Raw genomic sequence first — 72,089 nt, 5'->3', positions numbered from 1 at the left:
TTATCCCTGGGCTGCAAGGTTGATTCAACATCTGCAAATCAATCAATGTGATACAATACATTAATAAAGGAAAGAACAAGAACCATATGATCCTCTCAAAAGATGCAGGAAAAGCATTTGACAAAGTTCAGCATCCTTTCTTGATGAAAACTCTTCAGAGTATAGGGATAGAGGGTACATACCTCAATATCATAAAAGTCATCTATGAAAAACCCACGGCGAATATCATTCTCAATGGGAAAAAACTGAGAGCTTTTCCCCTAAGTTCAGGAACACGGCAGGGATGTCCACTATCACCACTGCTATTCAACATAGTACTAGAAGTCCTAGCCACAGCAATCAGACAACAAAAAGAAATAAAAAGCAACCGAATCGGCAAAGAAGAAGTCAAACTCTCACTTTCTGCAGATGATATGATATTTTATGTGGAAAACCCAAAAGACTCCCCCCAAAACTGCTAGAACTCATACAGGATTTCAGTAAAGTGGCAGGATATAAAATCAATGCACAGAAATCAGTGGCATTTCTAAACACCAACAACAAGACAGAAGAAAGAGAAATTAAGGAGTCGATCCCATTTACAATTGCACCCAAACCCATAAGATACCTAGGAATAAATCTAAACAAAGAGGCAAAGGATCTGTACTCAGAAAACTATAGAACACTCATGAAAGAAATCGAGGAAGACACAAAGAAATGGAAAAACGTTCCATGCTCATGGATTGGAAGAACAAATATTGTGAAGATGTCAATGCTACCTAGAGCAATCTACACATTTAATGCAATCCCTATCAAAATACCATCCACTTTTTTCAAAGGAACGGAACAAATAATCCTAAAATTTGTATGGAACCAGAAAAGACCCCGAACAGCCAGAGGAATGTTGAAAAAGAAAAGCAAAGCTGGCGGCATCACAATTCCGGACTTCAAGCTCTATTACAGAGCTGTCATCATCAAGACAGTATGGTACTGGCACAAAAACAGACACATAGATAGATGGAACAGAATGGAGAGCCCAGAGATGGACCCTCAACTCTATGGTCAACTCATCTTTGACAAAGCAGGAAAGAATGTCCAATGGAAAAAAGACAGTCTCTTCAACAAATGGTGTTGGGAAAATTGGAAAGCCACATGCAGAAGAATGAAAGTGGACTATTTCCTTACACCACACACAAAAATGGGACTCAAAATGGTTGAAAGACCTAAATGTGAGACAGGAATCCATCAAAATCCTAAAGGAGAACACAGGCAGCAACCCCTTTGACCTCAGCCACAGCAACTTCTTCCGAGACACATCGCCAAAGGCAAGGGAAGTAAGGGCAAAAGTGAACTATTGGGACTTCATCAAGATAAAAAGCTTTTGCACAGCAAAGGAAACAGTCAACAAAACCAAAAGACAAACAACAGAATGGGAGAAGATTTGCAAATGACATATCAGATAAAGGGCTAGTATCTAAAATCTATGAAGAACTTATCAAACTCAACACCCAAAGAACAAATAATCCAATCAAGAAATGGGCAGAAGACATGAACAGACATTTCTGCAAAGAAGATATCCAAATGGCCAACAGACACATGAAAAAGTGCTCAACATCGCTCAGCATCAGGGAAATCCAAATCAAAACCTCAACGAGGTTTAGCCAGTCAGAATGGGTAAAATTAACAAGTTAGGAAATGACAGATGTTGGTGAGGATGTGGAGAAAGGGGAACCCTCCTACACTGTTGGTGGGACTGCAAGCTGGTGCAGCCACTCTGGAAAACAGTATGGAATTTCCTCAAGAAGTTGAAAATAGAGGTATCCTATGACCCAGCAATTGCACTACTGGGTATTTACCCCAAAGATACAAATGTAGTGACCTGAAGGGGTACATGCACCCCAATGTTTATAGCAGCAATGTTCACAATAGCCAAACTATGGAAAGAGCCTAGATGTCGATCAATGGATGAATGGATAAAGAAAATGTGGCATATATATATAAAGGAATATTATGCAGCCATCAAAAAAAACACCATGAAATCTTGCCATTTGCAATGACGTGGATGGAACTAGAGGGTATTATACTAAGCGAAATAAGTCAATCCGAGAAAGACAATTATCATATGATCTCACTCATATGGGGAATTTGAGAAACAAGACAGAGGATCATAGGGGAATGTAGGGAAAAATGAAACAAGCAAAACCAGAGAGGGAGACAAACTGTAAGAGACTCTTAATCTCAGGAAACAAACTAAGGGTTGCTCAGGTGGAGGGGGGTGGGAGGGATGGGGTGGCTGTGTGATAGACACTGGGGTGCGTATGTGCTAAGGTGAGCACTGTGAATTGTGTAAGACCGATGAATCACAGACCTGTACCCCTGAAACAAATAATACATTATATGTTAATGAAAAAGAAAGAGAGATGGATCAATGATGGATAAAAAAAACAAAAACAAAAACATATTCTTGGGACACCTGGGTGGCTCAGTCAGTTATGCAGCTAACTCTGGATTTCTACTGAGGTCATGATCTCAGGGTTGTGGGATCGAGCCTCACGTTGGGCTCAATGCTCAGCAAGGAGTTTGCTTATCCCTCTCCCTCTGCTCCTCCCCCCACTTGTGCTCTCTTGCTCTATCTCTAAAATAAATAAATAAATAAAATCTTTAAAAAACATATTCTTACATATTTTTCTTTAAAATACATGTGGCAGGGGCGCCTGGGTGGCTCAGTCATTAAAGTGTCTGCCTTCGTCTCAGGTCAGGATCCCAGGGTCCTGGGATCGAGACCCGCATCGGGCTCCCTGCTCAGCGGGAAGCCTGCTTCTCTCTCTCCCACTCCCCCTGCTTGTGTTCCCTCTCTCGCTGTGTCTCTCTCTGTCAAATAAATAAATAAAATCTTTAAAAAAATAAAAAATAAAAAAATAAAATACATGAGGCAGAAGGAGGTAATGACTGTGAGATGGAATGGAGTGAGAGCCATGGAAAAGAAGGGACAAGTCTTTCCTTGCAATAGGAAGTATTAAGTCTGAAGACCTCTGTAGGAATGGCTGTCAACCAGGTGGGATTTAGTAAATATTTGGAAACATTTAGTAATATCTGGAGACATTTTTTAATTGACATGACTGGAGGAGGTGTTGACAGCAACCAGGGATGCTGATAAACATCCTACAATGCAAAGGACACCTCTACACAGAAAAGAATTTTCCAGCCCAAAATAGCAGCAAGGTTTGAAAAAGTGCTCTAAATCTTTTTCTAGTGGTAACTATAGTGGATGAAACAACTTTTGGAGAAGGATGCTAGCCTTTTTTGCGTGAAGCTAATACTTGTTATTTACTTTTTGGACTGGGGTTGCTAAAATGGATGGGATAAGAACAATTGGTGTTTGTGGAGTAGGGAAAGTATTTGGAATAATTGTTTAAGAAAATGAACCACAGAGTCGATAGGTAAGAAGATGAAGTGACAAGCAGTGGGCAAAGGGCCCAGTCAGCTCAGTCTTGTCATCTGGGTCCACCTAATTGTGTAAACTTGTGATTAATTAACCATGCTAAGTGTACAATCAACTCTGAAGACTCAGCACACATGACCAGAATTATGTTGACTTTAAATACTCTGAGGGTGAAGTTAGAAGGGTGAGTAGATGGGTAAGCACTTATTTGGAAGCATGACATTCTGGATTCTAGTCCTAGTCTACCCAAGAATTCTGTTTATTGCTAGATATGTCAATTTATAGCTCAGCCTTCATTGTCATACTTCAAAAACCAAGACTGGCAAATTAGACAATTCAATGGGTGTTGCAAAGAGCTGTTCAGATTGCTCCCCTTTGAGGAGTAAAGGAGTTAATTTCCCAGCTTCTGGAGAACAGAAGACAGCCCTCAGTTTCCAGCTACCCTTAGGAATTGCCTCAGCCGAAGACAGCTTCCTCTCCAAAGGCTGTACCCCCTTCCTGGAATTCCCAATATCCAATAACTGGTTGATTCATGGTAGTATAAAGGCCTGGCTCTCTTGCTCCAACTCAGGACAGATCTGAAGACCATACCATCTTCATAATGTCCTTCAGTGTTGGGTAAAGTGTTCCACTAACACTGAACCACAGGTTGACTTTTCCCTCTTCCCAATCTCAATCCTATCTCCTTTTCTTCTCTTCAACAGATAACTGATAAGAGCAACTTTCTAATTAACCTCATCCATGCTAATCTTCATCCTGGTATCTGCTTCCTGGAAACCTATAATAGATATAGATAAACCTATAATAGATGACCTCCTGGTTCTCTTCCATTTATCACATTTCATTAATCTCATGCCTACATCCCCAGTCTTAAAGTAAAATCTGCATCAGGATATGTGTTTGAATGTGGGGGTGTGTGTATACCTAAAAAGTCATCACACATAACCCCTCTTGTCCCTACTGTCTTGAAAATAAAGCAGCCATAATTTTAATCCAAATAAATAATTAGTATACTCTTTGGCAAAAAACCACCTACACTACCTAAAAATACTAAATAGCCACACTTCACCACTGGCACATTGATAGTATTTTCCCCCTTAGTTAAGTACTTTTCTGCCACTAATTTATTGCTAAAGAAATGGATATGCTAGATCACTTAATCCTCCATATTTTATAGATGAAGAAACTGAGGCCCCGATACTCTGAGTGGCTGCTTATTTTGCACAGTGAATAACTAAAAGAGCTGGGACTAGCACACGGTTGTTCTCGTTTTAATGACACAGTTCTTTCCATCACATGGTAGAAACAGATTCAAAACTATTTAGGCAAATTCATAAATGACAGAATTATCATTATTATTTTCATCTTGACTTCAAGAAGAACAACTATATCGTTTTTACATAAGATTCTATTCCTCATAAGATGCAAGGAAATTTGGACCCAACCATATAATCTGGAATTAGAAAAGACTGTCGTTATTAAGCATCTGCCTACGGCTCAGGTCATGATCTCAGGATCCTGGGATGGAGCCCCACATCAGGCTCCCTGCTCTGTGGGAAGCCTGCTTCTCCCTCTCCCACTCCTCCTGCTTGTGTTCCCTCTCTCGCTGTGTCTCTCTCTGTCAAATAAATAAATAAAATCTTAAAAAAAAAGAAAATACTGTGGAGGCTATTTAGCATAGAAAATGCACATAAGCTCTTTCTCACATGCCAACTGTACTCATTTGGCAAATGCTTGGTGGAATATCATATGAATGATGATATTAATGCCACATCTGGCTCAGTGGAAAGAAGTGTGTTGATTTAATTCGTGATGTCTGCCACGAGCATGGGAATCAGCCTCAGTGGCTTTGATACCATGTGTCTACAGTCCTAGAACTAGTGAAACACTTTTATTCTATGAATAGGGATACTTAGCCCCAGACAGAGCAGATATTGCAGGAAGAGTACACACACACACACACACACACACACACACACACACACAGTGGTCAAGACTAGAATCCAAGTTACCTTTGAGAACAGTTTCCTTTTCTTGCTATCTGTGTTGTTCAAAACAATGTCTACTAGCCACATATAGCTATTTAAATTTAACTCAATTAAAATTAAAATGCTAAAATTATTTTTTCAGTTATACAGACTATATTCAGTATGGGACAGTACAGAAAGCCATCATCAGCAAAAATTCTATTGGACACTGAAATATCCATGGGCCTCTGAAATGATTATGTTCACATATTCCCATGACTTAGTGAATACTCAACAAAAATTGAGGGTGATAACTGATGTTGAGAAATCTAAAAGTTCTTCAGCTTATGCATGGGCTGCATCAAGATTATATATCCCCTGGGACAACTTCTGTCCAAGGTTAACATTTTACCTTTTGAAAGTACATAGGGATAAAAGCTAGTTTTCAACTTCATGCATACCATGTGCCTTGTAATATATCCTGTGCCTTTCTATGTTAGACTCATATTGTTAGAGTCTGAGGTGAAACCTTCATGGGATATTCTCCACATACAACATAAGGAAAATGTCAACCAATATGTTACTTGGGGTAGAAGAGCAACATATATTTATTGAATTAATTTTTCCTTATTGCTTTCAGTGTTGATCATAACTATCTGTCTAAGAAACATTTCTATATATAAGACCATACACATAGGAATTTGAGTAGGTTCAAATCCTCAATGTAAAGCCCACTTTCTTTAGTGAAAGCTACCATGTAGTAAACAAGCACTGTTACCTCCAATTACATGATTAATCCTCACAGTGCCCCCTGAGAGCTAGTATTGTTTTTCTTTCACAGAAGAGAAAATTGAACTTTAAAAGGTAATTTTTTTCCAAGACACTAAAGTGGTAAATGCCATGGAATATGATCTCAGCTCTGTGTGTCTGTCTTCACAGCTCATGGTATATGTCATGAGCATATACTTCATGCTGTCTTGTCTGATAGGGTCTCTATAGACCAACTAGTTTGACCAATTCTTTATCTTCAAATAATTCTGGAGAAAACTATCTTTGAGAATCACTACTGGAGATGCTAGCTGTGATTTGGATGCATTATTGAAACTATAAGGTCCTCATCTTCTAATGCCTCCTTTAAATTTGTCTATGTTGTCACCAAAAACCATGTAACGGATTAATTGTATTAGGGAAGCACTCGGACTAAGATGGAAAGAAAACTGGACTTGGTGTCCCAGAATCTGATTCAAACTCTCGGTTCTTTCCCTCACTGGTCATGCACTGGTAAGTAAATCACTCGTTTTCCCTAAACCTCAATTATCTCCATATAAGCAAGACTATATCATCGAGCTGCCTTGAGGGTTAAGAGTCTGTACTGAAGCATAAAACAGACTATGGCACATTATTGGTGCTCAACATACGTGTACCATTTGCTGATCTATGAGACAGATGACATTTTGTTCTTGCCTCAACTTAAGAACCTATCTGACTTCAAATACCACTGACCTGTGGTTTCCTTGTGTGCAGTGTGATGATGATTCCTACACTACATCAGAGCATTTTGTGAGGATTAAATGGAACAGTGTGAGAAAAACATGTAAATAATATAGGATTCAAGTGCGGCAGTAACAACCAACTTTACAGAGGCTGAACCAGGCCCTATGCAATTCACTCTATGGGCATTATCCTGTCAAATTATCCCAATGATCCTATTGAAAAGGCACTATTATTATCTCCAATTTTTATATGAAACAATTGAGTAGTATAGTTAGAAACTAGTAAAGACAAGATTCAAAGCCAGACTGAGTGCACAGTGGCACTCTTAACCATTACACTATACAGTGTTCATTGCATGGGGTGGTGTGCATGAAGGTAAGTATAACAAAGCAGCCTCAATTTTCTGCAGAGCATTTTAAAATTTTCTCCAGAGACAATGGGTCAGGCTACTTCAAGCCATACTCCAACTTCCATGCCAAGCCCACCCCCTCTCAGCATACAGGAGCTTGATTTCCTCATCCATCATTCCCTTTTTAATAACACCCTCCCATTCATCTACTCTTACTTCTTCACACCCCCTGGCATGTTGACAGTGGCTGGAGTTTCCCATTTAAGCAGTCATTCTTGTAGAAAAGGGAGCTGACAAGATTAATGTCAGTCAGTGACTAAAGGCAGCATCATGCATCTCTGCACTCAGGTAATTGGAAGAATGGCATGTCCCAAATATATCTGGAATACTTTCCAAAAGTTTGCTGTAAAACTGAGAGATCAAATTCTACCATTTCAGGGTTTCTTTCACATACATTGTTGTTCAGGAAATCTGGAATCAAGGGTTGGTAAAAATGGATGGTGGCACTTGATATTGTCTAGTCATTTAATATGCAGAGAAAAATTAGTTATAGAGAGGTAGCATAACTTACCCAAGGTTGCTCAGATATTTCAGTGCAACAGGCAAGCTAAAACCCGTTTCTCATGACTTCAACCATTGCCTCCCAGATTTTTCTTATAAATCTTATCATCTGCCTCCACTGTCTTATTCTTCCATCTGCCTCCACAGGGGCCAGTAATGAAGTTGAATTGACTTCCATAAGTGAGTTCTCCATTTTCCCCTAGAGTGAAGCTCTTTGGGTATCTTGCTGACAGAATTTTTAATAAGTATCTCTACTTTTAAAAAGACCCGCTTCATTCCTTTGCCCATCTTCTGCCACTCCCTCAAGAACAGACCATTCCAACTGGCCCTCGAGTCTCTCTCTCTGCCTCGCTGCTTCACTGCATTCTTTAACTTCATCCTTCCAAAGGCACAAGGCAGCATCATGCCCTGAATTTAGAATGGAAAGTGGGAACTATCTGAACAAAATGACAAGGAGGAAAAAAAAGAAAGGAACTTCTACCACACATGCCTTTTCAGAGAAAAAATGAAAAATCATCCTTGTATTCCCTGGGAATGAAATTCACAAAGTAGGCAGAGTTCTTTAGGGTCCCTTCTGTTTAATAATTGTAAATGTAGTCTCATTATATAAAAGTTAAAACAAACAACAGTTTCCAGGACAGCATATCTACCATGTTTGCATCTATACCTGTTAGACTGTAAACTTTCATGCTGAGCTTGACCTTGAACAAATCACTTCACTTTTTAGACTTTAGTATCCTCATCTGTACAAAGTGAAGGAAACACTGATATTTTCTATCTTCCCTTATGTTTTTTTTTTAATTTTATTATTTATTTATTTTAGAGAGAGAGAGGGAGAGAAGGAGAGAGCATGAGCAGGGGCAAGAGTAGAGGGAGAGGGACTAGCAGACTCTGTGCTGAATGTGGAGCCCGACACAGGGCTCAATCTCATGACCCTGAGATCATGACCTGAGCCGAAACCAAGTGTCTGATACTTAACCAACTGAGCCACCCAGGCGCCCCTATCTTCTCTTATGTTCTAATAACTTAGTTAGCATAGGCTAACCATAGGAGGAGAAAGAAAAGCTGGGGGAGGATGAAGGAGATGGCAGGGAGGGGAGAAACATAATTCCACGTTAATAGGTTAAAAGCCAAGATAAAAGACTAGGCACTTGTCCCTTATGCATTCCTTCCCATTCAAAGATGGATTTGTCGGGCCACCTGGGTGGCTCAGTCATTAAGCGTCTGCCTTCGGCTCAGGGCTCAGGGCTCAGGTCATGATCCCAGGGTCCTGGGATCGAGCCCCACATTGGGCTCTCTGCTGGGCGGGAAGCCTGCTTCTCCCTCTTCCACACCCCCTGCTTGTGTTCCCTCTCTTGCTGTCTCTCTCTCTGTCAAATAAATAAATAAAATCTTTAAAAAAAAAAAAAAAAAAAGATGGATTTGTCTTCTCTTCTACAGCCCCAAGAGACTGATCTAGGATCAGGGTTGAGTTGGTTCAATTCATATATTTAGATTAATATATGAATGACTTTGCTAGCTTTAACAGCGATCCAGAGAAGAAATTGGATGCTCCAAGAGATAAAGCATTCTGGTCAAGAAAATATTCAAGCAGAAACAAGTTGGTCTTTTGCCAGTTATATTCAGTGGGAACTTGGTGATTTCAAGAGTTGATTCTTATAGCTATTGAGTGAAGTTGTAACTTAATGGCTTATGAGTTTGTGAGTCTTTGATTCCAAAATATATATGATTCCCTAAGTCCATGATCCTCTGAATCAATAACTATGGTTCTACGTGCTGGTGTCCCTCGGAGCGTGTACCCAAACCAAATCAATTTTCATTGTGCTGTTTTTCTTTTGTTTTCCCCAACCCTTGCCTAAGGAACATTAAAGTGGATTTTCTTAGTAGCTGCCTACATCCTATATGCTTGGTTCTGATTTCATCTTTGAAAATAGAATAATGGTAACAATAAAAGTTAACCTTTATTAAATGCTTAATATATACTCAATATACGGCAATGCATTGTATATGCATTATGCAATTGATTGTAATAACCCCTTGAAGATAATGCTACTGTATCATTATCCACATTATAGATGGGATCTCTGAACATTATGTAGGTCACAGAGCTCAGTGGAAATGAAGAGAGTTTTAGAGGGCTCTATAATAATAAGTTATTTATCACAGTCTTATCAAATCACATTCACAATACCATTTATGAGAAGCATTGTGGCATGATTAAAAAAAAAAAAAACACCTTAGACATAAATGTAAGTCTTGGTTCTGCACTGAGAGTCAGCATTGACAATTACTTTATCCCTCTTAACCTCAGTTTCCCTATCTGTAAAGTGAAAATAATCATGTCTTCTCATTTACAATGATTATAATAATTAATCAACATAATAAAAGTGAAAGTCAGTGAAAAGGTTAGACTTATATCAAACTACCATATAATATATTTATGGCTTAAAAATGCCTTATTCCATTTAATTTGACACATGTCCTCTGCTCACACTGCTAAGTCTCTTCTCTAAAAATCATACAGATTTTTGAAATGTGGTCAACATGGTATTTTTGAATGCACATTTTGGGGCAGACCATCCAGGTTTAAATCTCTTCTCTATAATTTGCCCACTCTATCTTGGTCAAATGATTTAAAAATATCTAAAGCCATACTTTTGTTAATTTCTAAAAAGAATAATAGTAAAATCTATATTTAGAAATTAAATAAAAATTAAATCACATATGCAAATATTAATCATACTATGTGGGATGGAACAAATGTTCAATTGTCTTGATCATCATCATTATAATCACCAACAGCATTTTTCATGCATATGTTATAAAAGTAGTTTTGGCCCAATAATACACAATCTGTATCTTTTTGTTTTTGTCTCATATAAATTATGACTCTTATAGCGTGATCAATAACATTTTGCTTAAACTTTTCTTAACACTCCATAAATTCTGCATCACAGAGTCGCAGAATTGGAAGCAATCTTGGTCACTGTTGTTCTGTTTTGTTTTTTCTGATTTTCAATCTAGCACTTGAATTTCTTTACAGAAATATTACCTACAACTTTCTCTATTAAGGATGACCTTTGAGGACCTATAGGTCCTGGAAATCCCAAAACAAACTATTTGTTTAACCTGTATACTCTTACACTGAGTAAATGAAGAATTTCCATTACTGCTGTTTGTTTGGGTGTGTGCTTGAATGTTGGAAATAGCTCTAGATACAGGAAATTGCGGTTTCACTGAGTCCATGATGGTGAATTTCTTCTCTATAGCATCCTTACCAATTGGTTATCACACTGATACTTGAACACCTTCAGTAACTAGAATTTCATCACCCTTCAAAGGATGGACCCATTCTCTTATTGGTCAAGAGTTCTTAATCTGAATACCACAGACTTCCTAGATCTTTTAATAAAATATTACATGCCACATCATATATACATTTCTCTTTGATGTTAATATATATGTAAACATATATGTATATGTATGTAAACATATATGTATCTGTATATATGTGATAAATAGAAGATATAGATAGATATATACATAGTTAGATACATATATAAAGTTACAGAATATATGTATGTGTTTGTGTAATTCAGAATGAGAAAGTGATATAATTGCTCTATTCTGATTCCTCAGACCACACCTGGATACTTCAATTTACTTCTGTATATCATATTTAAGAGAGAAACATGGGGCACCTGAGTGGCTCAGTGGTTAAGTGTCTGCCTTCTGCTCAGGTCATGATCTCCGGGTCCTGGGATTGAGCCCCACTTTGGGCTCTCTGTCTGATTCTCCCTCTCCCTCTGTGCTCACTCTCTCTCTCAAATAAATAAATAAAAATTTAAAAAATAAGAGAGAAACAAACTAGAATCTGACTACAGAATATTGATCCAAATATTTAACGGTCTTGAACTGAACACTATTATATATTAGCTAATAAAATTAGCTAACATTTATAATGTACTTACTATGTACCAAGCTCTTTTCATGGATTAAATAATTGAAATATATATATAGAGAGAGACAGAGACAGACTATGTTGGAGATACATATATATATACACACACACATACATACATATATAATGCCTATCTCTCTATATGTGTGTATATATGTATATTGTGGGTTTTAGAATCTTAAACAGTTCCATAACCCCTGAAATGACTAACACCATTATTTTAAATAATCTAATATTTGTAAGATAACATAAGATAAATACAACATACGTCTTTGGGAATGATGTAATATCATTCAATCATTCAATCAGTTGTTTGAGCTTAATTGTCCCAACCTTCTTTTGGGTCTGCATACCCCATTAACATAGTAATCGCACATCACCAAAATTATTTTCCAATAATCAACTCTGAGGCCAAATCACCAGCTACTCCAGCACATAAGCATATGTATTGTTAATAAGATGTGTATGTGTATATGGGGAAAAGGGGTGGGGCAGCGGGCTACAGGGCCCAAAAATCAAGTGAATCTGGAATATAATAATGGATGCTTGGAAGCATAGACATTTCTTCTTTATTTTAAAACTCTGTATCATAAGCAATATGATAAATTTAGCTTCAGAACAATTTACCTAAATCTCAAGCATGAAGCATAGTAAATAATCAGTTGGTTTTACCTTTGTAAGTTGACTTAGGAAGAGGCATAACAAATACATGGATCTGAGACTAGAACAAGAGTGAGAAACATATCAGATCTAATCTTTTTAACATACACATTGGATATATCATAATGATCCCCATACCATTAGCTAAGTATTTGGGATAAAATTATTACTTTGCCAAATTTGATTTCATTTGGTTGTGACTCAGGATAAGTATATCTAAGATTTAAAAAGAACTATATCTAACTGAGTATTTTATTAATAGACTATATTTGTTAGAGAAATTTTAGACTTACAAAAAAAATGAGCAGAAAATACAGACAGCTCCCATATACTCCCTTTCCCCCAGTTTCCCCTAATATTTTTTCTTGCCCTAAGCTATCAGTCTACAGCCTGAAGATGGATTAATCTCCTTTAGTTTTTAATCCCCTATTATTAACATCTTGCACTGAGGTGGTACATTTGTTATAATTGCTTAATATTAACACATTATTATTATTGCTATAATTATCATTATTATTTTACATTTTATTTTGGTAAATACATATAACACAAATTTGCCATTTTAGCCATTTTTAAAGGTACAACTCACAATGTTGTACAACCATCGCCACTATGTATTTCCAAAACCTCTTCATCACTCCAAACAGAAAAACTCTGTATCTACTGAGCAGTAACTTCTCATTCCTCCCTTCCTGGTAACTTTTAATATATTTTCCGTCTTTGTGAATTTCCCTATTTGAAATATTTCATATAAATGGAATCATACAATTATGTGTTCTTTTGTTTCTGCTTCTTTCACTTAGTATAATATTTTCAAGGTTCATCCACATGTAGCATTTATCAGAATTTCATTCAATTATATGGCTGTATAAAATTCCATTATATAGATACACCATATTTTGCTTATCTATTGATCTGTTGATGGACACTTGAGTTGTTTTCACCTTTTGGCTATTGAAAATAATGTAGAAATTAACACTGGCATACAGGTAAATGTTTGCATCCCTGTTTTCCATTCTTTTTGATGTATACCTAGAAGTGGAATTGCTGAGTCATATGGCAATTCTGTATTTAGCTTTTTGAGGAGTCACCAAACTCTTTTCCAAAGTGGCTGCACTATTTATACTCCTCCAGAAATGTACAAGGGATCCAATTTCTCCACATTTGCATCAATACTATTATTATCGTTGCCATTCCAGTAGGTGCAAAGTAATATCTCATTGTGCTTTTTTTTTTTTTTTTAAAGATTTTATTTATTTATTTGACAGAGAAAGATAGCGAGAGCAGGAACACAAGCAGAGGGAGTGGGAGTGGGAGAGGGAGAAGCAGGCTTCCTGCCGAGCAGGGAGCCCGATGTGGGACTCGATCCCAGGACCCTGGGATCATGACCTGAGCCGAAGGCAGATGCTTAACGACTGAGCCACCCAGGCGCCCTCATTGTGCTTTCAATTTGCATTTCCCTAATGACTAGTGATGTTGAGCATCTTTTCATGTGTTTATCGGTCATTGGTATATCTTCATCAGAGAAATGTCTACTCAAGTTCTTTGCTTATTTTTGAATTGAGTTGATTATTGTTGTTGAGTTATAAGAGTTCTTCATATAGATATTCTGGATAGTAGACCCTTAAGAGATTTCCAAAAACTTTTTCCTATTCTGTGGGCTCTTATAATTATCTTTTTTTTTTTTTTAAGATTTTATTTATTTATTTGACAGAGAGAGAGATAGCGAGAGCAGGAACACAAGCAGGGGGAGTGAGAGAGGGAGAAGCAGGCTTCCTGCCGAGCAGGGAGCCCGATGCGGGACTCGATCCCAGGACCCTGGGATCATGACCTGAGTTGAAGGGAGACGCTTAATGACTGAGCCACCCAGGCGCCCATGGGCTCTTAATTATCTTGATTGTATTACTGATGTACAGAAGTTTTTAATTTTGATGAAGGTTATCAGAGAAATGCACCTTTTATGGGACATTGATTTGGAGCATACACAGCCTTCTGGAGAAACTTGCCCCAGCTTTATAAGGTATTACTACCTAACTGGCATTAATTAAGTCTTCAAGGGCCATTCCATCCTTCTATCAGGATAGTGGGGAACATGGTAAGAGCAGTGAATTCCATGAGCATGAGCACAGTGCCACACTTCATTTGCTGTGAACTGAGTTTCTTTATTAGAAGCAATGCTCTGCAGAAAACCATGATGGTGGGTAAGACATTCTGTAAGTCCACAGATAATAGTTAGGCAGAAGCACTGGGAAGGCAAATCCACATCCAAATTAGGTGTCTATTCCAATAAGGACAGAACAGTGACCCTTCCATGATGGAAGGGCTCTAGTGTAATAAACCTGCTGCCAGGTAGCTGTATGATCACCCTAGGGAAAGATGACATACTGGGGACACAGTTTTGGTCTCTGCTGCTGTCAGACTGGACACTCAGCAGTTGCCGTAGCGAAGAAGGCCTTGATGAATGGAAGTCCATGTTGATGAGTTCAGGCATACCTCCATTCCTGTCACCACGGCCACTTTGTTCATGAGCCCATTGGGTGAGGATGACAAAGGAGGCCATGAAAAGAGGCTGGCTAGTATCCATAGAATGGGTCATTCTCTCTGATTATTAAAATCCTCCCCTGTTCAGGTCACCCTTTGCTGAATATTCACATAAAACCAAATATCTTCATAATTTTTTTTCCAGAGAGGTTTATCCACATACCTATTCCCCAAATTCCCTTGTCACCAATTCTCCAATCATCTAAATTCCTGACCATCCAGCCAAGCCATTGACCCCACCCATGAATTGGCATATAATTATATATCTGGCCATTTCTCCTTTCAAGTAAATGAAACACCAGGTGTACTACTCCAAGATCTGACCACTGAGGGGATTTCCTTTCACCACTGTCCTTCAGGGATGTCCTAGAGAGGGGCTACAGTGCTACAGCTGTCTACTTTCAGGTAACACCTGCATATTGCGCAGGAATCTCTGTAAACTAGGCCTGAGTCTTCTCTTCCTCTATATACTGATTGTAAAGAACTCCCCTTGAGGCCATAGGTGCAGGCTGGCAGAAAATAGTGAGGCAGAGTAAAGGGACTATGAACATTTGGGCCACTTCTTCATGTAACTTACTTATACCTTCAGGGACTGCTTGGGCCCAATCAAGTATATACCACTTCCATTTAATGATTGAGTGCTGCTGCACACACCAAGCTTATGGTTTGATGGGTCAAATAACACCCATCAAGTGATGGGCAGCTCAGGTAGCATGATAACTTGGTGGCCCACATTTAAGCATTTAGTCTCTAGTAAGGTCCAGTATTCAGGTCAAGAGCTGTTTTTCAGAAGGAGAGTATAGTTGATCCTTGAACAACACAGGCTTGAAGGCACAAGTCCACTTATATACAGATTTCTTTTTATAAATAACAGTACAGTGCTATAAATGTATTTTTGTTATAATTTTCTTAATGTTTTATTTTCTCTAGCTTACTTTATTCTAAGAATACAGTATATAATACATATAACATACAAAATATGTGTTAATCGACTATGTTATCAGTAAGGCTTCCAGTCAATAGTAGGTGATTAGTAGTTAAGTTTTTGGAGAGTCAAAAGTTATACACAGATTTTCAACTGCAGGGAAGGTTGGAACCCCTAAACTCTCTGTTGTTCAAGGGTTAAATGTAGTTATCTGCAAAAGATGGCAGGGTTTTGCTCTAAAACCTAAAGGGCCTGCACTGTGATTCACCTATAGGGGCCTGTCAAAGGCTCCAAAAAGCATCTCTGTCTGCCACTGACACTTTGAACACCATTGGATTTACTGGTTCATATGACCCAACCGGAAGAGAAGTTTGCACAGTGTCCTGAACTTGTTGCTAAGCCTTCTCTTGTTCTGGGCCCCATGTAAAACTAATTTTTTCACTTGGTAAATGGACCAGAGTATCACATCCAAATGAGAAATATGTTCCTTCCAAAATCTGAAGGGGCCCACTAGATACTGAGCCTCTTTTTTTTTGGTTCTAGGAGAGGTCATATGCAACAGCTTATCTTTCACCTTAGAGAGAATATTTTGTCATGCCCCATACCACCAGGCCCCAGAAATGTCAGTGAGGTAGAAGACTCCTGAACTTCTGTCAAAGCTACTTGCCACTCTTGGACACACAAATATCTTACCAATAAGTCTAGAGTAGTTGCTACTTCTTGCTCACTATGTCCAGTCAACATAATCCCATCAATGTAATGGATCAGCATGATAGTTGTATAATGGAAAGGCAATCAAGATCCCTATAAACTAATTTATGACATAGGGATGGAAAGCTGGGGTAAGTCAATGAAGGGGTTTTACTGGCTATGTCAGCAGGAAGCAAACTGCTTCCACTAGTCATTAAGAGATTTGGAGAAGAAAGCATTTTCAGATCAATAACTGTATACCAGGTCCTAGAGAATATGATAATTTGTTCATACAATGAAACCACATCTGCAGCACCTGCAATTGGAGTCACCACCTGGTTAATTTTACAATAATCCAAGGTAATTTTCCAAAATCCATTTGTCTTATGCACAGGCCAAATAGACAAGTTGAATGGAAATGTGGTGGGAATCACCACCTCTATATTATTCAAGTCCTTCATGGTAGCAAAAGGAGGTAGCCTCCTTTTGATCCAAGTGATTCTAGGTCTATAAACTGGTTCAAGTCCAGGAATTATTTTAGGGGCTATGACTCTGCTTTTATGATTCAGATTATACTTTTGTTCACTTGACCTAGAACTCTTCTGTTTGAACACATCAAGTAAGAATTTAGTAGGCTTCCTATCCATTTCACTTCTAGGAACACCATGATCAATGAGCCAACACTATAGGTCTAAACAAGTCAGACTATTCTGATTGCTGCCTTGACTCTGCTGTCCATCGGGTAACCACATCCACCTTACTTTTAGTGGTTGAATTGATATTACTTGCCCTCACCACCCTGTGATCCAATTACACCCATTACATTTAGATTTCCCAAATCAGTGATCATATTTACCACTGTAAGATCTCACAAATTTACTTCTCACAGTCAAGATGAAAGGTATGTCTTCTGTACCCTCCCATCGTGGGTGAGTAGGTCTAAAATGACAAATCTACTCTAACACTCCAGTTTCTCTAAATCTTTTATTCCCTTCCTCTGCACTAAATCAAGGCAGATCCAACATTACCGGTTCACTCACTGTGGGCCCCTTTCTGGTCCACGTTTCAGGCAACTGACAAACAGTGAGAACCTTTTCTAAGTTCACAAATGGCAGTACTGAATGCTTAATGAACCTGTATCAAAAAATTTAGCCTAATATAACTTTATATACCTTCCACCATTATCCCATACCATCATTATCCATCCCCACACATGTTCCCCAGGTTTCTATCTGAATAAATTAGAAAATTGAGGTAGTTCTTTTGAAGTATAGGAAACCTCTTCATGGGTCAATCCTTGTACCTCACTTTTAGGGGTCTGATGGAACTTGAGTTTAGTTATAGGTCTAGAAGCCAAAAAAAAAAAAAAAAAAAAAAAGACTGGATGGGTCCTGAAGAGAGTCAGCATTTTCTTGTACAGTAACTGCCTCAAGGGAGGTCTTCACAGTTTTCTTAAGTAATGCAGGGTTAATCCTCTCAGAGTCGGAAAGGCCCCTTCCACTGAGAGTGGAGAGGATGCTTCCACTGACAAAGAAAACTCATCAAAATTTAGGAGATCAATGTTTCCAGTTCATCATAGTCTTTTCCCACATCTCCATTCTAACTTTTCAAGAGTCCATCCTTCCCAGTCAATGCCCTCACTTTAACAGAAGACAACCTCTGTGACAGCATCTGTTGAATTCAGCTAGTTCAAAGATGAGATTCTGTTTGAACATCAGAAATCTCAGTTCTGCAGCTACAGGAGATAAGTGTCTCCTTCAGGGCATACATAGAAGCCTTCAAGTAATTTATGTTGGCACTTGAGCTGTGAATTTGAATTTCTGGGCTCAGCTCTTTGTATCTTTACTTTGTCCAGCAATAATATTAGGAGTAACCAACCAATCTCATTATATTTGTTAGTTTAAAAAATATATATACGTGTGTGTGTGTGTATTACATATATACAGATAGATAATTTTTGTTTGTTTTGGAAGTACTGTATACATAGTCACCCAAGTCTTTGCTTCTTATAAGTGGTTGATAAGGACTATCCAGTGGTGACATTTTGAATATCCCTACTGCCAAATCACACAATGGACTAGTAGTACTCTATTTACTACTGGAAATAGAGTCATTAACATTTTTAAATCTAATCACATTACAGAGCCAATCTAGAAACCCGAGAACCAATTCAGAAAACTTAAAATCCTGTTCCTCCCTCCATACCAAAATCAGGGTGTTGCACAGAACAGAATCAATAGCAATTGGTTCATGTAATTATGGAGGCTAAGTACAAAGATCTTCAGTCAGCAAGCTGGAGACCCAGGACACTTGATGGTGTAATTCTAGTCCAAATCCAAAGACCTGAGAACCAGAAGAGTCAATGGTGTAGTTCCCATCTGAAGGAAAGCAGGCTCAACACTGAAACATCAGCTGGAGTCCAAAGGCAAGAAGAAAACAATGTCTGAGTTTGAAGGCAGTCAGACAGGAGGAACTCCCTCTTATTTGGTAGAGGGTCAGCCTTTTCTTTTTTTTTTCTAACCAGGCCTTCCACTGATTGGATGAGCCCACCCACATTAGGAAGGCAATCTACTTTACTCATTGTACTTATTTAAATGTCAACGTCACCCAGTAACATCCTCGTGGAACCACACAGAATAATATTTGACCAAATTTCTGAGCACCACATGGCCCAGTCAAGTGGACACATGGAATTATCCATCACAGTTTATATGTTTATCCTATTGTTAGTACCACATTGTTTTGATTACTGTAACTGAAATATGCTTTAAATTGGGACATGTGAGTCCTTCAATTTTTGTTCTTCTTTTTCAAGATTGTTGTGGCTCTTTGAGGCCTTATAGTTTTATATAAATTTGAAGATCAGATTTTTCATTTCTGCAAAAACAGCTGTTGGGAATTTGAAATGAATTCCATCAAATCTATAGATCACCTTGGGTAGTTCTGACATATTAACAATATTAAGGCTTCTTAAACATGAACACAGATATATTTACATTCATTTAGGTCTTCTTTAATTTCCTTCAGCAGTGTTTTATAGTTTTCAGTATAGAAGTCTTTCACCATTTTGGTTAAATTTATTCCTAGGCATTTTATTCTTTTTCATATTATTGTAAATGGAATTTGTTACATAATTTCTTTTTTGGATTGTTCATTCCTAAACACAATTGATTTATGCATGCTGATCTTTTATCCTAAAATTCTGCTGAATTTGCTTATTAGTTCTAATAATTTCCTTGTGAATTCTCTGGGATTTTCCAAACATAAGATGATGTCTTCTGTAAACAGAGATAGTTTTACTTCTTTCTCTCCACCCTGGATACCTTTTATTTCTTTTTCTTGCCTAACTGCTTTGTATAGAACTTCCAGTACAGTATTATGTAGCAGTGGTAAAGTGGATATCCTTGCCTTATTCCTGATCTTAGGGGAAATATTTTCAGTCTTTTACCATTGAAAATAATGTTAGATGTAGGTTTATAAAAAAAATGTCCTTTATCATGTTGAGGAAGGGTCCTTATATTCTTAGTTTTCAGAGCATTTTTAGCATGAAAAAATGTGTGATTTTGTCAAATATCTTTTTTTCCATTAATTGAGGTGATCATATATTTTCCTTCTTTCTCTTTATGTGATGCTATTATGTCAATTTATTTTCTTATATTAAACCATTTTTACATTCCTGCAATAAATCAAACTTGGTTATGGTAGATAATTCTTTAGATAAGCTGTTGGAAACATTTTTTTAATTTTGTTGAGAATTTTTCATCTATATTAATAGATGATAGATTATATTAATAGATTATATTAATAAGAGATATTGATTTGTACTTCCCACTTCTTGTGATATCTTCATCTAGTTTTGGTATCAGAGTAATGTTGGTCTTATAATTTATGAATTAGGAAGTATTCTCTCTTTTTTTTGCCTTTGAAAAGGTTTGGTATTAACTATTATTTTTGGTACAATTTGCCATTGAAGCCATCTGGTCATGGACTTTTCTGTTATGAGGTTTCAAATACTGATTCAATCCCTTTAGTTATTATAAGTCTGTTAATATTTTCTATTTCTGCTACAGTCAGGTTTGATCATTTGCATATGTCTAGAAATTTGTTCATTTCATCTAGGGTATATGATTTGTTGGCATATAACTGCTCATGTTTTTTTCTTATAATCTTTTTTATTTATGTAAAGTTGGCAATAATATCCTACATTTATTTCTAGTTTTAGTTATTAGCTTTCCTCTTTATTTTTCTATGTCAGTCTAGCTATAAGTTTGCCAATTTTGTCAATCTTTTCAAAGAATCAAATTTTGATTTCATTGATTCTACTGTTATTCATTCACTCATTCATTCATTCTCTATTATGTTTATCTTGGCTCTAATATTTATTATTTTCTTTCTTCTGCTAGTTTTGGGTTTAGTTTGCTCTTCTTTTTGTAGTTTCTAAAGGTATAAATTTAGGTTATTGATTTTTGAGGCCTTTATCATTATTATTATTTTTTTAAGTAGGCTCCATGCTCAGCATGGAGCCCAATGAGGGGCTTGAACTCATGACCCCAAGATCAAGACCTGACCTGAGGTCAAGAGTCAGATGTTTAACCAACTGAGCCACCCAGACACCCCATCTTTATTAATTTTTAAAATAAGCATTTATAGGTTTACAGTTTGCTCTGAGCACTGCCTTTGCTGAATCCTGTAAGTTGGTATCTCTTTATCTCTTTATTGATATTTTTATTTTTTATTTTTTTAATTTATTTTTTAAAAGATTTTATTTACTTATTTGACAGAGAGAGAGAGGGAGAGAGAGAGCACAAGCAGGGGGAGCATCAGGCAGAGGGAGAAGCAGGCTCTCCACTGAGCAGAGAGCCCGATGTGGAGCTCGAACCCAGGACCCTGGGATCATGACCTAAGCCGAAGGCAGACGCTTAACCAACTGAGCTACCCAAGTGCCCCAATATTTTTATTTTTATACAGTTTTCCTGATTTCCTTTGTCTACCTTTCCCTTCAGAGCTCTGAGCATACTTATGACAGTTGTTTGTTTGTCTAGCAAGCCCCATGTCTTCAGTTTTCTTAGCAATGGTTTCAGTCAATTTATTTTGTTCTTTTTAACGGGCCATACATACATTTCTGCTTCTTTTCTTTTTAATGCTTTGTGTTTTTTGGGATTTTTTGAAAACTGAACATTTGAATATTATAAAGTGGTAACTCTGGAAATCAGATACACTTTCCCTGAGTTTTCTTCCTCCCTCCCTTCCTCCCTTCCCCCCTCCCCCCTCCTTCCTCCCTCCCTCCCTTTCTTCCTCTCTTTCTCCCTCCCTCCATTCCTTCCATTCCTCTTTCCTTTCTTTTTTTTACAGACATACCCTACGAATCTCCATCTCATTAGGGAAGACTGTGAAAGGCTGTAGCAACCCATTATTTAGTGACTCTTCCAAACTATTTTTACAAAGACTGTATTCCTTTTCAAGTGTAGTCACTGAAATCTCTGTTCCTTCAGGTCATGTTCAGCTAATAATTTGACAGAGATTTCCTTGAAAGCCAGGAGTTTAAAATAAAAAACAAAACAACACAAAAACACAATAAACAAACAAAAAGTAACAAACAAGATCAAATACCTCTTCCAGTCTTTGCTGATTAACTCTGCTGGAAATCCTAACACTTAGCCAGTGGCTCCCACTTAGCCTAGGAATCAGTCCAAGGTGATATCTTAGGGTCTGCTCAGGTCTTTGAGTGCATGTTTCCCTCAGTATGCATGTGGCTTCCTAAATTCCTCCATATAGATAGGTATTATTGAATATCCTAATTTCCCAAAGAATCTCCTTCAGCTTTTCTTTCTGGGCCTTAGGCAGTCTATCATATGTCTCTACCATAATATTTTGCCCCAGACACGTATGGATTGTCCTGAGTTCCAAGTTAGGCAAAATTAGGATGAACATCTTAGTGTCAGTCCTTCAGGTGCCCCCAGATGTTTCATTTTAACCCAGTTCTCTCTTCTATTAATGGTCTTATCTTTTTGAATGTTGCACACAGATGATACACAAATGTTTCACCAGAACATGGGTTGGAGAATAGGATAACTTTGTCATTAAACTGAAGGCAGGATTGAGTTTGTTGGTTGGTCATATAATAATTTTGTATCCTTAGCTCATCATTTGCAATATCAGAAGATTCTAGCAGTCAGTATTTATAAAGAGTATCCTTGAGAAATTCTTTCCTCTCATAATATGACCAACTAATGTTGAGAGCAATGCATACCTTTATCCCATAATGAAAAATAGCAAAACATGAACATATTATAAATTCTGAGAATCCCTATCATAGATACGTAATTAAAGGTAGCATTTTATAAATGCATTTACTTACCAAATTTTACTACTTCCTTCACATATCTTAAGGAATATTTATGTAGAATTTCTTGGAATAAAACATGGCTAATTCAGTAATGATGCAATCCCCAAATTCTTATACAGAGGTCCAGAGGAAAGCATTAAGATGATGGTCTTCTAGCTCCTACTCAGCGAAAAGAAATGTTCAATAACTCACATACATTACTTTCCCACTGCTTGTCTAGGTCTTTCTCAAAGCTGGGTTTTATGGTTTGACCAAGAAGGAAGTTTCATTACAGCTACTGAGCACCAATACTGACATCTGGTGGTTTCATCCTCTAAGTAACAGGACTGACCCAGCTAAGCTCCAAATAAGATATATTGGGAATGAAGGTGGGCTGGTGATAAATTGGGGTTACCTAGAGCCTGGGCTTATCATATGCATTCTCCTCAGACCTCCCACATGCAGTCTGTGGACACAATAGCAGAAGAGCCATTCTTTACATTCTCCATCCTCACCTGGTGGCTCACTCTGTGATCTCATCCTTGTCACCCATGGGATGAATTATCCAGACTAACTAATTTCACAGCCAGTAAATTACAGACATACCCTACGAATCTCCATCTCATTAGGGAAGGTTAATTTAAGTAGACAATCAACAAAAAGAGAGGAGAAAAAATTTGGCTTGAATAGAAGATTCTCCACATATAGGGCACACAGAGAGTTTACAACCTCAACATCTGTGATCACAAGAGAAAACAGTTATAGTAGTAGTAGTAGTAGTAGTAGTAGTAGTAGTAGTAGTAGTAGAAGATGAAGAAGAAAAAGAACAACAAAAGGAAATTGACTCATTGCAGTTTCCTCTGATGAATGGTGAATTTCCAATTAGCATTTTAATTACTCAAACCACTCTCAGCTGTCTTCAAGATAACAATAAAACTAAACAGCAAGTTTTCAGACTGGTTCTGAGAAGGGAACATGGCCCCTGACTATGAAGCAGTCACTCAAGTTTGGTCTATCTACCTCCATAAAAGCTACCTACTCAAGTGTTCAGTGAAAGTTTTCATCATTATATTAACTTGCTGGTAGCACTATTTTGCATACATGTTCCAGGAGACACAATCTTCCTTCTTCCTTACCATATGCCATTGGGCAAGACTTTACAAACATTTGAGCCTATTACTTCACATGATTAACCTATGTGAAATAATAAAAATATTGGGTTAGGCAGTATTGAATGTTTTCTGGTCAACTTGCATGGAGGTTTCCATAACATCTTAAGCTTTTTTCCTCTATTTCAGAACACTGATTTTTCAATACATAAGAACATTCAAACGTCTTTTATTTCACCTTACTGTCTTTACATGTCAAGAATTTTTTTTAAAAAAAGATGATGTTTTATTCATTCTCTGAAGGCTTTCTGAAACAGAGTCCATGCACATTCATAGAACTAACTCCAGTTCTGCATAACTGGATCCCATCCACTTGGTTCATCTCTATAAAGCATCCAGTGTTAGACCACATTGGGAGAAGGAAGGTGTCCAAATCACTGGAGTGCAAAACATCACTATATTCTGTGGTCATACCACAAATGAAGAACTGTGCTTAGTTCATTAACTCATCTGAGTTATCAGGGGGAGGTTATCCAGGTTAGTGAAGGTTTAGAAATTCTGACTCATGAGGAAGAAAGAGTTAGGGATATTTAGTTTGGACAAGGGAAAAGGAATGAGAAGGGAAAAATCAGGGATGATAGCTGGGTTTAATAATACAGACATATATTTTAGCATGGGAAAGATACAGAGAGGGAAAGTTTGGTTTAATTCCCATACTATTAGAACCATCATCTTTGGATGACAATATGCAGAAAAATCTGCATGATTTTTAGCCAGGGAAGTCTTATAGAGTATTTCTACACTGGACAGAATGTTGGAGTAGAGTGTCTCTGACATTTTTTTCCTCTCTAAAATATTGTGATTTCTAATTATGGTGCAATTAAAAATGATGATGCAAATCTATATTTATTGACATGGAAAGATGCCCATGACATATTGCTGAGTGAAAAATAAAACAGGTTTTAGAACAGTATGTTTGATATTATTCCATTTATATAAAATCTTGCGCCTATTTCCATATATATCCATAGAGAAATGTTTAGTGAAATGCTCACCCAAACAGTAACTGGTTATATCTGGACCGTGGATTTCAGATGATGTTAATTTCTTTCTCTTTATATTTAAGTGGTTTGACCATTAATAATAACCATATATTATTTTTTCAAAATAATAAAGTTATTTTAAAAGTTGGAAACACATATTAGGCAATGCAACTTCTTGACAACATTTCAAGATTAGAACAAGCTGTCAATGACAGAAATTGACTTGCAATCAGGGTAATCTGATTGCCCATCCTTTTACCCTCTGTGTGGCTTTTAGAAGATAATTTCACCTCTCTGAGTTTCAGTCTGTTCTTCTGTGAAATGAAAACTGAACACTACCACATAGACTTATTGTGAGGACTGATTAAGGTTAAGAATATAAAATCACCTTCTTTAGTCTGAGTGTAAGCAAGTACTTAACAAATGTGAGGTGCCTGATAATTGATAAATGCTCAATTGCTTCATAAATGTTAGCTATAATTTTTGTCATTAAGAATGATATGGTTTCCTAATTCATTTCATTCAAAACTATTTACTAAGCATCTGAGAGGGTTTGGTGTTTGCACTAATGAAAAAAATCTGTTTTGGATCCTATGGGAGATTTTTTTTCTTTTTTCCGTTGCTAGGAGCCACCTTTTAACATATCCTTGCAAATAAAGTGTTTGGTTCGTCAGCCCACAGACAAACTTGCTCAATATAGGTTTTTGTTCCTCAGAGCCCCAACTGAAATATCCCATTCTGTATTTCCTACATGCAAATTTTTAACAGGGATGTAGAGGCTGAGTCAGAGGCATAATTACCACCCTTGCATTTCCTTCAGGCCTCAGACTGGGGTCTCTGTCACCTGCAGGTTTGTGTGTGCATGTGACAAACAAACATCAGCCATGACGAAGTGACAACCTGAGGACATAAATGGCAACTGGAGAAATACGGGGCCTGCCAAGTCTTTGCATCAGATATTGGGAGTAGTTTCTCATATCTCATTGTCCCGAACTTGGTGTCCTTTCTCCCACTCTACCCTTAAATTCGATCATCACTTCTGCTCATGGTGAGAATCTGGTAGGATTTATCAATAGCTAGCAAGAGGAACCCTTTACTTTTACTCTCCTAACAGGGCCAGGGCATAGTAGGTTTTATTACACCATAAATTAGAGCAGGAAAAGTTAATATACTCAACACATTTGTCAAAAAACAAACAAACAAAAAACCAACAACTAGCAGCTCTTTACAGTGAAGTTTCCTATAGCAAATCTGTCACCTCAGTGAGTGGGTTTTGAAATATCGGAAGTATTTACTGTCAGATGCAACCCTGGGATAAAACAGCAAAGTGCAGTGCCCCTTGGAGGACTGCCTCAGCACAGACTGAGTTCTCACAGCAGAGAGCACCAGATTTCTCATAATACCACCCCATGGCGCAGAGGGGAAATTTCCAAAGGGACTGAGTGGGGGCAGAGAGAAGGATCAGAATCAATCTATCTTAAGGTGTTTTAATGTTTCCTAATCCCTGGGAGAGAGCAATGTCCCCTTCAAGGAAGATCTTGAAGTGTAGACTCAACTACTTCAGAGTAACTCTACTTGCAGACCAGGCAACATCAGGATACAAAATTATTTTTCATGCCACGCTTAAGGTTCAAGGAAAGCTTTTGTGATGCAGTTTTGTATACACTGTGTAAATTTTGAGTTCTTTCATTTCTACATCAATATGTTCTTACTGAGAGCCTGTGTGCTTGGAAGTGAGTCAGGCCTGGAAATTCAGACAAGTAAGACAAAATTCCTGGCCTCAGTGAGCTCACATTCTGGTGGGGGATACAGGTACTCCACCGTAGTGCAATATGTCAAACACTAGCGCGCTCTTGGGTAGGATGAAACAGGAAACTAGGATATGCAATCTTAATCCCACTTGGGGAAATTAAAGAAACAATCTTACAGGAAAATAAATTCCTTAAACTGAAATTTGAAGGAGGTACAGAAATTTTCCTGATGCATAAAGAGAAGGCATTCCATAGAGAGAAAACAGCAAATGCAAAGGACCAGAGATGGCAAAAAATTTGGAAAACCATATACTTAGTTCAGCATTGTTACGACAGAGAAATTATAAAGTAACCCAGACGGAAATATAGAACAAAAGTGTCTCCTCATGCCAATCAATCTGTGTTTCTTAAAATGGGCTATGAGAGAGAAATAGATTTGGATGAAGATTTAGTTTCACAAAGACAGGTGGTGGAATAAAGCACTACTTTGTTTAAATCATAGTTCTGCTTTTCTATGACATTGAATAAACCATGTACCCTCTTTAAATCTCAGTTCCCTACTATGAAGTAGGGATTATAATACCAACTTCAAAGAGATTTTTGTGAGGATTAAATGCGATAACACGTCAACATATCTAGCACAATTCCAGACTCAAGTAGGCACTCAGCATCCATCTGCTAAATCTGTTTCTTGAATGCAAGCTCTTTCCTTAACTTTAGCTCTCATCAAACTCTACCTATTTTGGCTCTCCACCCCTTTCTTTGACAGAGGGCATAAAAATAAATCAAAACCCATGGTGAATCTTTTTAAATTCCCTACATAGTAAAAAATGACCAGGAATAATACACACATCCTAAGGGGTTGAGAGTAAGGGAAGAAGTATAAATCAAGCCCTCTACCTACCTCTTCTCATTGAATCTTCATAACCCTGTGCAATAGGTACTACTAATTTCCTCCTTTGATTTGTTCAGACCAAAAACTTGGCAGTTATCCTTGATTCCTCTTTTTCTCTAATTCACATCAAATTGATCAGCAAATCCTTTTGGCTCAGGCTTCAAAATTACCCAGAATCCACCCTCTTCTCACCACCTGAACTCTAGCCAACATGGCCCAAGTCACCATCTCTCTTTAAGAAAGTAAGTGGTGTCTCTGTTCCACACTTGCCTTTCTTCAGTCTACTTTCAGTAAAATGGCTAGAACAATCCTGTGAAAATACAGGTAAGTCATGTCACTTCCGTGCTCATCTCACTCAGAGTAAAAAGCAAAAGGTTTACCATAACCTCTGAGACTACAAGATCAAACCCTTCACCCTTCCTTTCTAATTTCATGTTCTACTGCCCTCACTCAGTTCCAGCCACAATGGCTCTCTTGCTCTTCCTTAAAGAGAATGGGCAAGTTCCTGCCTCAGAGCCTTTGCCTGGCTCCTCATTTGGGAATGCTTAACTGTTCACAGACATATGCATACATTGTTCCTTCATATCTTTGCATGTTAACTCAAACTACATTCTAAAGAATTGACTCTGTCCCTAGTCACCCTACCTAAAATTGTAGTCATTCTAGTCCCCAAATTTCCTATTCCTTTTCATTTATTATTTTGTTTTCACATTTCATGCTATATAACATACATGTTTTATTTCATAGTGTGTTTATTGCTTGTTCTAACTCCCACTAGAATTTCAGTTTCAGGAGGACAGGGACTTTTGTCTGTCTTAATTATTGTTTATCTTCATCACCTAGAACAGTGTCTGGCACCTAATAGGCAATACACAAGGAATTATTAAGTGGCAAAAATTTGCCAATGAAAAAAATAAGTCTTCAAGAGCAAAAGTATAATAATTTCTTGAGGTTATAAAGCAAGTGTCAAAACTGGGATAGAAACCCAGGTTTGCTATTTCCAAAGCCCACTCTCATTCTACTATGTTTAGGATGACAATATAATAATGCCTAAACTGTGAAGCTTTTTAGAAATGAAGAGGGGTTAAAATAATTAAAATCATGTGAAGTTCTCAACAAAATACAGTCAAATAAAATGCAACAGTATATAAGAAGAATTATATCCCATGACCAGGTGGATTTTCACAGGTATGCAAGGATACTTCAACATTCAACAAACAATGTAATATATCACATCAACAGACTAAGGAAGAAAAACAGCATGATCATATCAATTGATTCAGAAAAAGCAATTAACAAAACCTAACACTCATGCATGATTAAAAACCCCCAGCAAACGAGGAATAGAAGGGTATTTCCTCATCATGATAGAGAACATGACCAAAAAAAAACCCCTACAACCAACATCATACCTCACGGTGAGAAACTTGAAGCTTCCCCACAACAGAAATTAGGCACTCTCACTCCTCTCACCACGCTTTTCATCATCATACTGGAAGTCCTAGGTACTGCAACAGGACAAAAAAGAGGAAGAAAAGGTATACAGATTAAAAACGAACAATTAAATGTGTCTTCTTTCTCAGAAGACAGAGTTGTCCAGGTAGAAAATCCAAAAGATGTGACCAAAAATCTCCTGGAACTAATAAGCAATTATAGCAAGGTTGCAGAATACTAGATTAATATGCAAAAGTCAATCATTTTGCTATATATCGGTAATAAGTAGAATTTGAAATTAAAAACACATTATCATTCCCATTTACAACTGCACCAAAGAGAATAAAATACTTGGGAATAAACTTAACTAAAGAGGTGAAAAACTTATACTCTGAAAACTATAAGACACTGATGAAAGAAATTGAAGATGACATAAGCAAATGAAAAAATATTCCATGCTCATGAATTGGAAGAACAATTTATTAAAATGTCCCTACTACCCAAAGCAATTTATAGATTCAATGCAATCCATATCAAAATACTGACATTTTTCACAGAACTAGAACAATAATCCTAAATCTGTATGGAACCACAAAACACCCCAAATAACTAAAGCAATCTTGAAAAAGAAGACAAAGCCCAGATTTCAAGATATACTACAAAATGCTAATAATCAAAACAGTATTGTATAGGCACAAAAACAGTCACACAGATGAAAAGAACAGAATAGAGAGCCCAGAAATAAACACACTTTTACAGTCAATTAATCCACGACAAAGGACGCAATAATTTACAATGGGGAAAAGACAGTCTCTTCAACAAAGGTGTTAGAAGAACTGGACAGCCACATGTAGAAGAATGAAACTGGACCACTTTCTTACACTATAACACAAAAATAAACTCAAAATGGATTAAAGATCTAAATGTGAGACCTGAAACCACAGGCAGGAATTTCTTTGACATTGACCATAGAAACATTTTTCTGGGTATGTCTCCTCTGGCAAGGGAAACAAAAACAAAATTGGGACCACATCAAAATAAAAAGCTTTTGCACAGTGAAGGAAACCATCAACAAAACAAAATGATAACCTACTGAATGGGAAAAAATATTTGTAAGTGATATATCCAAAAAGGTGTTAATACACAAAATACATAAAAACATATACAACTCAACACCAAAAACAAACAAACAAACAAACAAACAAACAAAAAAAACAAAAAGAAATCGGAGAACCCAAATTAAAAATGGGCAGAGGACCTGTACAGATATTTTTCCAAAGAAGACATACAGATGGCCAACTGATACATAAAAAGATGCTCAATATTACTAATCATCAGGGAAATGCAAATTAAAACCACAATGAGATATCCCTTTACACCTGTCAGAATGGCTAAAATTAGAATACAAGAAATAACAAGTGTTGGTGAGGATATGAAGAAAAAGGAACCCTCCTGCATTATTGGTGGGAATGCAAATTTGGGCAGCCACTGTGGAAAACAGTATGGCATTTCCTCAAAAAATTAAAACTAGAATTACCACATGATTCAGTAATTCCACTACTGGGTATTTACCCAAAGGAAAACACCCACTAATTTGAAAAGCTATATGCATCCCAATGTTTACTGAAGCATTATTTTTAATAGCCAGGGTATGGAAGCAACCCAAGTATCCATCCATAGATAAATGGGTAAGGATGTGGTATATATAATGGAATATTACTCAGCCATAAAAAGAATGAAATCCTGCCATTTGCAACAGCATGGATGGACCTAGAGGGCATAATGCTAAGTGAAATAAGTCAGAGAAAGACAAATACCATACAGTTTCACTCAAATGTGGAATTTAAGAAACCAAAGGAAAAAAAAAAAGAGACAAACCAAAAAACAGAGTCTTAACTATAGAGAACAAACATGGTTGTCAGGGGGGAGGTGGCTGGGGGGGTGGATGAAATAGATAAAAAGGATTAAGAGTATATTTATCTTGATGAGAACTGAGAAATGCAGAGAATTGCTGAATCATGATATTGCACACCTGAAACGAATATAACACTGTGTGTTATACTTGAGTTTTTTTTAAAAAGAGGGCAAATCTCCTGTTAAATGTTTTTACCACAGTAAAATAAAACGAAACCCAAGGGGAAAAAACAAAACAAAACACATGGCCATTTACATTACCCACCCCAAATGAAATACTTAGGTATAAATCTAACAAAATATATATAAGATCTGTATGAGGAAAACTACAAACCTCTTTTGAAAGATATCAAAGAACAACTATATAAATGGAGAGATATTCCAAGTTCATGGGTAGGAAGACTCAATATTGTCAAGATATCAAATCTTACCCAGGTTTATAGATTTAATACAATCTCAATCAAAATCCCAGCAAGTTATTTTGTGGATATTGACAAACTGATTCTAAACTTCATATGGAGAGGTAAAAGACCCAGAATAACCAATTCAGGATTGAGGGAGAAGAGCAAAGTTGGATGAATGACCTATTTGACTTCAAGACCTACTATAAAACTATAGTAATCAAGACAGTGTGGTACTGATGAAAGAATAGATAAATCAGAGGGACAGAGCAGAGAACCCAGAAACAGACAGACATAAATATAGTCAAGTGGTCTTGTACAAAGTAACAGGTAATTCAATGGAACACAGATAGTCTTTTCCACCAATGATGTAGGAATAATTGCACATCTGCATGTCAAAAAATGAATCTAAACACAAACCTTACACCCTTCACAAAATTAATTCAAAGTGAGTCATAGACTGAAAACAAAAGAAAACAAAAAAAACCTGTAAAAACTCCTAGAAAATAACATAGGAAAAAACCTGGATGACTTTGGGTATAGTGATGACTTTTTAGATACAACACCAGAGGCACAATCTATGAAAGAAAAACATGATAAGCTAGACATCATTAAAATAAAAAATTTTGCCCCGCAAAAGCCAACGCCAAGAGAATGAGAAGACAAGCTGCAGAGTGGGAGAAAATATGCCCAAGGACTGTTATCCAACAAATACAATGGATTTTTAAAACTCAACAATCAGAAACTGAACAACTTAATTTAAAAATACGCAAAAGACTTAAACAAACATCAAAAAAGATGTACAGTTAGCAAGTAAACATATAAAAATATGTTCCACATCATATGTCCTCAGGGAAATAAAAATGAAAACAACAAGATTCCACTACACACCTATTAAATGGCCAAAATCCAAAACACTGACAACACTAAATGCTGGTGAGTATATGTTGAGCAAAAAGAACTTTTTTTTTTTTTTAAGATTTTATTTATTTGACAGAGAGAGAGAGAGATCACAAGTAGGCAGACAGGCAGGCAGGCGGAGGGAGAGGGAGAAGCAGGCTCCCTGCTGAGCACGGAGCCCAATGTGGGGGCTCAATCCCAGGATGCTGGGACCATGACCTGAGCCGAAGGCAGACGCTTGCAGAGGCTTAACCGACTGAGCCACCCAGGCACCCCGAGCAAAAAGAACTCTTATTCATTGCTGGTGGGAAGGCAACGTGGTATACGCACTTTGGAAGGTTTAGGCAGTTTCCTATGAAACTAAACATAATCTTACCATATAATCATATAATCCAGCAATCCAGCTAGCTCATCTAGCTATCAAGCCACAGAACATGGAGGAAACTCAACTGCATATTACCAAAATAAGTAATATGTGAAAAAAGCCTATCTGAAAAGGCTACATAGTATATGATTCCAACTACATGACATTATGGGAAAGGCAAAACTATGAAGACAGTAAAAAGGTAAGTGGTTTCTAGGGGTTGTGGGGCTGGGGGAAGAATAGAACACAGAGGATTTTTTGGACAGTGCAACTACTGTGTATACTGCAATTGTGGATACACGTCATTATACATTTGTCCAGATCCATAAAATGTACAACACACAGAGTGTACTGTAAACTGTGGACTTCAGTTGATAATGATGTCAATGTGGGCTCCTCATTTATAACAAATATTCCACTACAGTGTGGGACGCTGAGAGTGGGGGAAGTTGTGCATGTGTGGGGACAGGGTGGCAGATGAGAACTCTGTACTTTCCACTCAACTTTGCTATGAACCTACTTGAAAAAATAAAGTTTATTAATTTAAAAAGCCAGCCAAATGGAGTTTAAAAACTAATGTAATTTATTGCCTGACAAGTTTTATAATACTAGTGTACACATAATTTAATTCTATTTAAAATTATTTTCAAAAACACATATCTATACATACTAAAGCAAAATATTAAAAATGTTTTTCTATTTGATTATCTTAACATTAAAATTGAATAAGCAGAATAATTATTCCTGGCATATGTTTATGTACTTTAATCAGTTTGTTAGCTGTATCTCTTTCTAATATTGTGTTGCTGTTTCTGGGGATCCCCCACCCCCTGATGAAGAATGTACTCTTTTCATTGTGCTCTTACTATTTTTTTCATAAAATTTTTTGCAATCTTTTTAATTTCATGTTATGGTTAACATATTTAAAGTTTTTGACATCATCTACGGACTCTGATCTCTATAATTTTAGCTGAGAAAATATTCTCTCTGTGGATGTGAGATAACTCTAAGCTAAGGACAAATTCTGCTGACTGGAGTATATTCTTATATGCTGTGTATTAAAATGAATAAATATTTCAGCCCAAATATTTTCACAGCTATTGCCTTTTTCTTTCCATTAAGAGAATCTTCCTATGGTAAGTACTTTTACAAGACAAAACTTGTCAAAGATACTGCTCTATACATGATTCTTTTTAATATTTCACTAAGTGGGGCCACTGGAAAATCAAGGGCCTTCTCAATGTCACTGCATTCCTGTACAGAATATATATGCAGTTTTTTGAAAGTTAAAAAATCTGAAGACTTTTCAGCACTCATATCATTGAATATGTTGTTACAGATTTTGAACAATTATGCAGCCAAAATGGAGAGCACTTAAGTGAAAAATGAAATAGTTCACTATCATTTTAAAAACCTCAGACTGATTTACAAAACAGTTCTTCCAAAGCTTAAATATTTCTAAAATCTGATTTATAATGGGCAACAAGAAGAAGTAGGCATGCTATCCCAATGAATTTCTTAAGCTGCTTGATTGGACATAATTATTGATGATAAAGCCCACCAGCAGCAATTCCATGCCCATTTTTCTTCATGGGTTTAGTGAAAACACAGGTTTTATCATGATGTGCTCCACCAAACTCTGCATTCACATTTTCAATACAAAAACAACTAATTTTATTTTCAATGTACTTTCACCTGAATTTATAATACCATTCCCCAAAATGTCAGATGTTTCATATCTGACTAAATGAACTTTGAAAAGCTTTACTTTGATCTTAAGAAGTTTTTTTTAAATCAAATCATTATTAGAATTAATTAATTTTCTATTTATAGCACCTGGTAATACCCATACAGAACTTGCTTAATTTACCTGTGTGTGAAGTTTTTTTATATTAACGGAACCGACATGTTAATAGCTATCACTTCACTTTTTATATTTGCAGGATGAAACTTCAAATAAAAATGAGAAAAAATAGAACAAGCATTTGATCTACATAAATGAAAAGTCATGTTCTGCAGACAGGGAAATATTTTCTGCTGTAGTCTCCTGGGCTAATTAGTTGTTTGGGGCAATGATCTTCATAAATTAGCTGCTAACTTGAAGCAAATCTGATTTTTCGTTAGCATTCTGTTTTTCCACGGTCAGTGATATTGCCATACTCTTCATGGTAGGTAGTAAACGTTGACAAATATTTTTGAGGATAACTTTCATCATCAACCTTCTTTAGTAACTGGAATTCAGTACTAATTTTTAATCAACTGTTCACTTTTCAAAGATCATGGCATCCAAACAATGAATCAGGGAACACTACATCAAAAACTAATGATGTAATGGATGGTGATTAACATAACAAAAAATTTTTTAAAAAAGCAAACAAGATTACCAGATATTAATCCATAAATACTTGAAAATAATCACTGAAGCAACTGTGGTCAGGCCAATAGTTGCTTAGTCACTATTTCCTGACCACATTTCATGTACCTGCAAGCTGTAATTTCTCAGGTTGCTCTCTGACCCTGGTGGCTGGGGCCTGGGAGCTTTCACACACCCCGAGCATGCTGGACATTGTGTGGGGTGCAACCCAAGTGCCTAGCATACCAAATGGTCAGTAAGGGCAGTGGTACTTCTTCTTCTACCATACTGAACACTATCACCTAAGCGCATTGCTTCAAGTCCTTGAAAAGAGGTTTGTAATATAACACCTGGACATGATCTGACAAAGAGGCAGGACATACAGGTCATTCTCCAAGTACAGGCATTTGTTAAAGTGAAAATTCAATGCATTGTACATGCATCTCAGATGCTATCAGATGACAGAAACTGTAAAAGCACAGTAGATGTTCCCCAAAACTGCACTGGTTTATTTTAACACAAAAATGAGTAATAATATTTTGTTATAAATTAAAAGAGAATCCAGAAAAAAAGTCTGAATCTGATGGAGAAAGATGGCAACAGGCATAAAACAGGACTATGCCATTTAAAGAGGAATTAAAGATTCCTTAACCACACTCCAATGGATTTCAGGAAGGGGTATAGAAAAAGAAAGATGATGTGTGGCATAAAAGAGAAGAAAAATATTTCATGGGATTTCCCTCTAAGAAGATCCATCCTCAAAAGATAATGAGTGCCTGAATTATGATGCTTTCAATGAGAAAGAACAGAAATGAATAAAATAATAATGAAAATAACTCTGGCGATACATTGTGATTGGTTGCAAAAATGCCTACAAACTGTTTTTTTCTATCTGTGCCCTTTGTTACGACTCTTCCTTGGATCTTGTGACTTCTTTGGGCAATATGACACTGACCTATGTGTCACAAGCAGAGCCTTACACAGTGCTTTCATCTTGGAGCTTACCTTCTTTTTGCTTTTGGGGGCCCTGTAACTTCTAAGATGCTTACCTAAGCCAGCTTGATAAATGATGAATGACCATGTGGCCAACTGATCTCCATCACATCAGTGACTTCAAGCCAAGTACTAGACACATGAGTGAGTCTCCCACTGAGCCAACCCTGATGGAGCCAGCCCTAGCTAAGCCAGTCCAGATCAGAAAAGCCACCCAGCAAATGCATAAAATCAGGAAAAGATTGAATATTTCTTGTTTTAAATGGTTTAGTTTGGGGGTGCTTTGTTACACAGCAGTAGGTAAATGGATACATAACATGCTTTTTGTAAAAAATGAAACAATACAGTACAAAGATGTATAAGACTAATACCACTTCCTTCCTACCCATCTCTACTCTTCAGCACCATCTTCACCCTTGCTACCCTCAGTAAGCTTGACAGATATCTTTATAGACCTTTCTCCTTTAAACATATGCATTTAAAATATATATGGAACTGCTACACACACAGAACATGATTATGTGTGTTAGTTGGCAGTTTGATTTTTTTCACTTGATTATCCATTACAAATGTACAAGTCAGTCAATGTAAATTTATACTTTCTACAGTTTTTTATTTTTTTGGTAATGACCTTATATATACACACATAGATGTTATTTTCCTTAAGTAAGATGATATCAGGCATTTTTGTGCAGTCTTTTTCCTTTGTCTATCTTTACTTGCCCCCATTCCCATTCCCTCTCACAAAATAGCATACATAACAACATGGCAGGGATCTTTCCATACTTCGTCCATGCTTAAGTACCATGTATCAATATACAGAAACTAATATACATCTGAGTGTCTACATGTATGTAAAACTAGGAGATTTTTGCCCATTTTACTTTCTAAAATGGGACCTTATCTTACACAATTATTTTTCATATTACACATATTCCCTACTTCTAAGTTTTCTAATCAATAATACCTATGGGATTCTCTTTGTCAGTTAGCATAGTTCTGATCCAATATTTTTGATAGCTATAAAATAGGCTCTTGGTATAAATGTGCTATAATTTATTTCCCCATTTCCCCTATTTTGTTTGTCACTTCGTTACTACTTTCTGCCTCTATGAATAATGTGGCAATAAACACATGTATCCATAGATCTCTATATCCTGAATTTTTATTTCTGTGGGAAAGACCCCAGGTAAGGAATGCTGGGTCAAAGGTTAAGTATATCTTTAATTTTAATAGTTGTTTTTATATGGTTTTCACAAAAGACTGTAACAATTCATACTATTAGCTGCACAGGCATCTAATGAGCATGAAATGATATCTCATTGTTACATATTAATTTGTATTACTCTGACTTACAGTGAGTTTGTGCATCTTTTCGTGTGTTTTTAACCATGTGCTTTGGTCTTATGGGAAACACTTGTGTATATGCCATTTTTCTCTTGGCTACTTTGAACTTTTTTTCAGTTTGAAAGAAATCTTCCTATTGAATAAGTATTAGCCACCTCTCATTTCTGTTGCCATTTCTTTTTCAATTCAATTGCTCGTCTTCAACTTCAATTATGGTATTTGATCATTGAATTCCTTATCATTAAGAAGATTTTCACTGACCCCAGGACATGCAAACAATATAGTCACAATTCTAAGATGTTGCTTTTTTACATTTTATTCTTTAATTATATAGAATTAATTTTATGTGATCTGAAATAATGATGTTTTTTTCCTATTTTATATGGATAACCAGTTGTGCCAGTACCATTTATTAAATAACCCATCATTTTATCAATGAACTACCACATTTATTCTATATTAAGTCCATATAAAACATAAAACATGTATATTCTTATCTACTGAACTGTTTATTCATATATTGATTTATTAACACTGACTTTATGTGATTTTCTCTTATCAGGTAAGGCACATCACTCTGATCTATTCTTTGTTGATACATTTTTCAGCTCTCCAGGACCACTTTTTCTTTAAACATATACTTAATCTATATTGTGAAATGTATTTTATATACAAATCTGCATAAAATATATATATGCAGTACAACAAATGTAGTACATTAGTCCTTGTACACACAACAGTTTAAGAAATCGAATATTACCATTGGTTTTGACCTACCATGATTCCTTCCCCAGCTGAAATTTTTCTTAGCCCTAGCACAAGGAACCACTAAATTTCTTTTTTTTATTTATTTGAGAGAGAGAATGAGATAGAGAGAGAGAGCACGAGAGGGGGGGAGGGTCAGGGGGAGAAGCAGACTCCCCGCTGAGCAGGGAGCCTGATGTGGGACTCGATCCCGGGACTCCAGGATCATGACCTGAGCCGAAGGCAGTCGCTCAACCAACTGAGCCACCCAGGTGCCCGGAACCACTAAATTTCTTAATTGGCCACTTGCTTTCTTTTTTTCAGTTTTAGTAAAATTGCTAGACTTTAGGGTGGGCATATGTTTGGTTTTACTAGGCAAAGCCAAACTGTTTTCCAAACCTGAAAGGCAAATTCACACACCCACTAGTGGTGAATGAAAACCTTGGTTCTGCATCCTTGCTCATGTTTCATATTGATGGACTTCTTAGATTTCTGTTAATCTTGAGGATATGAGAAAGTTCACTACACACGCACCCTATTCCTGAGACGAAGAACATCTCAAATGCCATGAACCAACTACATTTCCTTTGTAGTGAAAAGGAGGATCATGCCTTTTCCCTTTTTAAAATGTGTGGTTTGTCTTTTTCATATTGATTTGTGAGAAATATTTATACATTCTGCAAGATAAGCCTTTGTCATTTGTGTGTTTGCAAATGTCTTCTACATTGTGGCTTGTCATTTCAATCTCTTTATGGGGTCTTTCAATGAATAGATGTCCTTACTATTAAAGAAATCGTATTTATGCTTTATTTATGCTTTTTATTCTTTTGGGTTTAAGAAAACTCTTCTCCCACTGAAGGCATAAAAAGATTATCAATTTTTTGAAGTTTTGATTTATTTATCACTAAATTATCCGGATGATTTTTGTGTATGATGCAGGATGTCCATCCCTTTTCATTTTTTTCCCATATGGAGAATCGTTTTCACTGCAGCACTGATTGAAACAGAATGTAAGTTTCCTACTAATCTGTTTTCCAGCTTTTTTATGTAGTAGGTTTCCTTATCTGTATAGGTCTCTTTCTATTGGTTTCTCTGGCAGATTTTCTTTTTTTTTTTAATTAGTTAATTAATTTTTTTTTTTTTTTTGGATGTAGTGTTCCATGATTCATTGTTTGCGTATAACACCCAGTGCTCCATTCAATACGTGTCTGGCAGATTTTCTTAAGCTCTCCTTTATCCAGTTAAGGCAGTTCCCTTTTATTCACAGTTCAGTAAGAATTTTCATTAAGAATGATTGCCAAGTTTTATTGCATCCATTGAAATTTATTTTTCTTATTTGGTCAGTCAAAATGATGGAATAAATTTATAGATTTTCTAAAATTAATCATTCTAGGAATGATTAGTCATGACATATTTTTAAGCTCAGTACTGAATACAATTTGCTAATATTTTATTGGGAAGTTTTGTATGTTCATAAGTGGTGGTGGTCTTATTGTATAACTCATTGTATACTACTGTATACTCTTTTGTTATGTTCCTATTGTATATTCCTTCTCTGTGGTTTTGATTGTAAGATTACACTATTAAAAAAATTGGGAAGTGAACTTTCCCCTTTATTCTCTGAAAGATATTTTGTAAGACTGGAATTATTGCTCTCCAAGATATTTTATAGAAATTATCTGTTTAATTAACTGGGCCACTTGTTTTGTTTGTGGGGATAGATTAAAACATTGCTTCAATATCATTAATGTTTATAAAGATCATTCAGATTTTCTACCTATTTTCTCTCTTATTCACTCAAGTTCATTAGACTGTATTTTTGAGGATTTGATTCATGTAGATGCTTCCCCATTTATTTGAATGTTTGTTTATTATGCATATTGCCTCTTACTGCTATTAACTACTGTTGAGACTACACTTTTGTCTCCTTTCTTCTCTTATCATTATTATCTATGCCTTTTTGTTCTCTCTCTCCCCACTTCTCTCTCTCCTACACACACATACCTTTGTCTTTGTTATTAAATCCTAATTTTTTTAGTTTTTCCCTTCTGTTCTTAATTAATTTTTTAATTAATTTTTTTACCCTTTTTGTCCTGAATATAAGGACCTTGGAACTGTAAAGTTCTTTTAAGTATCACTTTAGCTACAACACAACTTTTCTACTGTTATATAGATCTAAATATTTTCTAGTGTCCATATAATTTCTTCCTTGACCCATGGGTAATTTAGAGTATCAGTTTATTTAAATTTTGAAAGACATGTATAAATATGATTTTTTTCCTAATGTGTGTGTGAATTAGCACACAGCTACGCATATTCATTTATTTATATTTACTTTTGTTACCTTTTTTATATTGATACCTAATAATTTCAATTTGGCTGGAAAATTCAGTGACATGATATTAACTTAGTGAAACTTATTGAAAAAAAATTTTTGACATGGAAAATGATCAGTTATTTAAAATTGCCCAGAAAATAACTGTTGGGGGCAATATTCCACTAATCAGCCTAGTTATTTACGTTGTTTGGGTCATCTGTATTCTCTACCAATTGCGGAGACATGTTTCACAATGTCTTGCCACGATGGGGATTTGTCATTTTTTTTTCCTTGCAGATCCATGTTAGCTTACATAACTAGAAGTATATTACTGGATGATTACAAGTTTAAAATTATACTGTTTTCTTAGTAAATTGAATCTGTTTTCTATACAGAACAACCCTCTAGGGGCGCCTGGGTGGCTCAGTCGGTTAAGTGACTGCCTTTGGCTCAGGGTCCTGGAATCCATTCCCACATCGGGCTCCCTGCTTAGTGGGGAGTCTGCTTCTGCCTTTGCCCCTCCCCTGCTCATGCTCTCTCTCTGGCTCTCTCTCTCTCTAATAAAATCTTAAAAAAAAAAAAAAAAAGAACAGCCCTGTACCTCTTCTAAAGATTTTCTTCGAACCTTGTTATCTGAAATTTGAACAGCCATGCTAGCTCCAAGGTATTTTCCTGTTATATTTTTCTATCGTGGTTTTACAATCTGTGGGTACATTTTTGTGTTTTTTCCTCTGGTAAATAATCTATAGGTATATTTTTTAAATATATCTTAATCTTTTAAATGTAGAGAGTATTCTACTTGCATTAACTATGATTATGGATATAGCTGGATTTGTATCTTTTATACTGTGTGCTTTCTATTTGTTCCAGTTTTTTTTAAAGATTTTATTTATTTATTTGACAGAGAGAGAGAGAGCACAAGCAGGGGGAGTGACAGGCAGAGGGAGAGGGAGAAGCAGGCTCCCAGCTGAGCAGGGAGCCTGGCGGGGCTTGATCCCAGGACAGTGGGATCATGACCTGAGCTGAAGGCAGACACTTAACTGACTGAGCCACCCAGGAGCCCCTATTCCAGTTTTCTGTATTTTATTTTTATTTCCTTTTTTCTCTTTTATTTTGGAATGAGTTCATTTTTCTTCTTTACTCATTTGGAAATTATACACTTTCCTGTTCTTTTAGTGGTTACCTAAGAAATTATAATATACATGTTTAAATTAATAAAATATAAAGTTAATCAATATATTCACTCCTCCATTCAAAAAGAAAAGAAAAAAAGAAAATCCCTGAAGTGCACTGATAAACTTTAATTTTGGTCATATCCTTTCAGATTTATGAACTTTTAATGAATAGGTCTCAGACATCATATAGATCTCGTGCTTTTGAACCTCACCAAGATCTCTGTGGGCACTGTCTCTCCCAGTTCATCCAGTGGTAGTGAGGTCTTGGCATAGTGTAGATGATCTATCTAATCTCACATTATAGGCCCCAGGCTTTCTTCTTTCTTTTGGCTCAGAAGTTTCCTTAAAACTGGGTTTAGGCCTCTACTTACTGACAGATACTAACAGCAGAACATTGTCTAGAATGCTCTCATTTATCCTTTGTGTTCACACTTTCATAAAGTCTCTGGCTTCTGATTTTTTTTTTTAGGTACATTAAAAATTTTTTACAAAGGGGGCACCTGGGTGGCTCAGTTGGTTAATTATCTGCCTTTGGCTCAGGTCTTGATTTCAGGGTCCTGGGGTCGAGCCCCATGTTGGGCTCCCCACTCAGCGGGGAGTCTGCTTCTCCCTCTGCCTCTGCACCCCCTCCCTCTGGCTCATGCGCTCTCTCTCTTAAATAAATAAAATCTTTAAAAAATTTTTTTAAAGATTTTATTTATTTTTAATTCAGTGTATTAAATTTTGTGTACTGACTGAGGTTTCACTGCCATCTAGTCTGCCATATTGCCAAAAATATATGTCTTTGACCTTTTACACTTGCATGAGAACTGTAAGATCTTTGATTCCATTTCTAAAATAAAACAAAATATAATTAAACAAAGTGAAACACATTAACTTTAGGGATTCTAATCAAGGGTCAATAAATACATCATTAAGTCTAGATTGAAGTGACAAATTCATAATATTGTTTCCCCAGTTTTCTGATTCCATGTCTGGAATTGACAGACAACTGACTTAATATTAAGTTACCAGGATGGATAGATTAATAAGCACCTTAATGAATTCATCTACATTAAATCCCTGAACTCTGAGGATCTTTCCTTGCTGAGAAATATAGAAGCCTTCACAAACAAGCACAAGCAAATGAAATTAGTCTTTCAATCACTGGGCAGATAATTAAGTATTAGAATCCTTGACTTTTCTCCTCATGTTTATTAGATGTTCTTCATTACTTAGACATGGAGCTGAAGGGTTCCATCCCTGCCAGCTGATGTGACTTCCTGGGTAGACTTCGAAGCCTTTGCTTCTGGTGTAAGCAATTTCACTAGGGAGCTATAAACCTTGGAAGTTTCTTGTCTGGGTTCCCTTGCGCTATTCTCCAGGTACTCTCTCTCTGTAGCAGTGGTTTTAGTCAGACGTGAGTTTCAGTCCCAAGCACTATTCTCCAGGTACTCTCTCTCTGTAGCAGTGGTTTTAGTCAGACGTGAGTTTCAGTCCCAGTCCTGCCATTTTGAACAATGTGATCATGGGTCATTCTTCTTCCCTCTATGCATCTGTTTTTCCTTCTCTTTAAGATGAGGGATTTGAAGCTCAGTGCTTCCCAACTTAGACCTTCTAGAAGTCTGAAAGGTTTGAATAACTGTGGTCAGTGTTTGATATGCACTTCATTTTGTTTTCTATGCAGTAGTGAGGGAGTTAGGACAGCCATGAGTTAGCAAAGGCAAGTCCTTTGATTCATAGATAAACATGATGATTTTCCTTGTTTGTCTCCTTGGTGGATGAGCAACATGGAGCAGTGAGATAAGAAGGTCCAGCCTCATATATATGTTCTGAGGACCTCCCTATTCAGATTCTTTGAGGGGTTTACCAGGTTGCAATATTTCTCATGAGCCTGGGGAGGAAAACCAAATGCATAATGTGGGCCATATTCCACCAGAAAGAATATCTAATGACATTCTTGCCCAAATCCTGTAAGATAGGCATTCTCATCTTTATTTTAGATGGGAAAAACCAGGGCTCAAAGAAGCTAACCAGCCTAAATCTTGTGAAATGATTAGCACACAGAACTGCAGGAGTGGAATGATATAACTAACCTCTACAGTCATTTCCTCTGTATCACCTTGCACTGCTCATGGACTTGAGTTTCAAGCCTGCATCTATCCTTTGCAAGGTACTGAATGTGGGAAGGGTCATAATTCCCTCTTCTCACTCCTTCCAAAAATCAAAGATGAGAAAGATAGTACTTTATCCCACATCATTGTTTTTATCATATTTAAATTAAATAATAAATGAACAAACTCTTTGAAAGGTTTAAATACATAATAATCAAACTTAGTCCTTGGGAGGTATGTCCTAAGACCACAGGACTATCATGATGTAAATATTAAGAATCTACACTCTGGAGCTAGACCACCTCAGTTAGAATCCTGGCTTGCCCATTTATTCCCTCCCTGCAGACTGAACACAATAAGAACAAGTGAAGGACCGGTTGTGCTGAGGCTTCAAAGAGTAAATGAATACATATAAAGTACATGAACCTACACCGAGCACACAGTACATGCTCAGTAATGTTAGCTGTTAGGAGTCCCAATGTATGTCTGCTTATGGGGAGTTTTTTAATAGTGCTCTATGCCTGTGCCCTTATGTATAAAACTACTTCCCCAAGCTTGGGAGCACGTGACTCCTAAGAACTTCGCACACTCCCTGTCAAAGCTACATGGCCCATAAATCTTCCTTTTATCCTCCTGCTTCCTTCTTTAATGCCCTTATTTATTGCATCTTTCAACAAACAGTATCATGTGCCTGCCTACTGTGTGCAGAAATCTCAGATGGTATCCTAGGAAACTGAAGGGGAGGAGGGGGCAGAGATGGGAGGGTGGAGGACAGCTCCCCAAGGAGGAAATGGGAGTCTTTCCATACAAAACATTCCTTAGGGTGGGGGTGGGGTAGTGAGCAGCAAAGGATTTTGTTCTTGGCAGAAGCAAAGCCCTCAGGGAATTCCACCGAAGCTTCTCTTTCTCTTTTATTGGAGTTCTGTGCTGGAGCTATAAACCCTCCAAATGAGTTGAGATCATTAGGGAAGCTCCACTGATCACTGGTGAAAAAATATAACAATTAAAACCAGAAGCCTCAGAGTGGGAAGCTTGGGGAGGGGCACAGGGGAAGAGATGGGAACAGGGATGGCTCTTAATACTTAATAACAAATACTAATAATGGCAGAGAGTCAGAGACTAATTAAAAGTTTCTAAAAAGAGAGATTGAAAGAGATAGAGAAAGGAATTCATCCGTAATATTTTGCCTGACTGGAATCAGGAAGTACTGTGGCCTAGGGAAGGGAATAAAAAAGACAAGGAGACTGGTATTTGGGGACAAGGCCCCGTCTTGGGTGACTTGAGCCACCTTGGCAAGCGCTTTCATCTCTCTAAACCTTGCGTTTCTCATGTGCAAAGTGGTGCCTGGCTTTCTATTTCATTGGGTTTAGTAAGTAACAAATGTGCACTGTAACACACTACACAACATGAGCAAACTGCTTTCTTTCCTCCAAGGAGAAGCATTGCCTAAGAGTTGTTAAAAATGACCTCTAAGTCCTTTGCAACTTGACAATTTCATGTTTCCCATAAACAAACAAACAAACAAACAAGATTTCTGTACTGGTATTTCAAATAGATAGAGAAGGTAATGGAACTTGGAAATTAAATGATATTCCTGAAGGACTTTTGCCCCAAATCTTCCTATTACCGATCTCTAAACAGTCTCTGATACATTTTTTTCCCATTAGACATTCATTTCTTTGCTGTAATCCTGCATGACTTCATCTTTCTCTAATGAAACTGCAAGTGGATGAAAGTCATCACCTACCACTAACAATGAACTTCATATTAACAGGCTAATAATACTTTCCTAAGCAGCTGTGGGAAAGGAAGTAATTGACAAACTGGACATTTTTAATAGCTAGTGTAACACAGGCTTGAGTAGGAAGAGAGGTGGCAAGTGAATCTGCCTCAAAAATGTAACTTGTGAAGCATTATAGGCAGACAAAAATAAATAAGAGACTACTGAATACCTACTGTGTGTCAACTGCATAGCTCACTTAATTTGCATAAAAATCAATGAGGCAAATATCTTACAGAGAGAATTTTAAATGCAGAATGAATTCATAACTCAAAGTCAAAGGACAAACAAGAGAGGTAGGAACTGACTCCAGAGCCATATTCCTTGCCCCCTACCATCCTGGCCACTCTCCTGCTTCCCATGCTCAAGGCCCCAAGAGGCTTCCAGAATTGCTTGTCAACCACAGCCCTGCAAATGACTCTAGAAACAGATGATTTATAGAATCACCTGATTTTCCAATCTGTATTTTTGAAGCTGTTTCATTCTTTTGTTAGTCCACATTTAATAAATTTCTATCATCTTTCTTTTAAATTCCCTAATTGGTTGGTGGGTGCCTCTTCCTCACAAGAGGTTCTTGGAGGCAGCATGTAGCATTCAGTTTTATGAGTCAAAATTCAGCTGATCACTTGTTAAAAGTGAAGATCCTGAAGCCCCACCTCAGAGAGGCTGATTCAGTGGTCATGAGGGTGGTTGGAAATCTGGATCTCTTTTTTTATCCAGCACAGTTTCACCACCCTACTATGGGCAATTCCGACGCAGTTAATTCAGGAGCCATTCTTGGAGCACAGAATAGCCTGAGGCAGGTGTTAGATGAATTCTGAGTTCAAATCCACATCCTGCCATTAACTAGTTCTGTGAATTTAATACATTTTCTTAAACTGCCTCTGAGAGCCAGTTGCATCACCTATAAAACTATTAGAATTTCTGCCTCATGGCATAGGCTTGAGAACAAAATGAGGCAGTGTATTAATTCCTAGCTAAGAGTAAATGGCTTATAGTGGTGACGCAGAAAAGCAGAGATGGATAGAAGTTCAGTATAAAAACGCTGGAGCCATTTGCCTGGGTGCAAATCCCAGTTGACACATTTGCTAGCTCTTTAGCATTGAATGAATTCCTTAACCTCCCTCTGCCTTAGTTTCCTCATCTTCAAATGGGAATATCATGAGGGAAAATGAGAAAATCAAGGTACAAAGTCATTTCTCATCAGGTCACTGTAAATATTTTTTTTTAAAGATTTTATTTATTTGAGAGAGACAGAGAGAGTGCCGGGGCAGAGGGAGAGGGAGAGGGAGAAGCAGACTCCCCACTGAGCAGGGAGCCCGATGCGGGGCTCGATCCCAGGACCCTGGGATCATGACCTGAGCTGAAGGCAGACGCTTAACAACTGAGCCACCCAGACGCCCTAGGTCACTATAAATATTCAATACAGTGATACCTACAAGGAGTTTAGGACCCTGCCTGACACTGAATTCTATTACTGATATTTAATCAATAACAGTTTCCTAGAGATAGGAAACCCATCTGGTTCTCTGTGGCATGAAGCCCAGTGCTGTGGGCAAAGTAATTACTACCAAACACTGTTAAATAAAAAAAGAGCCAGTGTCGGGGGTACGGATGATGTGAAACCAGAGTAAGACTCTTAGATGATGTCCAATGTTCCAGAAATTAAGCACATGCCTGGCAGAGACTTCCTGAACCAACTTTTGCCCTCTTCTAAAGCCAAAGCACATTCCAAGGGGGAATTTAATCCATATGCTTCTCATTTAAACTGTTCAAATATTATTGGATAAAACTATTTGGTGCTTAAAAAGAAATACAAAAGAATCACAACATGATTTCTTAAAAAGCTTTTTTTCTGCCAGACAAGAAACCACAAGTTGGTAAACAAACCTGTCAACCAAATGATGTGACAGATATTATCATCCTGATTTCTTTCCACCACTCCACAGTATTACTGTGTATTTCAATTGCTTTCACTCTGTTTCACTTTTGCCTTCCTTTTTGGTCTGTTGTGTTTCATTTTCTCACCTTTATTTCAACTACACCTTGAGAGTGGGTAGATTTTGCTCTCCAACTGTGCAGCAAAGAAAAACAGGTCTGACACTTATTTCTACATATATTTGTATAGAATGAAAAAAATAGAGGGAGAGTTCCCATGTTCATAGGCAGATAACTGCATATTTAAAAATCTGAATTAACCAGTCTAATCTTGTGGTTTTCATTAGGTTTTCGCAGAAGTGAGGCACAAAAGGGAAACCCCGACTGACAGATATATGCATTCACCTGCACATGTAAATGTCCCCTCTACAGTATTTTGAATTGATAGTAAGTCAGATTGGCAACTAACTCTGTAATATAAGGCAGAAAATGGTAAGGGCATAAGAGAGGAATGAAGATTCTATACAAATGCAGAGGAGGAAAGGATTCATTTTGGTGAATTTGTTCATTACATATTTTAATGTAATGTAATGAAATCACATTGATTTAATGTAATGAAATCATCATATTTACAAAGGATGAGTAGGATTTTACACACAGAATTTGGATAAGCTACGGACTGGCCAAACAGTGAGACTAAAGACCACAATGCACAAAATGGCAGACAATATTCAGGGAACAACCTGTCATTCTGTTGGATCAGAACAAACCTTGTAGAACAAACCTCTGAATCAAAATCAAATTTTAAGGAATATAAAAGTCACCCAAGGCAAACATTACATGTGAATTGAGTCCTGTTTATAGTGGCTTCAGCCAAATGGTCCTCCAAATTCCAAATTTGGCTTGATTTCTACCAATGATGGGAAACTCAGTATCTGTCCCAATAGTCCTTGGCATGTTTGGAAATCTATGATTATAAAGAATAAACACAGTCTTTCCTTACAACACTAAAGATATTTAAGGAAAATAGTTATTTATTTATTTATCCACCATCTCCTTGAGTCTATGCTCCAGATTCTGAACTAGTAACAGGATAGTTGACGGTGATCAAACAGATCCAAACTCTGCCCTTATGCAGCCTTTGGCCCCATGAAGGACACACACAGGCAATCAAAATACACTGTGATGGGTGAATGATGAGAGAGTTTCAGGTACTGAGGAATTATATCAGAGAGGCATAGAATCCAGATTAGTGAAAACAGAAAAATCCTGGTCTCCAAAATTACATTGCTTTTTCTACAGACAAAAACTCAATTCCTTCCATTCTTTTGCTCACTGTCTTGTTCACTTTTCTGTGATCATGTTCTAATCTGCCTTCTCTTCCTAAAAATTGGAAGTAGTACTGTGAGTCCCATCTGAATAGGGAGTATTAATTATCTAACTATTTTTACATGTTAGATTTCTAATTATGAAGTTTTTATTTGTAGCAAACACTCATGTTAGGTGACCATCTTTCATTATTTTATTATTTGGATTATACCAGCAACAAAACTCCCAAAAAGTTATCCAGGCACATGCATGTACATACAACATACACACACACACACACACAAACACACCACTTACATACACATTTTTGTCATTATAAATTTTTGCAATTGCTTCTTTCTCTTGGACTTTCCTTTTGTATTACTACATCCCCCATTTTAGATACAGTTCATTTCTCCAGGCTGTTCAGGACACTTTGAATTCTAAGTCTGTCATCCAACATATTCCTACCTTCATGTCACCTGCATATTTGATGATCATGAGCCTTTACTCTTCATCCAAGACATTGATAGAAATGTTGAACAATGCAGGACAAAGGACAGAGCCTGCGGGCTGTCGCCATTCCCTCTCCTCAAGGTTGGCATTGATCCATTAATTAGCACTCCTGGGGACCATCTTTCAACCAGTTACAAAACCAGTCTGTCATACCTCCATCAAGCCCCCATTCCTAACTTCTTTCTACAAAGACATTAGGGAAGACTTTGTGAAATGGCTCGTGGAAAGCTAAATATGCTATATAGACTTTCTTTCCCTGATCTACCATCCTAGGCTATAAATACTCTAGAGTGAAATGAGGTCAGTCTGATTTGACTTACTCTTGGAGAGCTCACGCCATGACCAAAGTGAAAGTGGTACTCTTTCTGGATGATTAGAACTTCAGAATTTGGGAGCTGTAAAGGATTGTAGAGATTATCTCATCCAGGCTCATCATTCCACAAGTGAGTCTCAAGCTTGAAATAACTTTGCCCATGGTCACACAGCTAGTCAGAGCTTGAAATGTAGTTATAACTTATATTCCCCTTTTCACACTTAGGAGTGGAATTGACTTTAGAAAAGCATTTCTCAAAATATATTCCATGGAATATTACTTCTAGGCTGAAAAAAAAAAGTCCCCATGTTCAAAGGCATTTGAAAAACCCTGTGCATTGCTGTGTTAGTGATTCATAATTTATTCAGTCACTAAATAACTATTTACTGCTTGTCCCCTATGCCTCAGACCCTATGCTAGGCACAGGGATAGGACAGTGAATAAGATGTCTTACCGATTTTCTTCTAGGGGGAAGACAAACATTAAATAACTAATTACTCCAATAGAAAGATTACTATGAATTGTAACTTGCTCTGAAAGAAATTTACAGGGTGTTCTGAGAGATGGGAGGAGTGCGAGAAACATCCTGAGACAATGACATTTAAGTACACCGAAAGCTCAGACAAGAAATATCTTGGCATACCCAACACGATGAAGGAATGGGGGAGGTTGTCAGCCAGGACCTGAGAAGAACACATAAGAGCTAAAGAAAAAGTCTGTTGGGGAGGTCAGAGGAAAAAATAAAAATATGAATATGAAGTACACTGATGCATTTTGAGGAGAAGGACCCAACTTCATTCGCATTCTGAAAATACGACCCAGCCTGCTCTGTGGTGACAGTGGGGACAGAGGAGGAACACAGGAAGCGGCCAGAGAAATTCTGGCAAAAGTTCTGGAATGCAGAAATTAGCCTCTTCAATACTGACCTACTATTAAAAAAAAAAAAAAATGAGGAAAACTGTTAACCTCTTTACCATTTTTTCCCCAACATTTTCCAAACTTATTTGACCACAGAAGCATTATTTCAGTAACAGCTATTTAACTCCATGAAATTCTGATGAACACATTCTAAGAAATGCTGCTTTGGAATATCTCAGCCTAAAGTCACATTCCAGGCCCTTCAAAAATGGTAACAGAGCTTGCCATTTGCTTGATTTGGAGAGTTTTATTTGTTTCTTTTCTTCCCAGCAGATGATGCATTTGCTTATGAGGGTCACCCTAGTGCTAGCTGGTTTACTTTCATTCAAGTTGCCAGGTGTCAGGCTTAGAAAAAATACAAGCCCTCAAAGTAATCCTAATATATAACCATGTTTACTTATGTATCCTTTCATTCCTCACCTCTCTCTACTCACCCTCCACTCACAATGCTGTCTGTTTTCAGAATGGAATTCTAATTGCTCATTAATATTTAGCAAAACTAACTCCTACATTAAAAAAAAATAATACCTCCCGGACTAATTAACCAGCAATGAATTTCACATTTGGGTACATTTCCATAGGCTGACTTAATCTTATTTTTAAATAAGGAATGAGGAATAAGAGGACCAGAAGGAGGCACCAAGGTGTCAATATAAAATAATACTCAAATTCAACATGCGTAGTGTGATTCCTGTACATCAAGGCAGAACTTCTGATCCTGGAATGTGTGCATGGATTACCTGAGGGCCCAGCTGAAGGCAGATCCTGATTTAGTGGGTCTGAGTGGGGCCTGAACTTCTGCTCCCCAGCGATGCTTGTAGACCTGGGACCACACTCTGAGTGGCAGGAGTGTGAAGCACCGTTTCAATTTTGCGTTTCAGGGAATCTTCTTATGAAGTGTTTCATCAACCAGTAACAGAAAATCCCAATCCCAACAAGTCTTAACAATGACACTGTTATATCTCACACAACGGATCCAGTGGTAGGGCGGCTCCAGCCTCTGTATGTCAGCATCCCAGTGAGGTCATCAAAGATGCCGGTTGCTTCAATCTCCCCACTCTGCTCTTCTCAGCAGTGCCGCCATCCTAAGGCCACTTCTCCTGGTCATGATATGGATATAGCAATTTCGATGTCCTATTCAGATGTGACAACATCCAGAGGAAACTATTTCTCTTCTACAATTTTCTTAAGAACAGCGCCACCCTGACGAGAGTCCCCCAGCGGATGTCCCTCACATTCCATTGGCCAGATCTGCAACACGTGCCCAGCAGGAGAGCCCAGGGCAGGTACTCTACCTTATGCCCTCTGCCCACAACCAGATCACCTGCTATTTATTGGGCAAATCACATCTATGCCTTGATTCTTCCTCAGGAAACTGCATCTCTGAGCCTGAAGGTCACACACACAGGCTGGAAATGCCAAGGAGTCGAAGTCCTAAGTTAACAACTTGAAACAAGTGAGGATGGGAACTGAAATCTGGCCTCCTCAGCAGGTAACTCTTCAGTCCTGCAGAAGGTCCACAGCAGCACTAACTCTCTGTGGCACACAGAGGAGGCCGACCGCTGGTTCATCCTAGGTGGCTTCTCACAGAATGCCCCCTTTACAGTGATCCCCAGGAGCATGCCCCAGTACGCTACTGAACCCATACTGGGCTCTGTTCTTGGAAGAACAACTTACAGCAAGTTAAAATATCACAGCCCAACCAACTGGGGAATGGGAATACCCCAATCAGCATAGATGGCTGGTTTAACAAACATGAGCCCCAGAGCGGCAGCACCCATCTTACCAGGGAGCTTGTTAGAAACCAGGGTCCCTCCCCAGGCCTCTAGGATCCGGATCTCTGGGCCTGGAGCTGAACAATCTGTGTTTTCACAAGCCTTCCAGGTGATTTTGATGCATGCCAGCTTTAAAAACCCCAAGTTTAATCAATATATCCCCGGTTCTCCTCCCATGAATCACCTGATCATGAAGAGAATGGATAGATATCTGAATAAAATCATGGTTCTGTTAAGGAGTGTCAGGTGTGGTGGATGGAAAAACAGATACTTCAAAACAACCATATCTGCTTCCCTGAAGTCAAGAGTAGAAGCTAGTTGCCCATAACCACAGAATTAGAGAACAGGAGAGGTGGGCTCTGAACCCTGGCTGATGAGAACAGACACAATGCTCCTGCCCCAGTTTCCACAGCTCTGTGGTCACTGCGGTATCATGGGCAAGGCTGGAGAGGGAAGGCCACCGAGAACAAGATTTCCCTTGCCACAAGCCAAGCCACAGCATGTGTTCCTTCAGTGGCAATAAATCCCACGAAAATGCAGATAGATAAAGTGTTCTGACATTTATATCCAGCATGAAATACATGAAAATAATAAGAGGGAAGGATAATAGTGCAACATGAAGCTTTTATTAATGTTAGACTAACTCTGTAGGGGAAATGGCTCATTTTATTGCTTTAATGTCAGGCTTTCTCCTTTCCTCCAATGGGCATAAAACTGGTGCTGCCTCTGATTTTCATTCAGTAAATGAGAAAGCAGTTATTGAATGGCTCGGTGTGTCTAGAAGGACTGTATGAGCCATGGGGATGTACAGAAATGCAGGAGATATGGCCCCTCCCAGGAGTTCATGATCCAGTTGGGAAAACCACACAAATGGGCATATTCAGATTTAACATTTACTGAAATGTTCCAGAGACTGATGTTGATTGATTTTATGTCTATTACTTCATTTAAAAATACACACAAATTAATAAATACCACATTAAGACAGAGTATAACCAGGTACTAACTTGTATTCAATATGGGTTCTGAGAAGAGAAAGACTATGAAAAGTGCAGCTCTATCATTAATTTGCTACATGAGCATAACTAACTCATTTCCCTCGTCAGATGTTTCCTATTTAAAATGAGGGCACTGAACCAGAAGAACGCATCCCAAAATTATGTTCTGTGGAAAATTCCTCTTTAGGATATTAATAGGTTTGCAACATTAAAAAAAAAAAGGTTGAGGGTTGGGGGCAAGTGGCATAAGATAAAAACATTTAGAAAACATTTAGAAACATTTTAGAAACATGTTCAACACATTTGAGCAGGTTTGTTACCCAAAAGACCTCTCAGAACCTTGAAGATGCTTCTGTGTTTTGGGAATCTACAAGAGGAATATCTTATTTGTAGCATATTGTAAAGTTGTTTGATTACAAAACCTACTATATATGGCACTGAGTAACATCCTTTAATATGCCCCAGAACCAGAGTGGAAAATGCCAGAAATCATGTCTAAGGACTCTTTGAACAACATGGTCCTGAAAGATGGCAGCTCAGGTCAGCTCCCTTGGCCAATCTTTAAAGGATGACTCAAGTTCAATTCAGGGAACAGAAAGGACATTCACTGAGGGGGATACAGCATGAGGAAGAAGAAGAGGAAGAGAGAGGAAGAAGGAGGAGAAGAAGAAGAAAAAGCAAAAGCTTGGGATAATGTTTTCCTTTACTAAGACTATAAACAGTAACATACCTTACATTTGTCCAGTAAGTTCACAATGCATTTTCAGACAGGTTCACTAATTTAAAACCCCTTGCAACCCAGGTTTAGCTTTTTGTTCTCCACTTTTTTTTTTTTCCAGTGAGAAAACTGAAACTTGTAATGGTAGCATCTAACTTTCTCAGTGTCACCTTCTGTGTTCCCTCTCCCCTGATCCCTTCACTTTTTGCTGAGCTTATTTGCTTATTAAGGTTTCTGCATTTCAGAGTGTGCTGGGTTTCTGGCTTTTAGTTCTTCCACAGCATCCTGCTATGTACTCTGGAGCCCAGCCCTGGTCATCAAGGAACAAGTGCACCTTTAGCATATATTGGCAATAAAGGCAATCCCACAGGGCAGGGAGGCTGTTTATATGGAACCCTGACTGGGTTGTGCTAGTCTTCAATATATACCACCTGGGTCTGGCCCTGGTGATACCACCAGCCCTCAGCCTGGTGTCTGTAATTAAATACCCCTGATACTGCATGAGTTAATTGCTACATGTTTATAAAGGTCTTTGAGAAATCAAAGTTCTGCCTGGTAGGGAGGGTGCTCTGAAGGCAGATGTCTAATGGGAGAAGCAGGAAGTTTGGGGCTGGGAGACCAGCTGGCTGGGCTCAGTCCCAGGCTCTGCACCCTCTTCCTGGATGATGTTGGGCAAGTCACGCCTCTTCTTCTAGCCTTTTTGTCTCTTTGTATTTTTTTTAAAGGAGCTTTCTAAGGCTCCTTTCAGATCTCACATACATTTATTTTTTAATGCGAATTGACCAAGTCAAACTCAGCAATCAATGAGGTGACCAGTGTCACATCAGATAGCCCTTGTGGCCATTATTTGAATCGGGGCACTTGAAACCTTCCCAACCCCCTTCTCCTGCCAGAGAAGATGAAAGCATCATTTCTGACCTCAGCACTGGCCTTTGCCTTGAACTTGGCATGCCTTTCACATTACCATTTCCAGCTGGTTCTTTGCCCCCCCGGCAAGACCAGACTTTTCTGAAAGAGTGTAAACTTCTCTGAATGATATTTAAAAATAAAATATAATTGATTTCACAGCTCCTTGAACCTCTCCTATCAGGAATTGATTTTTTTTCCCTCTTCTGTTTTACACTCTTGGAAGTGATTTGAGTGATGGCAAGTAGAAACTTCAATACATAAACATTCCTCATTCTTTCTCCCTTTCTCTTTAAATTCATCCCTGATAAAGAGTGTGTGTGGGTATGTGTGCAAGTGCATGCATTTGTACAAGTGTCCTTTCACATATGTTCATATCTGTATTTCCATGTCTATGAGTTCATCAATCTGCATTCTCTGTACATGTACTTTCGTATATCAATGTCTCTGTTTTTGTGTGCACCCACATATGCAGAAAATACATTTATGTATGTGTGTATGTTTTCCGTATATATGCATCTGAATGCAAATTTGCATGTGTTTATGAGCATACAATTAGCACCTGAGTTTTTGCAGACATATGTTTGCGTACATGCTTGTGGTTTGTGCATAAATTAGCCTATATATGAACAGATGATTTTGTGTCCAGGTAATTGTGCAAGTCTGTTATATCCATATGAATAGATACATGTAAGTGCCACTGTAGTTAGATTCACATTTCAAGGCATACCTAGCCTTGCTTTTCCCTCTCCTCCCCAAAGAAAGAATAAACAAAACTCAACTCTTCTTGGATGCACCAGACAGCTCCTGCCGATTTGGACAGTCATTATGAACTACGGAGTGCTCTCCTCTGCCAGCCCAGTATTAGCTGTCACTTCCTTGGATAGGATAAAGTCACCCAACTGGACTGTATCCTAATTATCTGGCAAGAAAGGAGGTGTGGCAGATGCTGCCGAGGGACCCAGTAACCCCTTCCTCTGAAGCAGCCCAGGGACTCAGTTGGCTCCCTAGAAGCCACCCCTGGAGCTAGTGCTAGACGATTTTTGAGTGACACAAGGGCTAGCTTAACATGGTGCTGATTGAAATGCTGGTGTGGCAGAAGCTGTCGGTGCCAGACAGGCCCAGCACACCTATTTTCCATCCCTGGCCTGCCTAGATTGTTGTGAGCGGCAGGTCTGTGCTTCCTGTCAGTCAGCCTGTCCACTCGTAGCTAGCAGCACTGCCAGGGTGGTCAGTCTGTGACAGTGATGGCTGGCTGGGGAGAAATGGAACTCATGTTCACATAGCCCTTCGGCTTCCTTTAGCAGGGAAAAGAAGGAGCTCCCACATGGGGACCTGCATCATCACCCAGGGGAAAAAAATATGAACACTTCTACCAGTTGAAAGTAGAGTAAGACATAGAGACTCCCCACAGACACTGAGGAGAGGTGGGCTAACGTAATCTGGGGGTGCAAGTGGGGAGCTGGAATAAAGGAAAGCACACCAGGTTGGTAGTATGGAGACCTAGGTTCAGGTTTCCACTCGTCTGTCCACTAGTGGCTGCAAGACTCTGTACAAGTTACTTTAGGCAGATCTCAGGACAAGGTCAGGTTTACTCTCAAAATAATGATAAGACGGAGTGGGGGTCTGGCCATACTCTGGCATGGTGGGAAGAGTCCCAGCATCAATTTTTAGGAGGAAATCTAGTCGAATAAGCACAATACGTAGGGTATTGCTTTGCCAACCATAGAAGTTATAGCCAAGATCAACAAGACCCTGAAAAGATCCAGGTCTAGCCTGTTCCTGTCTTCCAGGCTCCCGTTCTACTGCTCACTGATTATCTGCATGTGGATATTTCACATTCCAGATACTCAAAGCCAAGCATACCTTTCTCTTCCCCAAACTCCTGTGGCCACCACATGCAAATTGTTACCCATCCCAAACCTGAGTCACCTTTCACCTCTTTGCCTTTGACCCATCTCCAACCACTCAACAAATCCTCTGGACTTTCCTCCTAAATACCATGTTAGTCCATCTTTGCTGCCAACACAGAAGTCCAGGCTGACCGGCATCTTCTTTTGCCTGGATTTTACAATGACCTCCTAAATCATCTCCCTGCTTTTACTCTGTCCCTTTCAAGTCCATTCTCCACACTGAAGCCAGAGTAACCATTTAAAAACCATAACTTTGGTCATGTCTTGCCCTCACTTAAAACCCTTCAGGATCTTTCTGTCATCCTACGGAAAACACACAAATCCATTGGCATGGCCTGTGAGGATCTCCATGATCAGATCTGTGTCCACAGCCTCAACTTTTCACATTCTGCTCCTCATTATCAATGTCTTCCATGCCCTACAGTAAAGAGATGCTCCCTCTCACCCTCTCTCCTGCTACCCCTCTACCTGAAATACACAGTTTTCCACTCTGTTCATCTGACCAATTCCTACACACTGTCCAATTTAGGCTTAAACAAACATATTTCCTTTGAGAGGACTGTTATATATCTCAGTGCAGATGAAACACCCTTGCCAAATCATCCTGTAACAAGTTCTACGTCACTTGCAAAGAACTCCTCACATAGAATGAGAACTGATTGCTTAATTGATAGTCTTCCTTATTAAAGTTCATGTTGTTTTAGGGCAGAGGACAGGTTTGAAATCCCACTTCTGTAGCTCTCCTGCCTAGTACATGCTTAGCACATAGAAAGTGTCCTATAAGTATGTGCAAAGTAAACTAATAAATGAATACCAATTAATAATACTTTACATAAGACTATGTTATGGGAAGGACTTCAAATATACAACAGAGACTTGGAATGTAAGTTCCTGAGAGTAGGGACTTGTTATGTACATCAGTGTACCTCTCTCCACCCCAATAGAAGGGTCTAGTACAGGACAGGTTCTCCATTAATATTTAATAAATTAAGGATTTTTAAATAAATAATTTATTATGCTGTGCACATATCTGGAATACACCAGGTTTCTTAACTTCTTCCACCTAAATACCTATGACATCAAGGAAGAGTATATATGTCCCTGTAGAACATCTGAAGATGGAAGTTAAGATGGTGCACTTTAAGGAAGAAATCTCTTTCAAGTCTTAAGTTATAGCTCAAAAAGCATGCAATTTCTCCATCATGTACACAGTGTGTCTGTGTTCATTTAGATGTAGGTTTACCTTACTTGCCATGAGCAAAGCTAATCACTGAGAAATATATGCTGTACACATTGTCTGGTTTTACACACTTTCTGGCATATGGCCACATACCACTGCCAATAAGCTTATTTTACTTGGAGAATGAATGAAACCCCATTGGTTAACTCAGGAGCCGTGCTGTGGCCAGAGATATGATGTGGACTCAGTGGTCTGCCAAATATCAAAACCTCATTTGGGGATGAGGTTTTGGAAGTTTCTCTCTAGAATTATACACACAGGAAGTCTCCTATAAATGAATCCAGGAGCTAGCCAGGACAGGAGTAATTGTTCACTGATATCTCACAGCTATTAGAGTCCATCTCTTGCTCCTCCCACAATGTCCTCTCACTGCTATCCAGCAGTTCTCTCTTCCAGGAGCCTCCCTTCTGCCTTTTTTCTGTCTGCCAGTGGTAATTGCACAAAATGACTCATGCCCTTCCATTCTCTCATGCATAGAACACAAGGCTTTTGAGGCCTCTTACATTATCCCCTTATCCTCACATACCCTCACTACTGAATACCATCTGCAAATTTAATTAGCCAGCAATTTATTCCCTTTGCCTAATCATTAATGAATTCGAATAACTTGATGAAAATGGGAAAGAAGAAAGTTTCTCAAATGCTATGTACAGAATAGAGAACTTCAGCTTTTTTTTTTTTTTTTTTTACTCTCTCCCGCTTACTGTGATGGGGGGCCAGGTGATGGAAGCCCAAGTCATTCAGAAGTCAGATATAAAAATACAATGAGGTTCAGTGGGAGTTTTTAAAGTAGTTCTAAATAAAGAATACCAAGGAGCTTATCTAGCATAATACAGTTGTTTGTGACACAAAACTGTTTCATTCACTTTGAAATGTTGTTTTTTCTTCTAAATACTAGGTAAGCAATTTTCAAAACTATTTAGCCATTTTGGGGCCATCTGCTTATGTAGTATTGCCATTCTTTGGGAGGCCTCCTTGAAGAATCTGGGTTCCTACTTTGATTGTCCTGGCCTCAAATCACTTCTCTTTCACTGATTTCAGAGGACTTTTTTTTTCCCCCCTTCTGAATCAGCAAAGCAATTAGGTAAGCTTGTTCTCTTTCCAGCAGTGATTCCCTGGGAAATTTCTTCTGACCTTTGGGAACAATCCAATCCGTGGTACCAGAGAGAAGGTTCCTCTTGTCTCTGCCAACAGCCAGTAAGCATGGTTAAAAATGTCCATTTTCAGATATTGGTCTGGAAAGTTTGAAACAACAAAGATGGCGATACAGCACATTGGCCAATGTTGGATGCTTCCCTGATTGGGTGTGATGAGTTTCAGGCAGCATCCACAAAGAAACCAGTGCATTTTTGCATTGAGTGTTGTCTTTGCTACTATGTATCTTCACCTTAAAGTGTTATTCTAAAGCATAAATAAATGTACATGAATTACTTGAATGTTATGTCACTAAAATATACAATAATATAAAGCAGTAGGAAGACAGCTGACTATAAGGTTAGAACAAGCAATCTCTTCTATTTACACACTGTGTGGTTTCTACTCAGCAATTCCCATCTCTGAGTCTTGTTTCCTTTCTTAAATGAAGTAACATGATCTTAATTATACTTTGAGCTAGGTAAGGAAAAAGACTGCAGTTCACTGATTTTTATATACACAAAGCCTACCACAATACAAATAGTTGAGGATAAATTAGTGTTTATTGAATAGACATCAAGAACTGTTTTGAGGCTAGTGTAAGAAAATGTATGAGTACAAATTACAAATAATCATCATCATCACTATTATTATTAATTGCTACAGTTGTGGGATTGACTTTCATTGTTAACTGAGAGGAACCTGGAATACCTAGAAAATTTAAATTCATTAAACATTTCTAAAATGTGTGCCAACTTTCTTGTTCTGTTAGTTTATTCTGATGGGTACAAAATGAATCTTTATTTCTGATGGTAAGTATGTGACAAAACTCACAGTCATGGTTAAAAATGTCCATAAACTTTGTATAAGAATGCAGATGATAGCTCATGACTCCAGAATCATGGCCCTACATACACATTTCATTACCCAAAGAGAATTAGATGTGTGCCATCAATGGGGCAAAACAGCATATTAGAAAATAGCATCAAAATTGAGGTCAGAAGATATAAAGTGTAGCACTCGCTCTACCAACAGTGATTGTGTTAACTGATGGGGTAGGCAGATTTCTAAGTGGCCCTCAAGATTTCCACCACATTGAACACACACCCTGTGTAATTCCCTACCTCCCTATATGTGAGTGGGGTTTATAATTATGAGGAGATAGGACTCCCCTGATAGGTTACCTTATATGGCAAAGGCAAAGAAACTTTTCAGATGTAATCAATGCCCCTAAGCAGCTGACTTTAAGTAAATAAAAAGGGAGATTATTCTGGGTGGGCCTGGTCTAATCAGTTAAGTGCTCTAAAAGATGGTCTAGACATTAGATTTAAAGCAGCACAGATGTGTTCCTTCTGGCTTTGAAGTAGCAAAGTGCCCTGTTGTGGAAAGGGCCTTGTGGCAGGAAATCATGGGCAGCCTCTAGGAGCTGACAGCCTCAGTCCTATAACCTCAAGCAACTGAATTCTGCCAACAGCCAGTAAGCATGAAAGAGGATCCTGAACTTCATATGTGATCACACCCTTGAGCTGATTTTAGCCTGATGGACTCTGAAGAGAGGACTCCTCACTGACCAAAGCTGCGAGATAAGTGCCTGTTGTTAGAAGCTACTGAATTTGTGGCCATTTATTATGTGGCAATAGAAAACTCATACACCTTGGATAACTGATTACCCTAGTGACCTCAATATTAAGAGTCAAGATTATAACTTCTTCTAAAGTTTTGAAATGTGTAAGAACTAGCCCAATGCAAGATATACTCATCATTTATAGTCCTCAAAGTTTGCTTCAATTCCATTTTCCCCAGTCAACTCAACATGTATTAAATTAAACCTTTCAGCTGCTTCCTCCTTCTACTAACTCCCAATCAGCTTTGCCACATATGGTTCATCTTTTGGTTAACAGCTTCACCAACTACCTAGTGCCCAAAGCTAGGAACCTTGAGATCTTTCTCTATCCCTTCCTCTCTTGATTCTCACACAAAGGATAAACTGTCATCTCATCTGAGAAACTTCCTGTAGCCTGGTATCTCTGGTGCTTCCCTACTATCCATCCGGACAACTGCTATGGCCTTCTCGCAAGACTGTCACTGCCCATTTGGTACATTTTTTCACAGCTGTAAGAATTATCTTTATCAAGAGAAAGCTGTTTTATTCACTCTCCTGCTGAAACATGCCTAAGGGCTCCTGCACATGGCATTCTGTGTTCTTCACAATCTGGTTCCAGTCTTCCCCTCTCCTTTCTCCACCATGTTCCCTGTAGGCCATGCTTAACTTTCCATGAATATAATATGAATATAATATAATATAATGAATATGGCTTAGTGACACCTATGAATATAATAACTTGATTTACATCCCTGTCCAAAAGAGGGTGCACTGATGTCCTAACCTCCAGTACCTGTGAATGTGACCTTATTTGGACATAGGGTCTTTGCAGATGCAATCAAGATGAGGTCATTAACGTGGGCCCTAACCCAATGGAACTGTGTCTATATAAGGGGAACATGTGGACACAGACACACATGTAGAAGAGAATGCCACATGAAGACAGACAGAGACCGGGAGAAGACAGCTGTGAAGACAGAGGCAAAGACTAGAGGGATGCTGCCATGAGCCAAGGAATGCCTGAGGCCACCAGAAGCTGCAAGAGGCATGGAAGGATCCTCCCCAGAGGTTGTGAAGCCACCATGGCCCTGACAACACCTTAATTTTGGACTTCCAGCTTCCAGAATTATGACACATCCATTTCCATTTTAATCCAGCCATTTGTGATGCTTTGTTATGGTAGCTATAGGAAATTAACACAATGGATATGCCAACCCCTTTCAACGATCCAGGACTTTGAACAAGCTACTCCCTTTTCCCAGAAACAAAAATTTTCTAAACATATTTTAGGATCCAGTACGTAAACCATATCTTCAGATAATCCTTCAAGGAGAGACTCGGACCAAGTTTGCTCTCTTTTCTTGATTTTCTCAGAGCAGGTTTTCTGATCTCTGTTACAGGACTTCTCACTGAATTGTCAGTCATAATTATCTTGACAGTCTCTTACACTAGACTGAAATTGCTTTGAGGTCAGGAATTATGGCATATAGTTCTTCAACATATGCTTATTGAATTAAAAAAAAAGAATAAAACTTTTGCCAGCTTCATGTATCTAATGGTACCTAACTTTAGAAATAAAATATTGTGTTTTGTTTTTTTTTTCAATTAAGTTGTCCTTCAGACACCCTGGAAGATAGGACTGTTATTTCCAATTTATAGATGAAGAAACTAAGGATCCATAAATGTTGGTTTCACTTGCCCTTTTGCTCCCAGTAGATTAACAAGCCTCCAATGCCCTCCAGAGGGTGGCTATCAGTCTCTACCAGGTGTCATTAAGCCACATCAATTTTGGGGGCTGAGTAGTTTTTTGATGATCGTAAGTGTGATCAGCGGATGGAAGTTATAATGGAAATTTAAAAAATAAAAATTATTAAAAAAAGGCTTGAGATGAAATATGTCATATGATCCTTTTGAGTAAGTCCAACATTTATCACCATTTCATTGACATGCTGAATGAATTATATATATGGCATTATAAGATGTAATAGCTCACAGTCCTCAATGGCTTGTGGAGTTGAATGTTCTGTCTGGGTGCAGTTTATGGAAGCAAGAGAGAATGAATGTAGTCATCTGGCACACTGTTCAGGGTTTCCCCAGCTACACTTTCCTTGTATTATTGCCATTGTGTAAATTCAATGTATTATAGGCAACAAATTCACTTGGACTGGGGATAAATACTTCATGGGAAATAAACTTATTTTAAAAAGCATAGGTATTTAAAAACATAGGTATTTACTTATTTTTTCTTTTTTACTCATAAACTCACTCTCTCTGTATCTGTCTCTCTATCTCTGTTTCTGTCTTTTAATGTTTTGGCTTTTACAAATCATCCAATCCAATGGAGTCCAATTTCCCAACTTGCAGATTGGTGGTTAGGGGGCCATCAACTTACAGAAAAACCTCCATCAGTGTGTTGACATGAGAAAATAAGGTCTTCTATACTGTTCCTCCCTCAAGATAAATGGGGTTGATGGAGAGCTTTCTTTTCCTATATGAATGACTTCATGCCCCAAGGAGCCAAAACAGAAGAATAAACCTGAACATGGCTTGGCGAACATCAGTCTTCTAAGTAAAGTCCAATATGCAGCAGACGGCTAACAAATGTTGAATGAATTCAGTTTTTCTCTTTTATTTATGCCCTGGTATACAGAGAATGGTAGAAAATAAATTTTTGTGCAAAATAAAATTTTACTTTGACATTGAATGTCATCATGACCATCTAGACATAATAATAAAAGCAACAACAATGATAATAGAATAATAACTGCAACAAAAGTAACAGTTAATGATTACCAAACACTTATTATTTATGGGTGCTTTTTTCTGCATAAAATTTCCTAATTCCAGATTGGAAATGAGAGCAGGTGCTTTCTTTCTAATTGTGTGAACACTTACACTGAATGCATAGGCCATATCCTTCCCACAGATATGTTAAACTCAAGCATGCTTTATTGCCACCTCACCATTTCACTGAGAAGGAGGGCCCCATGTCTAGGGTAGAATAAGGGCTCATTTTTGCCATTCCAAGTTTGCGGATGTTACTGAGGAGAGCAGACACTATTCATCTTCCAGAGAGCCTGTGAGTTCCCAGCGAGAGCTGAGTAGGTTCCGGTCAGTTAGTATAGGTACAACAGTTCTGGCAGGTACAAGAGAGACAGAGCAGGGGCTCATGCTGTTTTGAGTCCGATTAAGCTAGATGAGGCTGCAGTAACCACTGATCCTAAAAGTTCAGTGGTTTGAAACAACAAAGCTTATTCTTCACTCACACCATATGAATATCACACCTTTGTGGAGGATTTCTGTTCATACTGGACCAAGGCTGATGAAATTCCAACCTTACTGAACATTGCTGGCAGCCGGAGGAAGAAGAAAGAGATGGACAATCACACAGTGGATCTTCATGCTTCTACTGGGAGAATTGATACAGGTCACTTCTGCTGACGATCCATTTGCCAAAGAAAGACAAGCGGCCATTTCTAATTTCAAGACAGACAGGAAAGGTGGTCCTCTTGAGTGCTTGAAAGGGGATTTCATCAGAATTAATGGTGAGTAGCACTGTTGTCGACGATGCTCTCAGGGAACGAGGCCAGAGGGAGCGCTACAATCATGGTCTCCGTTTGATCTACCACTATTTTCTGTGGTGCCCATGCTGACAAGGCTTTTAGCACCAACTCCAGCAAAACTACTCTTGTCCAGGTCACCAGCCACTTCCACGTCTCTAAATCCAATGGCCAGTCTCAGTCCTCATCTGGTTGATCTACGAGCACTGTATGACATCTATTTCTCACAACCACTTTAATTCCAGGTGAGCACACATCTCTGGTTTTTCTCTTATACCATGGGCTTTTTCTTCTTAGTTTCATTTGCGAGTTCTTCCTCGTCTCCCTGACCCTTTAATCTTCCAGTACCAAAGGGCAATATCAGTGGCATTCTTTTCCTCTCTATCTAAACTCACTCATTTTGTGATCACATCCAGTATCTTGGTTTCAACCCCCACTACTGGGCTGGATGATCTTAAATGCATATAAATAGCCTTTAGCTTTTTCCTGAAATCTAGCTTTCTATGGTCACCTGCTCATTTGATATCTCTAATTTGTCATGTCTAAACCTAAGTCCTGATCTTCCTGTCCAAACATGTTCCTATTTTACTCTTTTCAGCCAACTTTGTTGTCTTCATCTTCCAAATATATCCAGACTGAATGTGTTCACTGGTACCACCACATTTGCATTATTACATTATCCTCCTAAGTGATCGCCCTACTTCTACCCTTGATTGAACCACTCCCTCATTCTATTATCTCACATTAACCAGAGTGAAGTGCAGACTCCTGCAGTGGCTTCCCATCTCAGTCTTTGTCATCCCTAGAGTCACACATATCTGGCCTTTCATTCTTTTCCTGACTTTATTTCTTATTAGCGCTCTCTCTACTCACTCAGTTCCAATCACAGAAGCCTCTGACTGATCCTTTAAACATTCCAGACATGAGGATGGCTGGGTGGCTTAGATGGTTAAGCATCTGCCTTTGACTCAGGTCATGACCTCCACGTCCAGGGACCTAGCCCCACATTGGGCTCCCAGCTCAGTGGCGAGTCTGCTTCTCCCTCTCCCTCTGCCTCTCCCCCTTGCTTGTGCTCTCTCTGTCCCTCTCTCTCAAATGAATTAAAAAAAAAAAAAAAAAAAAAAAATATATATATATATCTTTAAACATTCCAGACATTCTTCTGGCAGAACCACCGAGCTTGTGGTTCTTGCTTTTTGTGATGCTTTTACCTGTATAAATGCATGGCTCCCTCCTTTCTTTCTCAAGGCTTTGTTCAGAAGTTGTACTTTCAATGTGGCCTTGTCGGAACCACTCTTCAAAAATATAACCCCCCTTTTTTGCCTTTGATAATCCACATACCTCTTTCTTGTTTTATTTTTCTCCCCTCTGGAACTTATTGCTTTTAAAGTACTATATCATTTACCTATTAATTTTGTTTATTGCCAGTCTCTCCCACCAGAATTTAAGATTCCTGTCTGTTTTGTTGATTTGTGTATTTCCAGTACTTAGAAAAATGCCTGAACCCAGTCGTCTGTTAATAGTTTTTTTTAATTGAATGAATGGATGGAAAAAAAAATGAATGAATGAATGAATTTAATTTGTTGTAGTTTGGGCTTTTCTCAAGAACAACCTGGGATTAAAGGACTGGTCTGCCCATGTACAAGTAACCCATCAATCTTCTTAAGTAACACCACTAAAGCCAATTCCCCTCTTATTATTCAAGCACAGCATATGCAGTGAAATCCAAACTATGACACTATAGCAAAATCACATCATATTGTGTATAATATCTAGTGTCTGTGGGCTAAATATATTTTAGGGAATGCTTTAATGACCGCAGGGAGAAGAAAGTCTCATTTCAAGGTATTTGATTGGATGCTCCACACCACAGAAGGGGAATTATCCTGGGGATCCCTATCAACACAATCTGGTATTTTACTATGACTAATTTACTCCTCAAACAAACCTAGAGATAGGGTTCTGGGGTAACTTTAGTTAAATCCCTTTTCTTAATGTCTCCCCTGAAAGAGCTCACTGATATTTGTCATATAATTAGAGCTAGTTTCCTCTCTTTGGACAAAAAAAAAAAAAAAAAAAGAGAGAGAGAGAGATGAGATAGGCAAAGTGTACTTACTAAGAAGAAAACAGAAAGGTTTGTGTGTCCTGTCCTTTAAGGGGGGAGATAAAGGCCTTTCCCCAAGGATTCTGAGTCTGATGTGGGAGCCAGACTATTCCAAGAGCTCTCAGGCTGGTGGGGGCGGGAAGAGACTCCCCGGCCCAGGCCCCCAAACTAGTTGGGGAGATATAACACTTCCCTTGGCATCCCCAGGCTGATGGGAACAGTTCGCCCTCTCTTAAGGGGCTACCACATTGATAAGGAGACATACCACTGTGCCCAGGGACCTCAAGTCACAAAAAAAGAGAGTAAATACATACCTAGGACACAAAGGTACATAAACACACAGAAGCAGAAATATGCAATGGATGGTGAGTCTCTGTGGCTGTGTGTGCATGTCACTCTGTGTGTGACTTGCACATTTTTTTTTTTAAATGAATATGTAATGCTTACCATGTTCCTGTGAGAAGTCTGTCCTTCTAGAAATTATGCTTAGTGTATGCTGACAATGTGGCTATCAGAATGTAAATCGGGACTTGCTCAATGCAACTACTGCCACAGAAGGAATAAGCTGGTCTTTTCAAGGATCCCATGAGTAACATCCCATGATTTTCCCAAGCGTGGCCCTATTGAGAAATAGACATCAAAGTGTCCGTGTTATTAGAAATGAAGTTGTATTAGAAAAGGGTAACCTCATCTGTAACCATAGTTGGGTTTCCTGAGAATTTACCAGCCCCTTAGAAGTTCTGGGTCTATTCTATCACCCAGTCTCCTGTAGAGATAGAACAGGTAGACATAAACGAACAAAGAAGGCTCTGTCCTGACACTCCATAGGAGAGACCCGCAAAGGTCCTGAACTGGTCATGCTGAATTCCTTCTCTTGAACCTACCAATCAGTGAATTTACTTCCCTCTTGATAACGGGAGAGGAAAGGTCCAGAGAAATCAGAAACGTTTCCAAATTGTGGAAATGAAAGGGTAATTTTTTCCTCATCTGTGGGAATGCAAGGAAAGGGAGATCTGTGTTCTTCCTTAGCAAAGAAAATTAAAATGAGCTCTAATCAGAACTCACTGTTCATTGTCTTTAAAAAAGATAATAAAATCAGAGGAAAACTTCTCGACTTTCAAGTCATTATCCTATTGCAAGAGAGAACCCTTTTTGACTCACCACTTTATACTTCCAAGGAATGTGTGTGTGGATAATGAGAATACTGTAAGATTCAGGTTTTTAATAAAAAAAGAAATATTAATAGAGAGAAGAAACCACTTGAACAAACAGGCTGAAGCTTGTATGATATCAAGATGTTTTCTGATGGATTGGAGTAGAGAATGATGTGTGATTGCAAAATACTTCTTCAATCAATACCTGTCACTTGATGCCCTTAAAGGTATGTTTCTTTGTATATTATGAAGAATCAAAATTAAGCCCAGCCCAGGCAGAATGTCCCTCCTTATTTTGGCAAAACAAATAGACAAGTAGACTCAAGTGTTACCCCATTTAACATGTCAAGAAACTGAAACAGATGTTCACTGATCTGCCAGAGAACTCACAGTGGTCTAACAATAGATTTACAAGCTAAAACCTAAATCTCTATCCTTACAGCTGATACCAATCCTCCAACCACTTTTTTCTTTTCTTTTTTTTTTTTTTTGGCCTGCCATTCTTGCTCAAGGCCTTTCCTACTGGTATTTATGTGTACAGGTGAATAAATTTCCCCTCAGCATCATAGTAGAAAAAGACATAGTGAGTTTCAATTTTACATAGAACGGAAGGCATTCACTGGTTTCATTCAAGTCACCCACGTCAATAAACTATCTAGTAAATAAATTCCTTGAGCATATGGATTGAATCCATATTGTTTAGATAATAGGCCCTTAATAAGTATTTTTGTCATGAAGGAATAAAAGTTCTATCTTGGATATGACTGTGGTTTGTGATGGATAACGAGAGGTTATTGTGTGAAGTTTTGTGGGATGGTTGCCTTATTATCTTCATCTACTTCATCTCCTGAAAGAACCTTTCCCTTTGCCCAACTCTCATTTTTCTCTATGATAAAGGACTTGATTAAAACATGTGGACAAGTTTGAAAACAAATTATTACTTACTTTATGCCGCTGAAGTTTGCAATTTATTTAAGTCTCCCATATCAAACATCACTCTGATTTTGGAAAACATAGGAAGCTTCCCTGCCTCCTGGTGGGTAAGTATTGCTGGAAGCTAGGGTATCGGTGCCAGCACTTGGCCTAGGATAGGTCACTCAGATGGCCCCATCCATGACTTTGACTCCTGAGGGTTTGAGGTAGAGATGCAGGGATGGTAAAGAATTATTCATGTTGGCAGCAGCAATAAGAGCCCTGTGATAGCAGTGGTGGTAAGGGTTCACTGGCAAATGGCAACATCCAGAATCCCTCCACTGGTTGCAGCACTGGGTTGCCAGTGTGCAGACCACAGATGCATTTCCTGCTGCTTAGTCTCTCTTGGTTTTTGCATGTTTTAGGAGCCTGATTGATGAGTCTACAGTTGATTTTGTAAGCTACCCAATATCCTTGCAGTAAATTGCCTTTATCACCAAAGTATTCATTCTGTTGTTTGCAACTAAAAACCATGACTGATACAGAGATTAGTACCAGCGAGTGGGTTACAGGCAATGGTCCCCAAGAAGAAAGGAGTAATTTGTGATAGATTACCTGACTGAGTTAGAGCTGAAGGCAGTAGTAATTCTGTTAGAATTCAGGGAAGGGAATTTGGATGCCCATGGCAGGAAACAGTGGTACAGCTAATTAAAGCATCATCTGTGTGTGCCTTGAATGAAGTACCCATTAACATCAAAGCTTTGGGAACTGCACTGTCATGACCATAAAAATAGTATGAAGGACAGGAGCAGCAGGGTGAGGCATCTACTCCTAATAGCACTTTAAAACCATAAAGAAAGATAATGAAGAGCACAAATCCCTAAGTTCTTAGCTCAAAATATGGACTAAAATCTAGGGACTTTCTATGAATTAAGAAATACAGAAAACAAAATCACAACAAAACAAAGAAATCTTTTTCTGCAGTAGCCACAAAACTAAAGTTGATGACAGATGAGATGTCAAATTACAACATCAGGAGAATTAACATCTTTATATTTCTTTGATGTGAAAACTAGGCATTGATTTGTTTCAAAGGGTGTCTGTTCTTATTTGTTCTCTTACCTTGGGCCAGTCAGATAATGTCATGGTTAGGAATAAAGGCTTTGGAGCTAGCCAGAATACCTGGCTTCATATCTCCATTCTACCATATGATGGTAGCAGTCAGTTAGTGTTAGTGTCCTGTTGTTAGTTAGTGTCCTGTTGCCTCAATTTCCTTATCTATAAAGTGGAATGGCAATAATATTTACCTCATAGAGTTACTGTGAAGTTGAAACTAGTTAATGTATGTAAGGTTATCAGAACACTGCTTGGAACATAGTAATCACTGAATAGACAGTAGCTAGAGCTACAGTGGCCAATGCTATTATTACCACAATGGGGACATATTGCTGGTAAGATCTGCAGGGGAGGAAGTAGCAGGTACCACACTGACATGGCAAGAGACATGTATATGAGAGGGTGCACAATAAGCTCTAAGAAATAACATGGACTTTGGTGTTGTTTCTAGAGATCCGAGGATATCTCCAACAGAGTAAAGATCTGCTTAGGATTCCTTGTGCTTTATACTATTCAGTGGGGGGGGGGGGGGCAGGCAGGATGCTTCATTGATCTCTTAGGATTTTGAAGTAAAAAATAGACTGATTTTTATCTATGCTTCTCTGACTCATTTACTAGGTGAATTAGGCTCACTTTATGTGGCCTCTAGAAGAAGAGATGGATGACTTGGGCCATAACGAGAACAGCATCCTAACTGGCACTCATGACCTAGTAGAACCAGTGTTGTTACAGACAGCATTGTGCTTCCAGGTAGAATGATTTCTTGTTAGAGTCCTGAAGAACTGCAGGAAACAAAGATAGAAAGCTACCTATAAGCAAAAGCTTATTCAACCATACTACAGAATTTTGCCTTAGTGAAAAGGTACAATTCTAATGTTTTAATCATTTAAAATGAGACTTAGTCTAATCATAGGAAAATAAACACAATCTAATGCAAGGGAGGGTGATTTAATAACTTTTAGATTTTTGTTTGTTTTTCATTATGCCACCCACATTTGCTCTAATACCCAAATCATTTAGCAACCCAAAGCTTTGCCAATAGCACTTTATTTTCTTGTGGAAAGATGGAAGTTGTTAAGATCTCAGTTGGCTGTTCTCTTTTTTTCTTTTTGGAATGTACAATGTAGTAACAGAATATATTCAATATGAAAAATTAAAAAACCCACTTATCTGAAAAAAAAAAAAAGTGAGAAATGGGAGTGTGATGAGCTACATGGAAGAAAATAGCAAGTGACCTCAACTTAGAATCCTCATCATGAACTTAGGAATTTTGAAGTCAGGAATGTTTTTCTTCTTAAAGCAGAGGATGTTTCAAAGTATGTTTGAGGTACCAATGACTTCCTGGCTCTGGAGATATAAAGGGGGATTGCTGAAAACTTGCCCCTGAATGCTCTTCCTTTGGTGTATCAGTTTAAAGAGCGCCACTAACATTGGTGACGTCAGCTTTGTCAGACTTACTATGGCTTCCAAGGGCATTTGTTCAGCAGATCATGGCAACGGTGGACAGAGAAATTCCGTAAGAAAGAGAAACACAGGTACTATTTTCAATCACTGTCTCAGCATCCTGGGCTAAATTATATGCTTAATTTTCTGTGAAGTCTATTTTTTCACTGTGTCGATGTAAATTGCAAGGCTGGAAGGTACTTCAAAAGTTATAAAATCCAAATTCCCCCAGAGAATTCTCCAAACCATACAAGCTAATTATAAACCTTGATTTTGTATTTTTTACAAGACTGTACTTTTTAATCAATGGATGAGAGTAATGTCTCTGCTATATATTAACCACAGTGAAAGAGTAATGATAATGCTAACAGAAATGTTCTTCCCTGTTACGATGTCAGGCATTGTGCTAGCACTTTCCATCTGGGAGCACATTACTTTAAGACAGGTGTTTTGTGTTCCATCTCACAGATAAAGGAGTTCTTCCCCACCACTGTCAAAAACGCCTCTCCTTCACAGAGCAGTACTTAAATCCGATGGTTGCTTCACAGCTCAGCTCAAATTGTCACCCATCCCATTCACCTTTCCTAATTTACTCAACAATAATAATTTTTCAGTAAATATTTATTGAGCACTTTTTATATGTCAAGTACCATGAAAGGCAGACAGTATATTTGTGGGTGAAGAAAAAATTATATTTCTAACCATGTGGTAACTTATAACCTAATGGAGTAGACAAACAATAAACAAGTAAATGAATATATGATTAGAATGACAATATATACAATCTTGGAATAATTTCAGCCAGTGGTCAAAGTAGGTGGCCAAGGGGATGAGCCCCCTCCTCCCTCATTATGCCTACTTGGAACACTTGTGCAAATAGGAAGAATTCATCCTTTCCTCAAGGTTCTTTATTGACCATCAAACTATAATAAATATACAAATCAATGACGACTAGCAATGTGAACAGCACCCCTTAGGATCTGCAGTATAGAACCTACAAAACTGTATGCAGAGGCCTTGAGATGACAAACAAAGCAAGTTGTCAAGGATGAAAATGTGTCAGCCACTCAGAG

This window comes from Phoca vitulina, unplaced genomic scaffold (genome assembly GCF_004348235.1).
Source record: "Phoca vitulina isolate PV1807 unplaced genomic scaffold, GSC_HSeal_1.0 scaffold21, whole genome shotgun sequence".
NCBI classification, from domain to species: Eukaryota; Metazoa; Chordata; class Mammalia; order Carnivora; family Phocidae; genus Phoca; species Phoca vitulina.
Note: the sequence above shows the minus strand (reverse complement) of the source record.